The 70691-nt window shown below is 44.9% G+C and overlaps 4 protein-coding genes, 1 long non-coding RNA gene and 7 other non-coding genes across 12 annotated transcripts in view; 8 read left to right on the plus strand and 4 right to left on the minus strand.

Moving 5' to 3' along the window:
• The first annotated feature begins 279 nt into the window (after positions 1-279).
• mfsd4aa (major facilitator superfamily domain containing 4Aa) lies at positions 280-16526 on the plus strand. Its single transcript, XM_070902558.1, has 10 exons — positions 280-512; positions 2385-2583; positions 3791-4045; positions 5176-5305; positions 5389-5504; positions 5794-5967; positions 13441-13588; positions 14794-14864; positions 15623-15743; positions 16193-16526. Exons 1-10 carry the CDS (start codon positions 280-282, stop codon positions 16243-16245), a joined length of 1500 nt encoding a protein of 499 aa, XP_070758659.1. The 3' UTR covers positions 16246-16526.
• On the plus strand, positions 7386-7458 carry trnaf-gaa (transfer RNA phenylalanine (anticodon GAA)). The gene has a single exon. It is a non-coding gene; the product is annotated as a tRNA-Phe (tRNA).
• On the plus strand, positions 8393-8465 carry trnaf-gaa (transfer RNA phenylalanine (anticodon GAA)). Its single transcript has one exon. It is a non-coding gene; the product is annotated as a tRNA-Phe (tRNA).
• trnaf-gaa (transfer RNA phenylalanine (anticodon GAA)) lies at positions 9361-9433 on the plus strand. The gene has a single exon. It is a non-coding gene; the product is annotated as a tRNA-Phe (tRNA).
• Positions 10329-10401, plus strand: trnaf-gaa (transfer RNA phenylalanine (anticodon GAA)). The gene has a single exon. It is a non-coding gene; the product is annotated as a tRNA-Phe (tRNA).
• Positions 11336-11408, plus strand: trnaf-gaa (transfer RNA phenylalanine (anticodon GAA)). Its single transcript has one exon. It is a non-coding gene; the product is annotated as a tRNA-Phe (tRNA).
• On the plus strand, positions 12309-12381 carry trnaf-gaa (transfer RNA phenylalanine (anticodon GAA)). The gene has a single exon. It is a non-coding gene; the product is annotated as a tRNA-Phe (tRNA).
• Positions 16527-20311: 3785 nt separating the features above from the next.
• On the minus strand, positions 20312-34728 carry elk4 (ETS transcription factor ELK4). The gene is made up of 6 exons (XM_070902803.1): positions 34592-34728; positions 27681-27895; positions 24706-25458; positions 22722-22964; positions 20543-20662; positions 20312-20421 (listed from the first exon to the last, which is right to left on the minus strand). Exons 2-6 carry the CDS (start codon positions 27885-27887, stop codon positions 20323-20325), a joined length of 1422 nt encoding a protein of 473 aa, XP_070758904.1. The 5' UTR covers positions 27888-27895; positions 34592-34728; the 3' UTR covers positions 20312-20322.
• trnaf-gaa (transfer RNA phenylalanine (anticodon GAA)) lies at positions 21276-21348 on the minus strand. Its single transcript has one exon. It is a non-coding gene; the product is annotated as a tRNA-Phe (tRNA).
• A 2415-nt stretch (positions 34729-37143) lies between the features above and the next one.
• On the plus strand, positions 37144-38596 carry LOC139283444 (uncharacterized). Its single transcript, XR_011597315.1, has 2 exons — positions 37144-37366; positions 38014-38596. It is a non-coding gene; the product is annotated as an uncharacterized lncRNA (long non-coding RNA).
• Positions 38597-42088: 3492 nt separating this feature from the next.
• On the minus strand, positions 42089-46731 carry LOC139283171 (Krueppel-like factor 15). The gene is made up of 3 exons (XM_070903134.1): positions 46666-46731; positions 43389-44577; positions 42089-42608 (listed from the first exon to the last, which is right to left on the minus strand). Exons 2-3 carry the CDS (start codon positions 44510-44512, stop codon positions 42440-42442), a joined length of 1293 nt encoding a protein of 430 aa, XP_070759235.1. The 5' UTR covers positions 44513-44577; positions 46666-46731; the 3' UTR covers positions 42089-42439.
• Positions 46732-65178: 18447 nt separating this feature from the next.
• The window catches only part of nucks1a (nuclear casein kinase and cyclin-dependent kinase substrate 1a), a 10506-nt gene continuing 4993 nt past the window's right edge, over positions 65179-70691 (minus strand). Inside the window, exons 4-8 of the mRNA XM_070903511.1 lie at positions 69633-69679; positions 69378-69530; positions 67384-67533; positions 66545-66697; positions 65179-65429 (exon numbers count right to left, since the gene is read on the minus strand). Coding sequence (XP_070759612.1) covers positions 65179-65429; positions 66545-66697; positions 67384-67533; positions 69378-69530; positions 69633-69679 — 754 coding nt within the window. The remainder of the gene's footprint in view (positions 65430-66544; positions 66698-67383; positions 67534-69377; positions 69531-69632; positions 69680-70691) is intronic.

The raw sequence follows: 70691 nt of genomic DNA on the forward strand, positions 1-70691 counted from the left end.
TATGTTCCTATAAATAAAACATGCTCAGGGTACTCACCTGTGGATAGACAGACTCCTGAGTACTTGGCTTAAATAGTACACAAAAGTACTCAGAGGAGTGGTCAGAAAGTGGGCGGGACATTGGGACATCAGCCAATCAGCGCTACGTCCGTCAATAGCATAACCGGCACTATCCGGGAAAGTTGGCCCAGGCTGTGTTGACTTTCCGCGGTGGCACTTTGCGCGGCTCAGTCTGCCAGAGCTCCGCGCCGTCCGGGTGACCTCCTCCGAGGGACCGGCATGCAGCTGCTGGACGAGCGGGTCTGGTCGCTGTTTCAGCGCCGCTGGCAGCAAACTCTCACCTACTGGAGCGTGTTCTTCAGCTTCGGTCTGTGCATCGCCTTCCTGGGGCCCACCATCCTGGACCTGAGGTGTCAGACCCAGTCCACCCTGCAGCAGATCACCTGGGTCTTCTTCTCCCAGCAGTTCTTCCTGCTGGTGGGCAGCAGCCTGGGAGGACTCTTCAAGAAGACGTGAGTGTGGTTAGTGAGCACTGAGCGGGAGGCATGGCTTAAATATTCAATATGGTACTACAATGTGGTGGTACTTAACAGGAACTTTGCAGACACCATAGTGTACTCTATGTATTTACTATAACAATGTCCCAATATTATCTATATAACAACACCTAAAAAATATTGGAAGATTAAATGGTTATATATTTTGTTTAGGATCCTTGAGACCACAGGCCCCCTTTAACAGCTCATAAATACATGTAGTTTCATCACTCGATGCTTCATCACTTTTACTCATTTTATGAGAGTTGGTTATAAACATGATTTTGTACTGGTATGTTTAAATACAGTGGGTTTTCATGTGATCTACATCTGTGATTATATCTCTGATTGGAGCTTTACGAGTGTTTATTTATGTGAGTTCTAACAAGGAGTTTGATTGGGTTCCAAATTTGCCTGGTAAATCTGGAAAACTTCAACTTCAGAATCAAATTCCAGGCCCGCGCCTTACCTCGTATATTCAGCAGCCAGTGGAGCGAATGTGGGCGCGAGCGTGTGAAGTGGATTGGGGACATGTGTGGGGACAGGCGATATACATGATACACAGTTTTTTATATATTATCTTGCAAGCTTGGGACTGGGACTTCGTCGCAGGTCAGCGTTCTTGTTAAATGAATGTCGTTCCATCTCACGGACACGTTCAGCCTGCCATCGACAAGCTCTGTCTGACAGAGTAAGTGCGCTCTCTAGAGAGGCTCGGAGTCTCATTATCCTGGCCCTGGTCTAAGAGCCAACGGCCATGCTGGCAGCACTGTGAGGCTGTGCTGTTGTTAAGCAGGTATAACATTTACTAACATGAGCTGATTAGCACTAAACACAAAGTATGACTGAGGCCGATGGGAAAATGTCATTAGTTCTGCAGGTGTCTGCAAGTATTGGACACGTCTGAACGTTGACCTGATCATGGCGCTAGAGGAAAAGTCAGGATGTCACCACAGTCATTACAATTCATCCTGAGGGGGACTTGAAAATGTAATTTTCTTATGGCGGTGCGAGGTGAAAATTCAGAGGATCACCAAAGTCAGTAGGATTCATCATCTGGGGACCATGAATATCTGTACCAAATTTTGTGTGGCAAGTAAATGTTGAGATATTTCACTGGATTAGTGAGAACTGCTGGTGGCACTAGAGGAAAGGTCAGCAGGATTCATCCTCTGGGCACAATGAATGTTCGTACAAAATTTCCTGGCAGGCCATGTGATTGTTGTTGAGACATTTCGGTCTGGACCAAAGTGGCGGACCACCATCCCCAGAGTCCTGCTGCCAGCATGGAAAAGAAATCACATGGCTGACTGATTAGAGTGTGACTACGTTGTGCTTTGGGAAGCTTTAATACTGCTGGACTGTGTCCTGTGGACTGTATTTATCACATTTATCTAGCACTGCTTCACAGGGAGGTTGACATACTCCTTGGTGATATAAACTCCCAGCTCATGTCACAGACTGGGTGAAATGTGCCCTCAGCGAATTAAAAGTTACCTAGGACAAGGGTAAAAGGAGAGTGGAAAGTTGGCGAGACAGCAGGAGAATACAAGGTGACGATAATGTGGAGGTGTGCTTGCTGCTGGAGGCCTGTGATAAACCTACTGGGTAAATAAAAGCTGGCAGAGCAGGAGACCATCAAGGTGACTTTATTGCAACAACAACAAGCTGGAGATCCTGTTTTACAGTACCGGTCAGCGTAGTTACTGACAGAATATGTTGAAAACGCAGTCGTTCAAACTAAGACTCTGCCTTAAATGGAAACTTCTTGGTGAGGGACTGAATGTATGTTACACTCTGAACTCACTGCACAATGCTGTGGGGGTCTCTTTTCGGTGTCTTCTGCAGACTCCTGTTCTGCCTGTCGGGCCTCCTCTCCTGCACTCTCGTCATCTCGCTAGTGTTCGCCATCATACCGCTATGTCACCACGTGGCGCTGCTGTCCATCGCCATGGCGCTGGCCGGCCAAGCGATGGGGGTGATTGACACCATCGCCAACCTGCAGCTGGTGAAGCTGTACCAGAAGGACTCCGCCATCTTCCTGCAGGTCGGAAGAATAAAACAGAGGCCGCGAATGTGTGTTTGTGTGCTCTGTACTGTATGTTCAAGAGGCAGCAGCTAAGGATGTCACTGTGAATGTGTATGTGGACCAATACAAAAATATGTACTATATAAGAACATATTATTATCATATAAGTATAGAGGTTAAAGCTGCACTAATTTTGCACTATATTTTATATGGACAATGGGTCAAATGACTTTGTGTAATGGCCTTTGTTTTAGCTTGGTTTTTTTGGGGGGTTTTTTTCACAATATGTTTATTGTCATTTTTCATTAGAACAACAACCAAGAACACGTACAACATGTACATCATACACACACACACACACACACACACGTACACACACATACCTACACCCTCAACTTACACCAATATTGGATAATGTACAAGTAAAACTGATAAAAAATATGAGAATTTTTACAGTTTCCTTTTAGAGAAAGTCCACATTACCATCCCTCATGATAGTCATGTATGGCTCCCAGAGCTGAACAAAGTCTTTCCGTTTGCCCACAGCAATATATGTTAGTCTCTCCAGTCCAACACTGCCCGAAAGGTCTTTTATCCAAATTTTCAATGATGGATCGTCCATACTTTTCCAACATAGTGCAATAGCCCTCCTAGCCTGAAGAAGTCCAAAGTCCAGGAGCTTGGTCTGTTTTGAAGTCTGCATGAAGTCCTTCGGATATATTCCAAGCACACATAGTTTGACATTCAAAGGGACTTTGATGTTAAACACCTCCGACAAGACACTTAATAACATCTTTCCAAAAGATTTTTAGCTCGTTGTTTTGGTTTCCTAGTCTGTTTGGTTTTGTCTCAGTGGAGATCATCAGGAGACAGAAAACCAATTCCCTGTTGAAATGCTGTTTCCAAACATAAAAGTGCCGAAATGGACAATGGTGGAAAAACAAACAAATGAGTAGTTTCTTTTTTACAAAATGAACTGCCGCTACGCAGCTAATCTCTTTCATCTCGCAGTTTCCACTTGTGCCTTATCCAAGATTTTCCTATGGTGTTTTGCCTTCATGTGACGGTTTGCAACGTTATTATAGACAGGAAATATGGGGAAAGGAAGAGGGGTATGACATGTGGCAAAGGTTCCTGGACGGTATCCAACCAGGGACGCTGCGGTTATATGACATGTGTCTTAACCACTAATCTTAAGGGGACCTGTGTTCACGTCTCGCCCTAGGCCTTGCATTTCTTCATAGGCCTGGGAGCACTGGTCAGTCCCCTGGTGGCTGATCCTTTCCTGGCAGACGACAGCTGTGTCCTGGGTGCCAACTGGACCGCCAACTCATCCTCTTCCTCGGACCTACAGCACCTCCGCAGCAGCCTGGCGGGGCACGGAGCGGCTCTGCACAACATCTCCCAGTATCCTTTGCATACCGAGGGAGTAGTCATCACCAAAGTGTCATACGCTTTCTGGATCATGGCTCTTATCAATGTGAGTTCAAGTCAACTGATGACACGGGAAGGTGATCTATTTTAAAACACTGGCTTAAATGTTTATTACCTGTGAATGGGCATGGCAGTGACTCTTGAAGCTGCCGGTTGGTGCTGTAGATGTGAACGCAGGTGTAGCTGTGTGATTTGACTAAAAGTAAAGATAACTCGTGACAGTCAGGAGTCTCTTCTACTGAACAATACCGATAGTAATCTCTGTCCAGTTTGCATGCTTCACGTTCATGACTGTACATGTACATGTATTAATGGATGGTTACAGTTTTGTTGCAACTGGGCTCTTGCTTTTATAGTTTTGGCCATCATTTCTGTAGGTATTAATAAGTTTCTACCCTAACCCTAAACCCTAAACCCTAACCCTGAGTCCAGCAGGGCACGAAACACGAGCAGTCAGACATTCAGACAGCCAGTTTAACCAGACAATCTAAACAATTTTACTTGGAAGAGCACCCTCGAAATATTGATGATAATTCCTCATTTCACAGGAAAACTATGCACGCTTACTTTATAATAATTAATAATAATAATGGTGTCATTTTATTGTTTGCCGGAATGAAGGCCACAACTACTCTGAACCATTTCAGACTGAAGTAGACGGCCAGTGGCGGACTCATCCCAACTCGATGAGCATTTAACTAGTGATTTTCCACCATCAGTCTTTCGTGTGTTGTGGTAATAATTATAAATAGCTCAATAGCTCTCTCAGCAACACTGATGCACCAGGCTTTTTCTTTTTTGCTCATGATCACACAATTTAGGTATCTCATGACCACGCAGTGTTGCACAATTTCACATGAAAATGACTTAAATGGAATTAAACGATATAATGAAATTTCCAAACAGCATTGCAGAATTGTTTTTTTTTTTCCAGTTTTGTTCTTTTCAGAATGATTTGCGTTTCTTCAGATGGCTATAAGCCTTGACATACAGTGTTTTTCTGTTTGAACTGGATCGGTCTCAAGCACAGGACAAGATAAGATGCGTGGATTCTACTTTTATGAGGGAGGGGGGGGGTCACAATTTGAATCAGGAAGTGTTGACTGTGAACTTGGTTAACAATAGCCTCTTTGTGTGTGTGTGCGTGTGTGTGTCTGTCTGTCTGTGTCCGGGCAGCTCCCTGTGCCAGCAGCAGTGCTTGCATTGATGTACCACGAGAGACTGCTACCTTGCTCCAGCAAAAGTCCACGTCTGCTCGACAGAGACTCTCTGCCCAGCACAAGTCCCACTGGGGACAGTGGTGAAGGTAATGCGTGTATGTGCGTGTTTGAGTTTGTGACCCCTCTATGTAAATGAAGCGACTGACCTCTCTGCATCCCTGTCTCTCAGGTCATGGGAGTTTGTTTGGTTGCTGTAACCCTGCCAAACTCCGGGGTCGCCCTGCTACTTTCTTCATCCTCCACACTCTGGGCGGGGCCATCCTCTTCATCACTGATGGGATTATAGTGAGACTTCCTGCTAACACTACAAACATACGCACACGAACATTAGATACTATAGTCTGTGCCAGCAATGCAAAATCATAGAAAAAACACGGCCCTCATAATTTCAGAACTTGCCTGAGAATCGTCACGTTTTTAAGTTTTCTCCCGTATCAAAGAAATCCAGTGATACTTGTCTGTACATCTATGGGTACACTGCCCACAGCATAACAAATCCATAGGGGGACCCACAATGTCAGACGTGAAGACCTCTACTCTGTGCTAACCTCCTGCTGTGTTTCTTGTCCTGCAGGGCTCCTACGCTGGCTTCGTCTACACCTACGCAGTGTCCCCTCCTCTACTGATGGGTCATAAGACTGCAGGCTGCCTGGACAGTGTATTCTGGGCCTCCATCACAGTGGGAAGAATGGCTTTCATATACCTGTCCTACAAATACACACCGCCCAGGCTGCTCGGCTTCAGTCTGGTATGAAAACCTATTTAAAGGAATTTGCAGTGAATACAGTAACAGACATCAGCTCAACAGGCGAACATCATTTTGTGTTTTTTTCCCCCCACATTTGTGTGTCACACTGAGCAGTCATTTCTAGTAAAAGCAATACGGCTGATACTCATAACCAAATATTTGAACAGGGTGGGAATGCACATGGCAGGATTAGGTGACACCATTCAGAGGAGGATTATGTTGGTATAAAGACAACAGGATCTTTAAGTCAAACTGAACTGCTTTGTCATACTCAGCACTTGATTTGGGCTATGTAAGAACAGCTGTCATCCACTGGATATCTGTTTGTCAACCTCTGTTTCCCTTTCTGCCTCCTTCTCTCACTCCAAATCACTTTAGTCTCAATTTATTTCAGTCACAGAATTGTTGGCTTGACCTCCAGTGTGATTACACACTGTACTAGTAATTTTGCCCAAAGTATCATTGTGGCAGCCACGACAACAGGATTTTGAACTGTAATAAGTAATTTACTTGCAACAAAAACAGACAAAAGCAAACAGTTGGGAGGAATCTGTAAAGGCAGCACTGTGCGGAGTGCATGAGTGAAAATGTGCTGCATGGATGCTGTAACAATTGCGACAATGCATAAGATAAGATAAGGGGTGAGGAGATCCGCCCGAGCACTGGCTGCTGCTCAGGCTTATATGCAGGGGGAACACCGGGCCCAGGTGTGTCCCGTGCCTCTGATTAACCTGCCAATTATGTCTGCACCCCCGGAAACAGAGAGCAAAGTAACAACGGTACACCAAGCAGACGGGCCGTCACAGAACTGAAACCCAACATACTCAGTGCTCATCATCGCCCAAAGACTTTGTGCCTGCAGGTTGAAGGTTGCTTGTTTTGTGTATTGGTTTAAATACTACAACTAATTGTCTCCGTTCATTTCGTATTTCTTCCACTTTCATGATATAAACAATTTAATTTTATTTATTTATATAGCGTCAAATCACAATAACAGTCATCTCATGACACTTTACGAATACAGCAGGTCTGGACCGACTCTTTATAATGTTATTACAGAGACCCAACAATTCCCACTATGAACAAGCACTGTGGTAACAGTGGAAAGGAAAAACTTCCTTTAAGTGGTAGAAACCTCGAGCAGAACCAGACTCTAGTTGGGGGGGTCATCTGCTTTGACCGGTTAGAGCTATCTTAGAGCTGTCCTCTTGTGAGTGATTGCTTTGTAGTTTTTCATGTTTTTCTCTTGTTAGGTTCTGATAGATTTAGAGTTGTGCTAAAGCTCTAATGAGTAAGTGTCAGAGCAACAGCCCACTAATTGTTTGTGGAACATTGTTGTTATCTGAAATGACTGTTTTCGAGTTTTTTGCTATGTCGCTGTACCTGTCAGCCGAGAGCCACCAGAAATTGTGTTTTGTGCCGAAATAGCTCAGTTGGGAGAGCGTTAGACTGAAGATCTAAAGGTCTCTGGTTTGATCCCGGGTTTCGGCAGCAGACCAGCTGTCTTTTAGGGACACACTGCATTGATGGTTAGAGCTGCTACCTGGGGCCTTTCTCCACCTCTTCCAACATGTGTTCATACAGGTTTCTCTCAAACACATGAATGGCCCTGCTGTCTACACCTGGCATTGACTTGGGTCTTGGTTGATGCCATCACAAATGGACAGCTCATCCAGAGGGGGTATGGCCACATTCATTTAGCAGTGTGAATGCACCCAAGATGCGCTGAGATCCCATCGCTTAGACCACATTCTGAGGTGGTCTGGTTTGCATATGGCCCCTTCTTCTAGAAGTGTCTATGCAAATGTGTCTTGGGCCACATTGAAGGACCGCCTACTCAACTGACCTCCTCGGCATGAGCAGAAGTACAACCTCATTCGCGTAAGATATAGCACGAGTGTGTCAAACATCTTGGGCAATTTGGTTTGCCTGGAACACGCCAAGGAATAGACCCAGTCTGTATTGTTTTGATCCCCCACGTGCCAGGGCCTTTGCAAACTTCTTCTTTTATTTTCCGACAGACTAAGGACGGGAAGTGCATTACTGCCTCTTGCCAGTTAAGAACAACAAGGCATTGAGATTTGATCACAAGCGGTCATTTGAAACGCATTGTAATGCCAGTTGTGAACTGACGTACTCAGAGCTGTCCTCTTGTCAGTGATTGCCTTGGGATTTCTCATGTTTTTCTTTTGTTGGGGGTTTGATAGATTGAGAGTTGTGCTAAAACTCTAATGAGTACTGCATCCCTAAAATGCAAACCGCAGCATTTGAGAAAACAAATTAACACAACAACTGCCGCTAAGTGTCAGAGCAACAGCCCACTAATTGTTTGTGGAACATTGTTGTTATCTGAAATGACTGTTTTCGAGTTTTTTGCGATGTCGCCATGCCTGTCACCCGAGAGGCACCGGAGATTGTGTTTTGTGCCGAAATAGCTCAGTTGGGAGAGCGTTAGACTGAAGATCTAAAGGTCCCTGGTTCGATCCCGGGTTTCGGCAGCAGACCAGCTGTCTTTTAGGGACACACTGCATTGATGGTTAGAGCTGCTACCTGGGGCCTTTCTCCACCTCTTCCAACATGTGTTCATACAGGTTTCTCTCAAACACATGAATGGCTCTGCTGTCTACACCTGGCATTGACTTGGGTCTTGGTTGATGCTGTCATAGATGGATAGCTCATCCAGAGGGGGTATGGCCACATTAATTTAGCAGTGTGAATGCACCCAAGATGCGCTGAGATCCCATCGCTTAGACCACATTCTGAGGTGGTCTGGTTTGCATATGGCCCCTTCTTCTAGAAGCGTGTACGCAAATGTGTCTTGGGCCACATTGAAGGACCGCCTACTCAACTGACCTTGGCATGAGCAGAAGTACAACTTCTTTCGCGTAAGATATAGTGCGAGTGTGTCAAACATCTTGGGCAATTTGGTTTGCCTGGAACACGCCAAGGAATAGACCCAGTCTGTATTCTTTTGATCTCCCACGTGCCAGGGTCTTTACTGCCTCTTGCCAGTTAAGAACAACAAGGCATTGAGATTTGATCACAAGCGGTCATTTGAAACACATTGTAATGCCAGGTGTGAACTGACGTACTCAGAGCTGTCCCCTTGTGAGTGATTGCCTTGGGATTTCTCATGTTTTTCTTTTGTTAGGGGTTTGATAGATTGAGAGTTGTGCTAAAACTCTAATGAGTACTACAGCCCTAAGATGCAAACCGCAGCATTTGAGAAAACAAATTAACACAACAAAAACTGCCGCTAAGTTGGTTAGATGCTAAGTGTCATAGCAACAGCCCACTAATTGTTTGTGGAACATTGTCTGAAATGACTGTTTTCGAGTTTTTTGTGATGTCGCTGTGCCTGTCACCCGAGAGCCACCGGAAAGTGTGTTTTGTGCCGAAATAGCTCAGTTGGGAGAGCGTTAGACTGAAGATCTAAAGGTCCCTGGTTCGATCCCGGGTTTCGGCAGCCGATCAGCTGTCTTTTAGGGATACACTGCATTGATGGTTAGAGCTGCTACCTGGGGCCTTTCTCCGCCTCTTCCAACATGTGTTCATACAGGTTTCTCTCAAACACATGAATGGCCCTGCTGTCTACACCTGGCATTGACTTGGGTCTTGGTTGATGCTATCACAGATGGATAGCTCATCCAGAGGTGGTATGGCCACATTCATTTAGCAGTGTGAATTCACCCAAGATGCATTGAGATCCCATCGCTTAGACCACATTCTGAGGTGCTCTGGTTTGCATATGGCCCCTTCTTCTAGAAGAGTGTACGCAAATGTGTCTTGGGCCACATTGAAGGACCGCCTACTCAACTGACCTCGGCATGAGCAGAAGTACAACCTCATTCGCGTAAGATATAGTGCGAGTGTGTCAAACATCTTGGACAATTTGGTTTGCCTGGAACACGCCAAGGAATAGACCCAGTCTGTATTCTTTTGATCTCCCACGTGCCAGGTTCTTTACTGCCTCTTGCCAGTTAAGAACAACAAGGCATTGAGATTTGATCACAAGCGGTCATTTGAAACACATTGTAATGCCAGGTGTGAACTGACGTACTCAGAGCTGTCCCCTTGTGAGTGATTGCCTTGGGATTTCTCATGTTTTTCTTTTGTTAGGGGTTTGATAGATTGAGAGTTGTGCTAAAACTCTAATGAGTACTACAGCCCTAAGATGCAAACCGCAGCATTTGAGAAAACAAATTAACACAACAAAAACTGCCGCTAAGTTGGTTAGATGCTAAGTGTCAGAGCAACAGCCCACTAATTGTTTGTGGAACATTGTCTGAAATGACTGTTTTCGAGTTTTTTGCGATGTCGCCGTGCCTGTCACCCGAGAGGCACCGGAGATTGTGTTTTGTGCCGAAATAGCTCAGTTGGGAGAGCGTTAGACTGAAGATCTAAAGGTCCCTGGTTCGATCCCGGGTTTCGGCAGCCGACCAGTTGTCTTTTAGGGACACACTGCATTGATGATTAGAGCTGCTGCCTGAGGCCTTTCTCCGCCTCTTCCAACAATGGTTCATACAGGTTTCTCTCAAACACATGAATGGCCCTGCTGTCTACACCTGGTGTTGACTTGGGTCTTGGTTGATCCCATCACAAATGGACAGCTCTCAGTTCGGATGTGAATGCACCCAAGACACATTGAGATCCCGTTGCACATCCAGAGTTGGTGTGGCCACATTCATTTAGCAGTGTGAATGCACCCAAGATGCATTGAGATCCCATCGCTTATACCACATTCTGAGGTGCTCTGGTTTGCATATGGCCCCTTCTTCTAGAAGCGTGTACGCAAATGTGTCTTGGGCCACATTGAAGGACCGCCTACTCAACTGACCTCGGCATGAGCAGAAGTACAACCTCATTCGTGTAAGTTATAGTGCGAGTGTGTCAAACATCTTGGGCAATTTGGTTTGCCTGGAACACGCCAAGGAATAGACCCAGTCTGTATTCTTTTGATCTCCCACGTGCCAGGGTCTTTACTGCCTCTTGCCAGTTAAGAACAACAAGGCATTGAGATTTGATCACAAGCGGTCATTTGAAACGCATTGTAATGCCAGGTGTGAACTGACGTACTCAGAGCTGTCCTCTTGTCAGTGATTGCCTTGGGATTTCTCATGTTTTTCTTTTGTTGGGGGTTTGATAGATTGAGAGTTGTGCTAAAACTCTAGTGAGTACTGCAGCCCTAAAATGCAAACCGCAGCATTTGAGAAAACAAATTAACACAACAAACAACTGCCGCTAAGTGTCAGAGCAACAGCCCACTAATTGTTTGTGGAACATTGTTGTTATCTGAAATGACTGTTTTCGAGTTTTTTGCGATGTCGCCATGCCTGTCACCCGAGAGCCACCGGAAATTGTGTTTTGTGCCGAAATAGCTCAGTTGGGAGAGCGTTAGACTGAAGATCTAAAGGTCCTTGGTTCGATCCCGGGTTTCGGCAGCTGACCAGCTGTCTTTTAGGGACACACTGCATTGATGGTTAGAGCTGCTACCTGAGGCCTTTCTCCGCCTCTTCCAACATGTGTTCATACAGGTTTCTCTCAAACACATGAATGGCCCTGCTGTCCACACCTGGAATTGACTTGGGTCTTGGTTGATGCCATCACAAATGGACAGCCCATCCAGAGGGGGTATGGCCACATTCATTTAGCAGTCTGAATGCACCCAAGATGCGCTGAGATCCCATCGCTGAGATCCCATCGCTGAGATCCCATTCTGAGGTGGTCTGGTTTGCATATGGCCCCTTCTTCTAGAAGAGTGTACGCAAATGTGTCTTGGGCCACATTGAAGGACCGCCCACTCAACTGACCTCGGCATGAGCCGAAGTCCAACCTCATTCGCGAAAGATATAGTGCGAGTGTGTCAAACATCTTGGGCAATTTGGTTTGCCTGGAACACGCCAAGGAATAGACCCAGTCTGTATTCTTTTGATCTCCCACGTGCCAGGGTCTTTACTGCCTCTTGCCAGTTAAGAACAACAAGGCATTGAGATTTGATCACAAGCGGTCATTTGAAACGCATTGTAATGCCAGGTGTGAACTGACGTACTCAGAGCTGTCCTCTTGTCAGTGATTGCCTTGGGATTTCTCATGTTTTTCTTTTGTTGGGGGTTTGATAGATTGAGAGTTGTGCTAAAACTCTAGTGAGTACTGCAGCCCTAAAATGCAAACCGCAGCATTTGAGAAAACAAATTAACACAACAAACAACTGCCGCTAAGTGTCAGAGCAACAGCCCACTAATTGTTTGTGGAACATTGTTGTTATCTGAAATGACTGTTTTCGAGTTTTTTGCGATGTCGCCATGCCTGTCACCCGAGAGCCACAGGAAATTGTGTTTTGTGCCGAAATAGCTCAGTTGGGAGAGCGTTAGACTGAAGATCTAAAGGTCCCTGGTTCGATCCCGGGTTTCGGCAGCTGACTAGCTGTCTTTTAGGGACACACTGCATTGATGGTTAGAGCTGCTACCTGAGGCCTTTCTCCGCCTCTTCCAACATGTGTTCATACAGGTTTCTCTCAAACACATGAATGGCCCTGCTGTCCACACCTGGAATTGACTTGGGTCTTGGTTGATGCCATCACAAATGGACAGCCAATCCAGAGGGGGTATGGCCACATTCATTTAGCAGTCTGAATGCACCCAAGATGCGCTGAGATCCCATCGCTGAGATCCCATTCTGAGGTGGTCTGGTTTGCATATGGCCCCTTCTTCTAGAAGCGTGTACGCAAATGTGTCTTGGGCCACATTGAAGGACCGCCTACTCAACTGACCTCCTCGGCATGAGCAGAAGTACAACCTCATTCGCATAAGATATAGTGCGAGTGTGTCAAACATCTTGGGCAATTTGGTTTGCCTGGAACACGCCAAGGAATAGACCCAGTCTGTATTGTTTTGATCTCTCCCACGTGCCAGGGCCTTTGCAAACTTCTTCTTTTAATTTCCGACAGACAAAGCACAGGAAGTGCATTGCTGCCTCCTGCCAGTTAAAAACAACAAGGCATTGAGATTCAGTCACAAGTGGTCACTTGAGACGCATTGTAATGCCAGGTGTGAAATGACGTAGTTCGAGCTGTCCTCTTGTGAGTGATTGCTTTGCGGTTTTTCCTGTTTTTCTTTTGTTGGGGTCAGATAGATTGAGAGTTGTTCTAAAGCTCTAATGAGTACAGCAGCCCTTAGATGCAAACCACAGCATTAACAAAAACAAAAAAAAACAAATTAACACACTCTCAGGTGGTCTGGTTTTCATATGGCCCCATTCTTCTAGAAGTGTGTACGCACATGTGTCTTGGGCCCCATTGAAGGACCGCCTCATCGAGAAAGTAGAAATTAGGCCATGTTGTCCTTGCTTTTGTGTGTATTAGTAAGGGTGGATAACATGAGATGGAAGATGTTTGTCAAACTCATTGGCCCCTTTTTTAGTTTCAATGGTAATACTGAATATGTTGGTCAAGTTCTCCTCTTACTGCCCTCTCAGGTGGGGGTCATACTGGTGCAGTGCCTGTTGTTGATCTTCTACACCAGCTGTGTGTTTCTCTTCATCGGTACTTGTGTGTTGGGGCTGTGCATCAGCAGTGTGTTCCCCTCCATGCTGGCCTTTACAGAGGACATACTAGACTACAAAGGTAAACTACTGTAACACACACAACTTCAACTCATCTTGGAAGTCACATAGTGCACTGGGAGGACCAAAAATTATACATTTGTACATTTATAAATAAGAAAACATAAATAAATGTTATAATATGAACAAATAATATAATTATGTATTAGGGCTATTGTAGGCTAAAAAAAATACAAAGGTGGGGAAGGGGTAATGTTTTGAGAAAGAACTTGACTGAGATTAAAGTGGTAAATTTACAAGAATAAACTCACACATTTCTGAGAAAATTAGAAATTCTGGCTGTTTTTTTCCCCAGAGCTACACATAATATTGAAATGTTGGCTGCCAACGAATGCGTTGAATCAATGTAAAGTCAATACAGCGTCAAGAGAAATGTCAGGGCACAGGGGGTGCGCTCGTGAGATCAGGATGTTTATCCTCTGTGAAGTCCGGCTTGTCGCGAGTCAGCGTCGAAAGCCAGCTGGGTGTCAGTTCTCTCTCGCGTTCATCTCAAACTATTCCCCAGAGCTACACATAATACAGCCTCTAATAAATCAATCTGTTAACTCATCGTCCTTCAGAATGAATGCTGAGCGTGGTTTCCATGGGAACGCAGCCGTCGAGGCTTTCGTCATACAGAAGTAGATCTTGACAAAGAAACCACCACAATTTTTTTTCTTGTGAAATTAATTAACCACTTAAATCTCAAACAATATCCAAGTATTTTTCCCGTAAATTTACGACTTAGAATATTACCCCACTCCCCTAGCCTACAGTGGCCCTAATATACTAATACAACCCTAATATACTGTTGTAAATAACAAACAAATGAATAAGATGAAAGATGAAATTAATTGATTTGCGTATAAAGCTGCGCTGACTGGTGCTCTTACGCCTGCTACTAATGTCAGTTAGCTGCGAGAAATACATTTCCACAAATCTACGTATATTTATTTCTCTATTTCTGTGTCCATATGTTTGCAAAAGCGAAATGTCTTGCGGCTAGCTGCCTTTTAGCTTGACTTTGTACACCACAAGCAAGGCAAACAGGAATAGAGCAGAATCAATACCGTGACCAGTCTTGCCCTGTGTTTCCATTACCGAGTTGACTCTCGAATCTATTAGGGGGCAGCCCTAATATATACTTAATGAATTTATTGATGAATTAGTCATGTTTAGTCCTCTGCACCTGGACATAATTACTGTCTTATCTCTTGTGTGTTGAAGGTTGTGCCACAACTGTCCTGGTGACCAGTGCAGCCACAGGAGAGATGATGCTGCAGCTGCTCGTTGGCTCGGTAAGAAAGTCCTTTCTTCTTGAATGTCATTTAGGGTTTTCAGGGTTATGTCTGCATCCTGCGTGTTTCTTTTGATACATTAATATTTGCTTCACAGTACTTTATTTATTCTGCTAAAAAGTGTTGTGCAGTACTGCAACTATCCTTAAAAATATAAGCACGTTCTTGGTAAAGTGTCATACTTGGTGGGTTGCATATAGATGTGTATGAGAATTGGCATTAAGCTAAATATATATACGATATCAAATATCAAGTACAGGTAAGAGTATATGGTTCATTTGGAATGTTAAATGATTATGTCCATGAGATCGCACATAATGTCCCATTTGTCCCAGCACACGACAGCAAAGAAAATAGCACTGGCTACCAGAGAGTGGTAGAACATCATCAGCATGGTACTGCAGACACTGAATGACCGGAGCCTCCACAGAAAGTATTCTAATCCTAGTCCAGCTTGTTGTCCCGGCGTACTCCCAGTTACTGTTAGTCCTGAACAGTGTCCACATCCAGCCCCCTGGATGGGAAATAGGTGTAGGGGGTTGTTTTCTGCCTGCCACCAACTCCTTCGTCTTACCGGTGTTGGTCGCTGTAGGTGGTTCAGCCCACTACGCCCCTGTTCGAGGTGTAGTGGGTGAACAGAAAGGATGACCTGGACTGTGCTCTGTGTGGTCCCCCATGTGGCCTTTATAAACCTGTTCTGTGGTTACATTGCTTTCTAGTGTTGATTGCAGAGAGGGTGTGTGTGTGTCTTCCTGCAGGTGATCCACAGCCAGGGCAGTTACGCTTTCCTGTTGTGCTCCACGATAGTGTCATTCATCGGCTTCTGCCTGTTCCTGCTGTTCCTCTATGTCCAGCACCTCCATAGAAGCTTCCACACAGGTATAACACACATCAGGAAAGACATAACAGCGAGAGTGGAAGACATTTCAATAACGTACTTTTGTCTGGGAAGAAAAATACAATGCAGCTTAAAGAAAAAGGCAGTGTATAATATTTGTAAGAAGCAACAGGAAATGGGAATATATACAATGTAACTTGATTTGAATTCCGCCTTTTGCAGGCTGGTATTGAGGCTGGAATGTGTACGGCAGCCCAGTGGTGTAAAACACCAAAGTAACAAAACAGAAAACACTGTGACGATGCAAAAATTAGACGAAGGCACAGAGTGTCTTTCTATTTATTATTTTTTTTAAATTCAAAAGAGACTGAAGTGTGGAACAAAAACATCCTCTGTGAAGTCCGGCTTGTCGCGAGTCAGCGTCGAAAGCCAGCCGGGTGTCAGTTCTCTCTCGCGTTCATCTCAAACTAATCAACACTGTTTACCTCAGATTTGTCGAAAAACACAGACACGGAGGAGAAGCCGAATACAGGAGGCTCGTGATCTGAGGGTCCCTGCGAGGCCGAGGGGGAGGACCAGAGGACGCAAAAGATGGAAAGGACGATGGAGAGGGTGCATGGGAAGAACAACCTCCTACACTCGTTGGGAGTAGGAACTGTGTCCTGGCCTCCTCCAGCTGCCAACATTTCTGACCCAAAGAAGAAGCCCGACGATCAACAAGCAGCTTAGCGGACGACCAGCACACGACTTCCTTTCACTTTTGGCACAATCATCAACATCATAACTCAGCTGTAGTCTGATTAAAAAGACACTTTAATGATTAAGTACTGGCCTTGCGACATATTTCATCGCTACTGTTAAAATATGACTTATCAGCCTTTGTGTTCTACTGGTGCGATTCCTGGTGGCTGAACGGAGCCGGCAGGCATCAATAACACATGTATGCAATGAGAGAATACAGAGCCGTGGTTAGTTCAAGATCTTTTATTATTGGTCTCACCCATCTCTTCCATTATAAACACCTCCTCTACGCCTCTCACACATCAATACGCCACTTAAGACAAGTAGCCTGTAAACATTTGAAAAAGCATCAAACGAATAGAAAACTGGACAAGAACAAAGCAAGGGCTGACTGTCGTCATTTCTGTTTTAAAAACCATTTGACATTTCAAGGTAAGTTGAAGGAAAAACATCATCAGAAGATAGAAATGAAGAAATGCGCAAACGGCGAGTCCTAGAGGAGTTGATGGAGGAAAGTTTCAAATGGGCTTTGGGGTTATTATCCAGCTACTTTATAGTTTTTCATCAAAGTTACTGCAAAAATGCAATAAAGCTACCAATTCTATTGGGCTCTAGTATAAATTCAAATAAATAAATATTGTGTGGTAGTGCCTAATCACAAATCATTGTACTGCATATCATTTGATATATGTTGTAAAAGATTAGATTTACCGTATAAAATACGAAGTGCATAATTTCATCCTCCCTTTGGGAAAATAGACATTTCTGAGTAAGCAAACGTCAGCGACATTTCATCGGAGACGAAATCTTGAGTCATAGAAAAGCGACAGAAATCCAATACTACAGGAACCCCAGACTTTAAGTGCAAACGTTCCATCACAACATCTGCATGTACAATATTGACACCATATCAAAAAACACTTTACATATAAAACATAGATTTTAGGTTTCTCCCCATAAGGCTTTTGATTCCCAAAAGTTGCCACCATGGGGCAGCCGCCTGCCAGATACACAGGAGGAAAACAACGTAAAGAAGCACATGCACGAAGAGAACGTGAAGTCAGAGAACCCGAAATAGCAGACATCCAAACTATCTGGCCGTTACAAAAATAGAAATTAATCTTAAAGTTCTATTGGTGTTACAGGAAAAAGTAAAGGAGATTACACAAAACAGAATAAACAGATTTTTCTATATATATATTTATATACTTTCTGAGTAAACTTGTTATCACAAACATTTATAAGCAGGTTGGAAAGTGACATGGCCTGATTAGATTTACAAGCTCTGCATATTAACCCATGTTGCTGTCTGCGTGTACGGATAAGAACACACCTGCGATACACAACCTGGGGCAGTGTACTCGCACGCAAAACGTCCCTGTCAAGTTTTACTGCAAACTTCTGGGGGTGCGATTTGGTCTGCGCAAAGATATGGCATAAAAACAAACGGGAACGCTGTCGCTTGCCGCCGGTTCTACGCTAACGTTCAACTGATAGAACGCCGTCCGCTTTTGGGAGATAAACTTGGGCTTGGCTGTGGTAAGGCACCGTATATATATATCAATGTGACGGACTGCAAATGTCTGTTAGCTGAGGAAAGGTGAGCATGATCCCCAACCCCACCCCCCACCCCACCCCTGACAAGATTCGCTGGTCATCCATCCCTGGGTTAGAAAGGGACACTTAGGTAAAGAACACTTAAGTGTGTTCCATCCAAGTATCATGTAAACAAGTGTGATGTACAATTTCCACATTTCACAGCATAGAAATGTGGGATCTACCTCTTGAGTCTGTCTCAGACTTATGGCTTCAAAGTCATTTACAAAAAACAGGTTCAAACCTTTCATGGCTGATAATCTAGAGGAGTTTGGGGGGGGGGGGGGGGGGGTTAGGGCAAAGAAGGTGCTTCAATGTTTCTACAGTCCTCAGGATTAAAGGTTGATGCCCTTCAGATGGCTAAGGCTGGAGCTAAAGCTTAAGGCTAGACTGTAAGGGGTCCAGCCACTAAGATTTGGAGGTTCAGTCGGAGAGATAAAAATAACTGCACTGCTGCTGCGAGCAACATTAATCAGAGCGCGTTCATTCACCACAGAGAAAACAGAGCCGGCCTGTGGACCATCGACACGGTTTCAAGATGGGGTCTTAAGTTCAAATTGTACCAACTGGACACTGAACAATACAACACTCTTGGACACACTTGTTGTGCTTTCTTTGCGACAAGTTCAATGAGAAGAATGACACCACTCTCGCGTCTGTATGGTAAATGTGTAGCTGGAGCCAGTAGCCGGTTAGCTTAGCAGGTGGAAACAGCTAGTCTGGCTCTGTCCAAACAAAACCCACCTAAACTCACGTGAAGTGTGAAAAAAACAGGTGTGCTGGAACTATTGGCTCTTGGCCAGGATCAGTTGCCAGGCAACCAGCTGAGACTCCATAGCGGAAGTCACTGCTCCCAGCCAAGAGGTAGTCTGGCACATACAACCCCCCCCACCCCACCCCACCCCACAAAACAATAAATGTCTTTACACTTTGGCTTCTGTGCTGATTAAACACACGAGATATAACGTGTTAATTAGTGAACTTCAGAGGTGCTGGTAGGTTGCCTGGGTCCAAATCTGACTCACCGGATGTAGGCTGCTGGGATAAGTCTGCTATTGGGCAGAAAGGAAGGCGATGTCAGATGGAATTATGAAACGAGTGGACAATTCTGTCTGATATCAGATAGGCAGATTTTGTAACCTTTGGTCTGAGCCAGGCTAGTTGTTTCCAGTCTTTATGCTAAGCTAAGCAGCTGCTGGCTACATGTTTACTGTACAGTAAAGGTCGCTCGAACATGAATGGCTGCCTTTAACAATGTAACAACATTTGTTGTTGTTGCTTGCAGAGTTGATGCACAGAACGACTTATGGCTTCACTTTCTTTCATTCCCACCTGAAAGCTTACCGGCCGGAGGCAGGCCAGGCCACTCTGGCTTTCGGGCCTAGCCTACTGTATATATGCATTAGAAAGGTAACACAGAGGCATGAGTCAAGGTTTAGCTTGGATTATGGCCACATGTCAAGGTCAAACTTGGATATGACTTTAGTTAGCCAACATTTCAGAGCAGCAAACAGTACGCACTCGGGCAGGTGAGGTGAGCTTGAGAGCTGGGGGGGGGGGGTAAACGAGAGTTGCAGGTAAACATGCACATCATCAGGTTAAAGCACTTTCCCTTCAACGAGAGTAGAAGTTAAGGACAGAGCACAAAAAGGAACAGAATCAGTCAGCAGAGGAGAAAAACAGGTTAGAAACTAACTGATACCATAAAATGTGTCTTTTTTTGGCAGTAACACTGTTGCACAAGATATGAAGGAAATGCTATAAAAGGAAAGATTCAGATATTTGCAATCCCACTGGTCTGTGTGTCCCAAGTATGAAGCTGACTGTCGCCGCTGAGGGTCCAATCCACACGCAACCAACTGGTGCCACGAAAACTCCTCCCTCCCCTCGAATTTGTTGCGACTGGGGATCCCAAAAAGCCAGACAAAATGAATCCATAAGTGCACAAGGAACAATGGCATCAGTGTGTATGAGTACAGGGCATCATCCACAGGGTGTGCGAGCTCTGAAACAAACTGAATGTGTTACTCTCATCCATCAAACCTGGACTGCCAGCATCTCTCCTGATCCTCCCTCCACATGTCCGATTGTAGTGTCATTTCTGTGGCAGAGAACTTTAAAGCACCGGAGTGACGAGGCATGGCAATGACAGAGCTCCAATATAATTGTCCCGGAGTGGGGAAGGTGTCTGGCTGTCTGGATCCAAATGCGGTGATGCTGTGTGTGTGTGTGTGTGTGTGTGTGTGTGTGTGTGTGTGTGTGTGTGGGGGGGGGGGGGTAATCCTATGTCTTCTGAGGGTCTGGGGAAATTGGGCCGGGCGTGTTGGTCCCATCCATACTGTGTACAGGGATCTGGAACTGAGGGGTGAGGACAGATGGAAACTGGAACAGAGAAGCATGGAGTGTTAGGACGCTTTGGACAAATACAGACACAAAAGACAAATACAGAGGAATGAAATGATACCAGATGAGTGCAGAAAGAAGGTATACATGCTGTACTGACTTGGAAAAGGTGGGCTCCCTGGCGTCGTGTGGCTGGGCTGAGGGGAGCGACCGGACTGAGCGTGCTCCAGAAGTGAATGTTGGACAGCAGGGGACTGGGAGTCAGCAACAGAGTGGGAGTCTGAGGAGAAAGACACGCAACACAGAGTCAGTGTTATTGCATTAGAGCCCCACTGATACAACAGCATGGTTGAATTTACAGTCTCACATATATAATGATATAATGTACCAGCACACGGTGGCGTGTGGTCCATTAAGGGCGTTGGGGCACTGCCCCTCCTGCAATTCAAACTGTGAAATACATATTTCACACATATATTGAAATACAAGACCAACCAGCCAGGTGTTACACATTACTGCTGCACTGCTGCCACCTGCTGGTCAAGATCAGTATCTGCTGGAGCTTCTCTGTGCAGTGTCAGCTCTGCCCAATTAATGATGAATGAATAACAATGGCAAATGATCTCACTTATATAGCACCTTTCAACCTTCACGGTTCCCAAAGCGCTTTACAGCTAACTCTCATTCACCCATTCACACACCGATGGCCACCGAGCTGCCATGCAAGGTGCTGGTCTGCATCGGGAGCAACTTAGGATTCAGTGTTTTGCTCAAGGACACTTCAACATGACGGGGGCAGACTCTACCTCCACTGCTCAAAACAAACAGGAGCAACTGTAAGAGGCTGCATGCGGGATGAACGCTTGCGCACATAACGAAGAAGCCCCATTTGCTGCCGAAACCCGGGATCGAACCAGGGACCTTTAGATCTTCAGTCTAACGCTCTCCCAACTGAGCTATTTCGGCGTTACAACATGGCTGGTCTTCTTCTAACGCATACTCTGGATTTACAGAAAAGACTGGAGACACAACACGCATGGCCAAATGAAGATGCAAATAATTGTAGGACAACCTATTTTCACATTCTTTGATATGCCTATAAATGTAATAGAGATTATCTAAACTGCAGCATCACTTCAGCAGGCAGCACTGACTTTTGCACAACTTCTATGATGAAAAACTAGAGACAACAATTGAACTACTTTTAATGTTTGAATTATAATGAAACAACCTGCCTACTTGGAAAATGTCTTGACGGACGGCTAATACAGAGAGCAGAATACACGTCATTATAATAATTCTGTACATATTTGATTTTTTATTCATCTAGTCCTGCAGCAGTTTGTGGGGAATGACTTGATCTAAAGCACACTGAGTGTCAGGCGGATCAGTTTCAAAGGACCCCGCCTTAGTTTATCTTGTGAGAGCCTCGAAGAAATGAATAAAAAAACAGAGACTGTGACAATTAGATAGATACACTACGTTATCTAAGCTCAGTGGCAGCCCGTACACAGTGTGTGTGTGTGTGTGTGTGTGTGTGTGTGTGAGATGAGTAGAGTGCTTGCATATCTCCATTGCATCTGTCCTTCCAATCGGAGGGAATGAAGGAGGGGCTAAAACGGGAAGAGGGGATGTAAGTGATGCGGGCGAGGAAGCACGTAAACCAATTCGGAAATAATCCTCAACAATGTCACCCTACATCTGGGGCCGGTATTGCCAAGCTCTGCTGAGCCTGTGTAACTGGTGTCACCAAGCTGGGTTAAAAGTCAACTCTTGGTTTGCCAATCCAGCTATGTTCATATGAAAGAGGTTCTTTATTGCAAGAAATATTACATATTAAAAAAGTCTATAAAAAAAAAAGATTATAAGAGGAAATAATGGCAAAAAGTCATAATCAGATAGGTAAAGATATAGAACATAATCACACAACCAGACCAGAACAAGGATCAACAGAAGTGGTAGAAATAGTATACTATAACACACATACTATAAAAAGGGCTGAAAATAAGTGTGGGAATAATTCTATATGCCTTATTAAATACATGTTGAACTTGTTAAGTAGTCTACACTGACTCTCTCTGCTTAACAAACTATTACTGACCACAATGTCAGGTTTATAATTTACTGGGCGCGTGTGTTGATATTCTTTTCTATTAAAAAGGCTATAGTGGGCATATTTTATCAATCATCATATTTCTTTCTAGACATCTCTTGGGCTAATATTTACTTTATGTTCATCTTATTACTTGTTTAAATGTTATGCTTAAATGTGTGTTTTTACCTCAGTAAGATGTACTTCACTACCAAATGAATGAATCCAGATGAATCCACGCTCTCACCTGTAGCATTGCTGGTGTGAGGGAGGCAGTAGGCAGAGAGGGGCTGCAGAGGTTCATGGGGGAGAAGTCAGAGGTGGTGACCAGCAGAGTTGGCGGGCTGATCTGCAGGATTTTCGGCGGCTTGCGGGTCTTTCCTGAGCTCTGCGTGCAGACCGCGGTGCTGCTGCTGCTCACTGAGGAGGAACTGGTTTCAGCATCCACCAAACTGGTCTCATCTCCAGACAAACCGATGCCACTGTCCACCTGCTGGACAAGAGAACGGTGACCATTTCTACACATGTTTCCTTTAATGTCAGTTTGTTCTACTCGAGGATACCTGGCTCAATACAAGAGGTATGTGTGCGCTTTAGGCAGAGTACACAGCTCATTTCATCAGAAAAAAAGTGAGATGAATTTGACTTCCTTTTATTTCCTGCTGTGCTGGTACTTCTTAGCGTGTGATGCTGCACTACTGAGCAATTATTTATATAACAATGGATATTTATGCTAAAAATGAATCCTGTGGCTACTTGTGTGTTGTGTCTTAGTGATGAATTCACAGAGCATTATCATCCGAGTTCTCCTCAGTCCTAAGGAGCGCTTTAGCATCTTTTAGCTGACTTTAGCCACAACTTTACCGTTTGGTTCACTCTCACTGCTCTCATAGGAGGGCTGCAGGATAATGGCCAAAATGATAATCACAATTTTTTTTTTGATCAATATTGAGATCAAGATTATTTATCACGATTATTCATTGATTTTATTGCACTCTCACATTTGAATAAACAGAGCACTGCTTTCACTTCCATGTTGTGCTGCATTCCTGCTGATGTACAAATCTTTGCATCAAAACAAGACGGGTCCTTATTCACAGTTCATCTTCTGGAAGCTAAAAATAATTTTTTTTTTTTTAAGGCGGCGTGCTGTACAGCGCGTTGGACAAGGACAGGGATTCATTGAGGTAGCATTAGCGATGTTATTCTTCTTGGCCTTCGTGCTTTCATCGTACTGCAGTTTGTGGTGTTTTTTTCAGGTGCTTGAACAAGTTAGTTGTGTTGCTGTGCGACGCAAGTCTCAAGCGCTCTTTGTGTACGATTTGTTCATGCTTAACATCACTTGCCCTAAATCCGAAATACTTCCAAACAACGGACAATGATCCGTTTCGAGGGACTAGCCCTTCGCCTCCTGCTCCAGAGATTTGACTTTCGTTTCGCAACATCCAGGACATTTTTTTCACTGGCTGCCGCTGCAGGGCGCTCGTCAGCATGACGGCTCCCGAAAAGTACAGCGCTAAAACAAAGTGTGGAGATTAGTGGGTTAGAAAGTATCTAACAGCTATGCGAGACTACCTCAAAAGTAAAACCAAAACATTTTGATCGCTCCCTGGTGGCTGGCCATTAATTTACAGAGTGCTTGATCTGACATGCGGCGGAGTTTTCTATGAGCGGAGCACGCAGTTTAACCGTCTCTATCGCCGTCCATCACATTCATTTAATTGTGGGAAGCCAAAATCGTGATGGAGATTAATATTTGATTAATTGTGCAGCCCTATCTCATAGTGTGTACAATGTACCTAAAAAAGCCACTGCAAACAGCAGACAGACACAGTTAGTAGACTGGCTGGTGGACACAGTGGAGCATTTAGCTGCTGAAGAGCCAGATATTTCCCTCAGGAGTTGGTGGAGACCATAGGAGAATATTGGACTTACATTTATCTGGTGCCCAGAAACACGACTCCAAATGAATGATAATGTTGCTCCGTGTCTGCTAACAACTAACTGATACCTGATTATATGTTTGTATGTATCAGGTTGTGTGTAACGTTTTGTTTATAGCTTGTCTCCGCTGCTCCCCAGTGGCCAAAATATCTGTTATTTCAGGTTTTAAAGTTTTGAAAACATCAACATCCACACTTAATAACTTAGTGATTATTCTTTAGCAGTTTAATACTCCATAATACTGTGCTGTTATTTCTTCAGTTATTTAAATAGCATTGTGTACTAGCCTTGTCCTGAGTCTGAGCATCTGTGGGCTGAGAGGATCCAGACTCGATGTCGCTGTCAATCACCAGCTCCTGGGAGGAGTCAGGCACTAGGCTTGGGGACGGGCTCGCCGAGGTCAGGTCCGGTAGGCTGAACGCTGGTTCCGATGGGCGAATGTGTTCAAATGAGTAGACGGACTGGGACGGCAAGGAGGAGTGTGAGTTGATGTCGTCGGGCCGCAGGGGTGCAGCTTGCAGAGGATCCAAGTGGTTGGACATCAGGCTCGGCTCTATGGCAACCTGAGGAGGCGGAGCTGGTGCTGGCTTTGGAGGGGTGTTTCCAAACTTGATGACGGATGGCAAAGCAGTTGGCTGTTGTGGCTGAGGCAGCTGCTCCTGGCTTTGGGCTGTGGCAGCAAGACCTCTCTTGTCAGCCATCTTCTCTGCTGGGTTCTCGATTTTGATGGACTTGAAGAGCTGGCGTCCATTTTGCAGCGAGTTGAGGGTAAAGGAGGTGTACAGGCCCGAGTGGATGTAGTCGTTTCGGTTTGACTGCTTGGTGCTGGAGCCCAGAGCTGCTGTACTACCTCCTACCTTGCTGCGGTCTCCAGGCTCACCCTCCAGCAGGGCGCTGTCTCCCCTCTTCAATAGGGGAGGGATGCCCCCGGCACCCACATCCCCGCCCTCTGTTCGGGTAGCAACATCTCCTTTCAGGATGTCAGGATAGGACACAAAGCGATAGACAAACTTCTGGCCGTTTACCTTCTTTATGATGTTCTGTAAGACACAGAAGAGCAATTGCAGAACAAGATATGTTAGTTTACACACATCATACATCATTATCATCCAGGCAGAAAGCACACAGAGAGAGCAGAAACAAAGACTTTCCCCTCACGTAGTTTGCCTCTACCATGTACTTGGAGTAAAATAAATTGAAGCCCGAGACCACAGAAAAGCCTTGTGCGTGGGACAGCTCTGTCCTTCCTGTCTGTACCAAACTAGCAGCCACTAATGCTGCAGCCAAACATACCAGAGCAGCCCTGCCCAGAACGCCCACAGGGTCAGGCTGTGCTTCTGCCAAACCACTAGCAAGAGTGGGAGACAGACAGCACTCTCCCCCTCTTCTGCATGTCACTCACAGTGGACTTTAACCATTCTGAGACGTAATTAACTGTGTTTTGCTATTTGCTGGTGCACTCTTGGGTGCAGCTGTCTGGAGGAAACCGTCCCCCCTCTGAGTCTCCAGCTGCTGCTTCAAAAACATTTTGCGGTTATGCAACGTAGGCATCATGCAATTGGTTTCATTATGACTGCCAATGAAACATCTGATCTCATACATATCAGGATCCCACACAATCTGATCAAATTCGTATTTCATTTTTACTTTTTTTGGAGCCCGGGAGTGGGGCGAAAATATTAGGGTGCTCAAGCCGCTAAGCACCATTAGAGCAGTGCATCTGTGCCTAGTTTATTCATTCAGTGTCAACAGTAATACTTGATCATCAGTTCAAAGAGAGCAGGAATGTTCTGTAAATGTTATTGTGGCAAATGTTAATTTCACTGCGCATGTTTGAAAAAAAAATTTTCCACTTTTTCTGCTGCTTTTCTTGGTCATTTATGAGAGTAAATGAAGAGTCTTCGGGTTTTGGACTGTTGGTTGGACAAAAAAAGCAATCTGAAGACATCACTTTGGGCTCTGGGAAACCCCCCCACACACACACTTTTTATTGACTAAAAAATGAATCGATTAATGGTGAGAATAATCAGCAGATTAATCCATAATGAAAATAATTGTGAGTTGCAGCCCTATTTTAGACACATTCACTTTGTTTCATTTTCGATTACTCTAAACAAAGAGAAATTTTGGGAAATCATAAAATCATATGGATCAAATATAGTGCACCCCCTTGTTGCGCCAGGGTTTAACCGTGCCACTATTTGAATCAGTATTTAGCTTGACTTCGACTTCAAAGAACCTTAAAAATTCCCCTGTATGAATGAAACCAGTACAATTTACTGTGGCTCCCACTTAGTGACAGTGACCACATTGCATTGATACTTAAAATGACGTTTTAATGTTTAAAGGGGGCACTGTCATAACAGAGCACTCTGACTCGAACCCTGTAACATACTACGGTTTAAATTGGGGTACACCATCTTAAATGATTATGCTTTGCCTATTTTAGTGAGCTGTACCAATCACCACTTAGGTCTGCATTATGTACTGCTGCTATGGTGTCACATTAATTGCCATTAGTAACATACTGTAGGGCTGAGAGTGTGTAGGCAATACGCTAGTGTGATTGCCATTGCCGGTCCATGCAGTTACTCTTGCAAGTGCACCCCCACTACTTTGGGGGGAAAAAAACCCTTCAATTTTACTCTGGAACCAGGCCTGATGACAGTCCTGCAGTCACCAGTGTAGTGGGCTACCTGCATAACGCCATACCTGTCACATCCTATATCAGAATTTCAGTTTGACTGGATAAAAATGTTTTAGTGCTGTCAAAATATTAAAAAATACTCTACGACCTGCCCAAAAATGTTATGGTATTGGATGCCTCAAATTATTTTAATTTTTTCCTGCCAGCCTAAGGAGGCCAGCTATAGCTATGACTGCCAAATGGAATTAACAGAAGAATAATATGAAGCAGAAACAGAAGACTTAAATTAAAGCTCCAGTCTAACAACCACATTGTGGCCACATTTTGAGCTGCAGTATTCTGACAATATTCTGCCCACACAGGCCAACATTACAAGGCTGTAATTGGTCAGATGTTTGACAAAGCTGAAGGACAGAACATGCTTATGGTGGTTAGGGAGTACTGGGGAGTTAGCTAGGGAGTGTGTCCGAGCAGGTTTCCTGTGGGTACGACACACACTCACACGCGTGGGGCGCAGGCAACAGCTGGCTGATGGTAGGCCCCATATTGGTCATATTTGTTATAGTATAGTGTTTGTGTTTAGTAAAAACCTAAACACCAAAAGGCCGAGCTTACTTTGTCATAGTAGTATCTGAGAGCCCTGCTGAGTTTGTCGTAGTTCATGTTGGGCTTGTTCTTGCGGGCTCCCCACAGCCGGGCCACTTCCTCTGCCTGCAGCAGTTTGAACTCCCCTTCCTCATTGGTCCAGCAGATCAGCTGCTCATTACTGGAATCCAATAGGAGCTGGAGAAGGAACTGCCACAAGGTGACAGAGCTGTCCATGTCTCTCACTGAAAAAAACAAAAAACAAAACAGAAGTTAGAGAGGAGAAAAATCATGAGGCTCACAAACCGTAGAACAGCTGCTCACAACGTCACATTATGGGGTTCCATAAACATGAGGAAAATGTTAAGCCAACTACTTAGTAATAACAAAATGACACCTAAGCCTAAATATCCAGTTTTTCTTTTAAAGGACAATAGGGCTGCACCCTAATAGTCGACCAAACGGTTAGTAGATGACATTGGTTGGTTGGTCGCAGAAAAAACAACAACCTCAAACTCCATTCTGGAGCTGTGCCTTGGCTGTAAGACCTATCCGCAGGCTGAGTATCAGTGAAGGTTTCATTTAGCATGGTATCTTTGGTGCTAGACAGGGTAAAGTTGACGGAGACAGGGGAGGGACGATGTCATACTATGTTTCAATAAATGAGCAGCCATTGAAATTAACAACATGGATGTAGACCCAGTTGCAAAGCCACACATGAAAATGAACAGAAAGAGACAATTCAATCGTTAATCGCACTTATTTGTATGACGATTGATCGCCAACTGAAAGCTCTACTCACAGTGAAAGGTAAAGAATGGTATTCATGAAGACGTTTACTCAAACAACAGAGGAAGGCCATTCACAAACACCCTACAGGGATAATAACCCTTATATAAAAGGGCAGCACATCATATTAACATGGCGGCCATTTTCCTCTGACGTCACGCTCAGGGTGGGAAGCTCAAATGCTGTTATCACGTCGTACTGCTGTGTGTATAAACGTGAGGAATCTGACAAATCGTTGTCATCTCGCCGCTTCTCCATTGATCAGCAACTGAAAAGACACTCGATCGTGAAAATCTGGAGGGACATCGCGCCATATTTCAAGGTAAAACAACATATTTGATAACCCATTAGCTACTGTCTGACAACAGCTAGCGTTAGCATTCAACCACTTCCTAGCTATCATTACCGTAAATATGTTGCTTTGCCTTATGGCCCAATGTCCCTCCGGTTTTCACTATCTTTTGTCTTTATTTTATCTCATTTTATATTCTATTATATTTCCTCCTATATTTTAGCTGCTACAGTATTTTGTCTTAGATTCTGATTAGATTTTACTTACATGCCTTCCTTTCTATACATATTTGCATGAGCATTGTTGGGGGGAGCCTCTAAAAACGACCGCTTTACTGTAACTGCCATGCATATGACAATAAAGAACTTGACATTGCCCTTAGCTAAGGACACTTTCTTAGGTATTTCTGAGTGGCTTTGCTGCAGCCTGTGCATATTTTCAGACATCCTATGCCGAGGTTAAACTTAATAAATGTCAGTGGAGCACCCACTCAGGCGTTTTCACTTTGGCTGATCAGACCTCCTCTCAGGAGTGTGTGGGCACGTACGGAGTGGGCTTGATTGACATGTCTCTTATTTGTGTTGCTCCTGTCAGAGTGGGACACCATTATATTCTTTTAGGTATGTGACCTCAACTGCTAGTATTGTTGCACACAGTTTCAATCTGAAGAGCCCTAGTCAGACAAAATAAAGACAACACCAGATTTACATATTAGCTGATACAACACTTCACTCTAACCCATTACCTTAACTGACCAGTGCAGACTTGAGACTATTAGTATCGAGTATCCTTAAACACTGAGAGAAATGTATCTTTCCCCATAAGAAATCTGATAGAAAAGTGGTTCATCCTACCACTTAGAATGTCTCAAGTCAAACTAAACCTCTGCATTAATTACAATCCTTCCTGTCCGACAACCTCAACTGGGTTCACCTCTGAAGGGTTACATAATACCATGCTGTCCAGAGAAAAGTGTCGGGTTCCCCTTTTCAGCAGGGAAAGACTTCCTGCAGATAAAAACAGACGATAGATGGGAGGGTTCATGCTGTGACTGACACAGAGTGTGAGAGAGAGGGATGGTAAAAGTGTAGAGTGTGGGTGGACATTATAGACGCTTCAAACACTACGTAACCATTAACCCATTTAATCCCACATTTTTCCCAGACATGGAAATATCCAAAGCATGTGTCATTAGTAACCCTTTTTTTTTTCATGGAAAAGTAGGTGAAAAAGTGTGTTTTATGGTCGGTCACAATATGTTGTATACTGAATTAAAATATTTCTCCTATACAGTCATCAAAATTCTTACATATCCCAGCCCAGTTATTAACATATTTAAAATTCTGTCACTAGTAGCCCCCAACATTGCCACAGTCTAGTGTGACAATTTTACATATCAAAAACACTGATATGAATACTGAGAGCGAAGACAAAAAAAAAAAAAAAAAAACATCAACGTATTTCAACATTGTTATTTTATTGTAACATGTATTGAAACATAAATACTGTCACTTTATTGTAACATTGTCATTTTGTATATTTTTGTGCAACGTTCACAAACAACCGTGTAGCAGTCGTGTGATTCTGAGCTGAGGTGGCCTGTAGAGTATGCATTCAAGTAGAGGCCTACATTGAACACAATAAAATTATATTGTTTATATATAATCACAGAGGTAGTCTTCAGAACCAAGTGCGCTGTGAGTTTGTGCATCGTTATTTTTAAATACGATCAGTCAGACTGCTGTCATAAAGTAGAACCAATTGACCTTTTTTCCCCGAAAACATTTCAGTCATTTTGATAGTCTTCTTTCCTTTTTCGTCGACCTTTCTTTTCTTTCCAGAGTCCGTTGTACTGCTTCTCCTCACCCATTATTAACTTTTCCATTTTTCTTTTATTGGCTTTTTGGGGCCTTTTTCATTCACTCTCGTCTCCTTTTCTGCTCTTCATCGTATATCTTGAAACACTCAATGTGCAGTGGAGCTTTGCATTTCTCACATGCATAGGTGGTGCGTTTTTGTCACAATGACAACATCTCTGTAACCAGTGCATTCAGTAGCCAGTAGAGATCTCATTTCGAGGCTCAGGGGTTTTGTGCCAAACTTTTGCATAAGAGACTGTGGCACTATCTGTGAGAAGGTGAGCAGGTCGATGGTCCCTCCCATAACATCTCTGTAAAAGAAATGGCTGTTTATGGGTGCACTGTTGAGAGACCATGCAACCACCACCTCTTATCTCTTATCAAGATATGGTATCTTGAAACCTGTAGGTCATGAAGGTCAACACCACCCATGTGCTCACTGTATTGGTTGATGAATTTTGGTTGTGGGACTTTCTCAAAGGCTTGTCGCTCCTTGTTCCATCTCTTGACAAAGGTCTCACTGTATTTCTCCTGCATGTTTGTTGCCACTTTTGTTGACAATGTTTCTGTCTTTCCAAGGGACCAGCAACTTGTCTCCTTGGGTCAGAACCTCAGAGGTTCCCCGGGGGTAACTTCATGAAGGCTTGAATGGGACATCAAACAAACGATTTCGCCTCATCATTCCAGAGCACCCATTTGCCTTTTTTTGTCATTTCATAGAGGAGTGCAAGTGAAAAGCTTGTCGTGAAAGGACGTGCAACCTTGAGGCACCAGAACTTGCTCTGCAAGACCGAGAATGACACTGGGACCCTGACCCAACCCAGTCTCAGGGAGGCGAGTGTGGGATCCATCATGGTTCCATGTGATACATGCAAACACTGGATCAGTCAAGGCATCATATCTTGTAACCAAAACGGATTGGTTTACCTCTTATGAAATGCTTACAACCATGTCGGCCATAGTATCGGATCATGCTCTCATCCACTGACAGACATTCCTGAAATGGCATGACTTTGTATGACTGATTGAGCTTGGAGAAGATGGGCCTAACCTTAAAAATGGGTCATAAGTGATCTTTGTGTTGTCAACCAAAGGAACTGAGGCCATTATTTCATGAAAGTGATTTCTCCGCATTGCCTCTGAAATGCTATTTCTGTCTTCTTGGAACAGAGCTCTACCCAGATGTGATGCGGATCCCATAGAATGTAAAGACCTCATCCATACTTAGATACAGTTGCTTGTCCTTGGTCTGGGTGGAGGTTGGACATTTCAATGGTAATTTCTCTTGGGTGGGTGGATACATTGGTAGGAAAACATCCATGGGTTGGAGCAGCTTTGTTTTATACATTGTGTAGCATTTGGGCTGCATAATAGGAGTTTTGGAATCATAGTGGTGGCAGGCCTCTTTGATCGCTTGAACACTTTATTTTTGACCACCTGCAGCTTTGCTCTTGGCTCTTCTGGCTGGCCCCTACAGCTCGTAGAGGCCCTTGGCTCTTCTGACTAGTGTTTGCGCCACCTGATGAATGGATGTCCAATATTCACTCACTTTTAGCACTGTTTTTGGTCCTGAGGGAAATATCTGCCTCTACTATGTTCACCAGCTAGTTGCTAACTGTGTCTGTTGACACTGGTGCTGGGCAGATAGTGTACAACTTTTCACAGAAAAAAAAAAGTGCTACTGCTGAAGACAACACTATGAGAGCAGCGAGAGTGAACCAAAACAGTAATGCTGCGGGCTGACAGATAAACAATGAGCTGAAACTCACTATTAAGCTCTGTAAAGCCGAAGGGAGTGGCGGATTCAGCTGATAATTCTCTGTAGATTCATCACTACGAGCGACCACCCACACAATATCAGTGTTTTCACATTGTCATTTGATAAGTTAAAAAAACATTGCTTATAGTTGCATTAATAACAGACGGCATATATATCAAATGCATTAATTGGGCGGCATGGTGGCGCAGTGGTTAGCACTGTCGCACGGGAGGTAAAGCTGGTTAGAGCGGGTTGGGGGTTTGATCCCCGTCATGTCGAGGTGTCCTTGAGGAAGACACTGAACCCTAAGCTGCTCCCGATGGAGACCAGCACCTTGCACGGCAGCTCGCCGTCGCCATGTGTGAGTGAATGGGTGAATGAGACTTAGCTGTAAAGCGCTTTGGGAACCGTGAAGGTTGAAAAGCGATATATAAGTGAGATCATTTACCATTCATTGTTTAATTTTGTCCAAACCAAAGCAGCTTTACAAGAACTTTGCCTAAATAAAATACTGTCCAGAATTAGTGGGATTATATTATATTATATTATGGTCAACACCAAAAAGGCACTTAAATTTGATACGCAGCCCTCTAGATACCTAGCTCTGTTATTGTTTTGTGCTCCTTACACCAGGGTGCTGTTCCAGAAAGGAGCAAAACAACCACACTGAGTTGCACACCACAGCAACTCAGAATCAAGATCACTAAATATTCACAATCAAGACAAATACCCAAGATGCTGAGCACAGATCAGTTCTGCAATTAACAACAAAGACAGAGACATAGCGCAGACATTTTATTGCAGGGTTTCCACCAGGAAAGTGGTATGCAGAGGTGGTAAGCTGGGATCAGATCTTATGTTTGCACCAATCGCTGATACATCAGACCAGGTCACCTTAATCTTTGGGCCATTTAGGAGAGGTACCCTCTGTGGCCGTCAGCTGTCCTGACTCCATAGAGGAAAGTGGTACTTGTACCTCAGAATTACACTGAAACGTTAACTGTCATACTGCAGCTTGAATATTACTTGTTACGGCCCGAGCCATTTAAGTCACAATGCTCATCTATGAAGGGCTGCGTCCCACGTGGCAGACGCATCTTGTGTTCCGCTCCAGTTATTGACACATTAGAGATTGAAATGCACAGCAACTCCACTTGTGTTGGTAATGAAAGCACCGTCCCTTCTGTCATCCACAATCATGCTGCCATTCAAGGTCCATTAGACCACGCTTTAGAGCCCACTCTCGATAATCCATTCACATGCAATGCAATGTGTGGCAATGGAGTTGCACACACACACACGAGTTTCTGCAGGGAGGGCCCACCTCTTCTGCAAGGGAAGGGTTTCTATTTTCCTGGTGCTTGGTCTTCACTGTTAATATATCTCCCCTTGAAGATTTTGAGTACAATATTCCTGCAATTCACACCCCAACTTCTGAGGTTTTCTACTATCGCTTTGAAGAGCCACATATGAAGTTATTGTTAGTAAGTTGACACATGCTACCAAGTGACATTAATAAGGACTGCTATGTGTTGATGGATTTTCATGTAGTCTTTTTGCTATGTTGTCCAAAGGCTGAATGTGAATTGTGCTCTCCCTGTCAGTATCTGTCAACAAGTATGCGCGTGTGTGCGTGTGTGAGTGTAAGCTTCTTATGGAGACGAGTAAATCTGCTCTGACTCATCCAGACCTGCTGGGTTGAAGACACACACCCCCCCCCCCCCCCCACACACACACACACACACACACACACACACACACACACAATCTGTCCCAAACTCTCATGTTAATACCGGTGATATCGGGCAAAAATGGGACAGTGTCAAAACTGCTGCCAGGGGAAAAGATTAAAGATGAACGTTATGTAACGCCTGACACGGGCAGCAAACGTTATCTACGGAGCACTGAGATAACGTCAGCTAGGTTAGGTCAAACCAGCTATATAACATGGGTTATTCACGCGCTATAAACGCTCGGACTGGAGTGACTGGTCGGCAGCCAGGCACCCACACAGAGCAAAATAAAAGACCACTTGTTGATGAATACGTTAGTTTCGTTACCGTCAACACACGCTACCGGCCATTTCCCGACAGTTTAAAGTCGCAGCTTGGATCTCAATAGCCACCGCTGAGCTCAGCGTGTGTGTGTAAACAACCGAGGAGACAAATAAATCAAGGTATTAACGTTAGTTTGCTAACTTAGCCGTTAGCTAGCTTCACGTTAGCTTGTGTGCTAACATTACCTCGCTCGTAGAGCCCGCTGGATTTCCGAGACGTCGAGCCGCGTCGAAATATCCCCCAAACATCGCTGGAAAGCTTTCTATTGTGCCATGCCTCAGGAAACAAGTTTCAAACAGTGCGTCAGGGAGATACCTGAACAGAAAACACATTAAACCGCCGTTGGCTCGCACTGACGTTGTACTGCTCCTCCGAACAGGAAAAAATGTTGCATTTGCTGATCCTCGGACACCTCGCCACCGAGGACTGTCGCGCCTCTAACTGCGTTTGCTCGGAGGCAAAATAGGGGCTTTGTGTGTTGGTAGCTGTTGGTTTTAATGTAGACATCATGCGGCAAATATTTTCTTCGAGTTGCCATAGTGTTCAACATTTTAGTGTCGTTAGTATGAATATTATCACACATTATCTATTCTTTGTGAAAGGCTATGCAGTATACGCAACCTTCACGTTTCACGCGTTGGTGCGGCTCGCATGTTCTTTCTGTTTTAAACGTTACGTCTCCGCGTATCCTGTAAGAGGAAATGGCCACCTGTTTGCTTGTTTTGTGTGTGCGTGTTTGTCCAAACTCCGACGCTTCCGAAACACTAAAATGTGTCAGTGGACTCGCTGAGATCACTTCCTCTTTCTCTTTATTATTGTGTTGTTACTTTACCACACTGTTACAAATGTCCCACAAATGGAAACAGCAGCCGGCGATAGTGTGGGCTCGTGGTTTGCTACGTGTTGCTACACTCCGTGCGTCCAATTATAAATTGACAAGAAATCTAAACAGCGATTTTAGCGCGCCTCGTCAATTATATAAACTTTTAGGCTGAAAGTGATTTAGAGAACAACATTTCCTCAGAAAATGAAAGTGGATTAGTAAATATGAATTTTGTCTAGAAGCTTGTGGGAAGATCTTATTGGCACCTGTTGATGATTAAATTATGAAAAGATAGGAGAGCAAAGAGTAGTGTGGGGGAAGCAGCCGAATGCCTGAGCAGTATGTTCTCACACTGCTTCTCTTGTCTTCTTCACCTTCTTTATGATTTTCTGCCTATCCCAGCATGCCTTGGGCCAGAAGAAGGGTCACCAGTCCATCACATGGCTGCCACACACCTGTCGCACACGTAAATGAAATCCCTTTCTCTGTATTTGATGCATTGCAGCACAATAACTCACAAACTCACCTTTTCACATTTAAGCAGGCTGCAGATTGTCCACAAGGAGGAGCTGTTCGAATGTCTACAGTTTTGACACTCGAGGTCGCCTCCAGTAGCAGTGCATGTTAAAACTACAGCTTTTTTTTTTCTTTTTTCTTTTATAGAGTGGCTATTTTCCTTGTTTCAAAAATTAGATGAATTCTGAGAAACAGGACGGCTGTAATGCTTTCCTTGCCAGTTTGCCCAGACGAACAACAGAAAGGCTCCGGCTCATTAAAACGTAGCAGCAGAGGACCCACTAACAGACACATCGGCAAATATATTCCTCCAGTGTTGAAATCGTTTCATCGGCATCCCAAAAACACACAATCAACTTTAAAATTCTATCGTTCCATTTCTGACCTGCTCAGTCATCGGCCAGTTGAGTTTTATGCTTTTTGTAACTGCATTTAGAATAAGAGCCACATGCTAACATGCTGGGATACAGTGATCCGCGACTTAAAACGAATGTGGGCCAGGGGTGTAAAGTGGGGTGGCCGTTTGCCCCCTTCCCTACTTCCTACCCTTCCACTTCCGGCGCCCTTGCTTGGACCACAATCAACTTGGAACTCTTCGCCTTCATTTTGATCTCAACTTCACGCCTGTCGAGTTTCATCCCGCAGGTCACAGGATGCTATCACGTCGACAGACTCCGTCCACATATAGACATGTAACCACCACACACAGACTGACAAGGTGAAAATAACATGACAAACCTGCCAGACACCTACATTAGCAGCAGTAGAAACTGGAAGTATGTTTTCAGATTAACCACCAAGTGGCAGTGGATCACAGCAGTGTCACACTACCATCAACCAGCCCTCAGCAAATTGTTGTCTAATTTATTGCACGCACTATTTGTGTCGTTTTCTGGTGTGAACACAGAGTAGACAAAATAGCTAAACTCAGCTTAAACGTGTTTTGATGACAGAGATTTAACAAAAAAGACAGAATCCACACAATTAGAATGTTAATTCTGCAAGTAGACCGTGTTTCTTGATAAAACATAATAATAATAATAATAATAATAATAAACCAAGATCAACAAGACATAGATACGAGCGCACCTTCATATAACACATTTAGCAGGTGTCATGGGCACAGCTGAGACTGAGAAGCATTTAAGGGAGCCTGAACTGGAAAAGCTGCACAGTATGTCTCGACACGTTCAAATACATTATCACTCAATAAAGAAACACCACCACCTCGCTATAAGCAAAAAGATATCCATGTTTCTGCGAACACCTTTGACTGCACTTAATGGCAGCCAATCAGAGCGCAGTATCAGTCCTCCATCAAACATCCAGCCAAAAAAGCATTGGGACTATTCAGCCCTTAATGTGCTGCAGTCAAAAACCAGTGGGTGATTATTTATAGACTGGTGGCGCTGGATTGACTGTCTGAGTGACTCATCACAGCAGAGGGGGAGACATCTTCAGTATTTGGATTCCCTCTCTTAGCATCTTCTGCAGGTTTGCAGTGCGCTCACATTGTACAGAGACGTACAAGTGTGTCTGTTGGAACTTTACAGATGCAGTGAGTTCTTGTTAATCAATGGGAATTCAAGTGTTGGAAAGGATTGAATCCATCGTAACCTATGTGAGTATAACTTTCAGTCCGTGTCGTGTTATTTAAGGCTGTAAGATTTTTGTGTCCAACTTAATCCTTCATACACTTTTAGACAATTTTTCAACTTTACATAAAAGAAGCTGATGTAAAAAAAAAAAAAACTCCCGAGGGAAATATCTGGCTCTTTAGCTGCGAAATGCTAACTGTGTCAGGTAGTGCACAGCGGGTTCATTTAAAACAAGCTGAGGGGAACCACAACAGTTGGGTTCTTACTCTCTGTGCGTTCCATCACTACAAGCAGTTTCTTTTAAAATTACGCACAGTCATTTGAGCCACTATTAACATGAGGCGTTTATTAGTGCTTGTCTTGGCCTGCTTTTCTGATTCCTATATGAATTCAGTTTAGTTTCCAACAAGGCCAGAGAGAAGGTTTTTTTTTTTATTAATTGCAAAGGACCAGCCTTAAAACACCCATTAAAATAGAACAATGTTCCTCACTCTTCTTTAGCTTTAAGGAGATGTTCTTGTCACACTTGCTGAACAGAGGCAATCTATAGCTTTTGAAAGACAGTGCAGTACTCTTGTGGTACAGTAACCTCTGTTCGCAGCTGTTGTCAGCTTCTGTTATTACATTACAGTCTGTGGCCACATCCTGTTCTGGCCCACTTTCTCTTCAGATGCCTTTCTCAGCAACAGGGATCAGACCGCATCGTCCCAGATCAGCGACTGGAGTGAAGGGAGCGTGGCAGAAAAAGGAGGCGACACCGATTTTGCTTTGAAGACGGTTCCCAGTTTCCTCGGGGGGGCGCTCCCTCCCAGCCAAGCACTACTGGACAGCAGCAACAGCCAGAAATTCCGACCTGATATTCGGATGGAGCTGCAGCTTCCGCTCTGCTTCCTAGAGCGTTGAGCTGAGCTGAACTGAACTGAACTGAAGAGATGTTGCACCATACTGCAGCACTCAGATCAGTATTGAAACGTGATTACAGGACTGAAACCTGCCTGCAGCAGTGAGACTCACTGGAGTGGCCCTGCTGTGGCTGTCCTGCCACCCACTCCGTGCTGCAATCCCAGCGCTGCGGGGAATTCAGACCGGTGTCATTTCATGGAGACAGTCACTGGGCGAATTAGTGGAAAGGAGGTGACACGATGAGAGGAGAGCGGGCCGATAAGAGTGCGGTCCAGACCTGCTCTATTTGTAAAGTGTCACGCGATGACTGTTGTTGTGATTTGACGCTGTATAAACAAAACTGAATTGAATTGAATTTCTCGTTTACGTCTTGTCATATATAGGCATTAATATGACAGGGTTCCATATAATTAACACATTATCAATGATTATTTCTAATACATCCACATTTAACCAGCATTTTGATGTTGTGGCTGGCTGAGGTAGAGTTACAGTGTTGGATAGATAAAAGCACTGCACACCAGTGTGTTTTGTTACTACTCATCGTAGGTTTTTTAAATCTCAAACCTGAACTGTTCAATATGTTTATATGAACAATGTGTCAAATGGCCCATTGTACACTACCTACCCAGTACGAAAACTGCAGACAAAGTCAGCAACTAGCTGGTGAACATAGTGGAGCATTTAGCAGCTAAAGAGAAGGTGTATTTCTCAGGAGCTGAATACTGGACTTGAGTGTGTCATCAGAAACACGTGTCCAAAAATGTTGTTCCAAGTCTGCGGGATTTGAAAGGAGGCAACTCACAACTTTGCTAACATGTTAGCCATATTAACTTTATAAGGCCATATGTCAAACATGTTGTAATGTAACCATTAATGCTACAGGAGGCAATATTATTGAATTCTAATTTTGGTTGAAATAATGAATTTTGACCATTGTACGTCACTTAACAATATCTAATTGAAGGGCTCCTTCAAAATAATGTGTCTGTGAGCACCTGCCCCCCTTTGTATTTAGTCTTTTAAAAAACTGGACCAGGTCTGAATCAAACAACCAATCAGGGTTAGCTAGAATGTAACTGGCCAGTCACATCGACCCTGCACATACAAGGATTCTCATGGATTGGAGTGTGAATCAGAACGGTTGGAAGGGAGGAATCAAAACACAGAACCCCCTGATTACCCTGACTGGTTGATTGATTCGACCTGGTCCCGTTTTTAAAAAAAATCAAAATTAGTTGTTTCATCCACAATTAACATTCAATAGTGTTGCCTACTGTGGCTTTAAAGCAACTTAAATCTACAAAGAAACGTGTTTGCCAAGTAAAGGTAGCGGAGTAAAAAGTACAATAGTTCTCTGAAATGTATTGAAGTAAAGAGTAGTGGAAAATGTAAATACTAGTAAAGTACAACTAGCTAAGACTTGTACTTAAAGTGGCATTCATAGATTTTTGGCCACTTCAGGGCAGCAGAAACCTATATTTACACATCTAGCAGACAGAGCAAAATTAAAATTCTGGTCAGTTAGTGAATATGAGCCTACACAATTCACTCTCCTTTCGGGGGGGGGGGGGGGGGGGGGGGGGGGGGCAGTGAGCTGTAAAAACCAAAAAAAAGCTAAAGGAGGCTGAGGGACACTGCATAATTTGGGTGATAGTTAGTCTTTGTCTCTACGAGCAGCCCCCCCTTCACATTCCTAGCCATTTGATCCATTGTTCATGTAAAAATAATGACGTGCACAGCTTTAAGTACAGTTCTTGAGTAAATGTATTTAATTACTTTAGTCTGATTAGTGTTGGTCAATCATTTACTGGTAGATGTCTAAATTATTATATCATTATGTCAAACACTTTGTTCACACTCCGTCTCTTATTGGGTTCTTTTCAACAGTTCTTTTCAATACGCATCCCTCAAATAACAACAAAGCAAATGATTCGGCATGTTTATTTTTTTGCTTTTTATTTTTGCAAATAGGAAAATAGCATTTCTGGTATTCAAAAAAAAGAATAACAATAATACAGCCTGTCTTCAACCACATATACAGGCAGGACTAAGAAAGAGAAACAGATGATGATGAGGATGATGATGATGATGATGATGATGATGATGATGATGATTAGGGAATACAGGTCTAGATGTAGGTCAGTAGAAGCAGCCTGGAGAGGCTCAGACACATTGGTTCAGACAGATAAACACATCCGCCCGTCTGTCTGCTCTGAATGGATTTCTACATCACTAAGCATAGTTGTTTTTAAGGAGTGAAACCTAATATATCCGTAATGCTAAGAGATATGAGGGTGACTGCTGTGTAAATGTCGGTGCACTGCTACATGCAGAGGTGCTCTACTTTTTTTTTTTTTCCTTTTTCCCAAAAAGCACCAATGTTGCTGGAGCCCGAAGTTCAGATTGCCAGTAGCCTACGGTTTGCAGTGAGGAAGCGTCTGCTGGTCCAACAGAGACAATCCAGTTACGTGGAGCGGTCTGCTGTCAGCTATACAGCCTCTTCATGTGAAGCACTGTTAGGTTAACAAGCACCAAAGTGTCGAGATGAAAGAACAAGTGATAATAGCTGACTGCACTGTGCAGCTCAGTTTAACCTTCCTTAGAAAGTATTCCCCCCGATTCTGTTTCTCACTCTCCACTAACACAAGTGCACTTGAGACCAGCAGACTCAGCTTAAAATGGTTTGTGAATGGGTAGAGTGGGACTCCAAATCCCAGACCATAAATCAGTCAGACATTCCACAGATTGATCACGCTAGAATCAAACTCACATAACGGACCAAAAAAACCTCTCCAGAAACACGACTGAATAGCTTAATGCACTGATTGAAAATTCTCTTTGATAAAACAACACAAAAAAAAACAACAGCTATATAAAGGCTACAAGCTGTACACATTATCTTTGTCCTTTATGTTCAGTACACGTTATATTGAGTATGCTAATACAAGATTGAATATGTGTTAGCTGCCTTTCCAGCTGTTTAACCCATTAGCTTTTCTTGCTGCTATGACCAACAGAAAACTGTCATACAGTAACTGCTACTGTAAATAAAGAAAGAGCAGTGTTTCACATCACTTTTGCACCGTTGAGCCAAAATATAACATATAGAGCGAGTAGTTCTCTAGGCCACATGGGTCGGCTGCACAATGATTTCAAGAGACTTTCGGAGAACAAAAGAGCTTATAAACTGTCACGCACCGAGGGTGTCGTTTTCATGCTCTCACAGGGCCAGAACAGGGATTTCTGGTTTGGCAACCCCCAGTTCAGAATCACAGTTAAATAAGAGCAGTCATATGATAACAGTAGGATCAAGTGAGGTTTCGTGATCGGGACAAAGGCATCGATGGAGATTAGGGCATACTGGGGCTGAGAAAAAGGCATACGGGTCAAAACAGGGTGGATTATGATTGGACGAATGCAATAAAAGGCCAGGGTTGGATGCATACGACATCGGAAGTCTTCTCAGCTTGGCCAAATTGTGTGCAAAGCACACAAGTTCGAACAAAAAAATAAGCATTTACTCTGAATATCACGAGTCATGCCGTTCATTCACAATGAACCGTAACTCTCAAAATCCAAGTACTTTTTAATCATAATTTCACCCTGCGCGCCGCGGCGAGCCACATGATTCGAACGCATTGGTATAAATGTGGCGCTAAACAGAGTAAATCAGCACTTTAGCGACATACAAAAACGTTGGGAAGCTTTCTAGGCGTGAACCCTGAAGTTTGGCTTTGAGGAAGAAGGGCGATCACAAAAGTAGAAAGGAGATTATAGAAGTACAGATGAACTCCTGTTACTGGTTACCACCCTTCTTCCAACAGCACCTGGGGGCTTGGGGGAACAGGAACAGTAGTGCAAGCAGTGGCTGCAAGAGGGGCCTCTGCAAGACTGTCTCCTGTTGGTGTGTGTGTGTGTGTGTGTGTGTGTATGTGTGTGAAGGCCAGGAAATCCACTGAGTTTTTCCTGAGGTGGCTGTACGAGCTGCTCAGAAGGAACGGTGGAAGATAAAACACCAGGGGGGAGTTAAAGGAAAGGGAACTATCAGGGGACAACGGCAGCCAGCTCTCAAGATACTTCTGAAAGTTTTGCTTGTGAAGCACCAAAAGTCCTGAGGGAAACCTGGACCCCTCCCCGGTCAAAGCCCGGCCCGGCTGGGTGGGTGCAGGGTTTAGGCCAGCTGAAAGGTGTCACACAGTGGCTCTGATAATCCTGCTGGGCCTGGAGCTGCGGTGGACCTTTGTGTGTTTGGATAAGTGGTCGCTGCGGGCGAACTTCTTCTCGCACAGCGAGCACTCGTACGGCTTGACGCCGGAGTGAGAGCGGCGGTGGCGGGACAGTTCGTCGGACCGGGAGAACCTGGTGACACAAGAGCAGGCGGGTGGAGTAAGAAACACAGTAACAACGACAGCTATTCACATCAGACCACCAGGCTAATATATCTACTAAGTGACGAGAACGGAGTCCCCTACGTGAGCTAGCTCTGGCGTTCAAAGGCATAGCAAGGAGGTCTAGGCCCACAGAAAGTACCCTACCAGTGAAGGTCCTACTGGTGGAACGTTCACCAAGACTGTGACTGTCTGAAATCACGCCCCCATTTGCTACATTGATAACTATATTTACTTTCTGCCATTTTATTCTTTACGCACTACATAGCGCCCTCAAAAGTTCACATAATAGACCATATGCACGTCGTACTGCTGTGTTCAGGTTACAAGTCGTGTATAAACGTGAGGAATCTGACAAATCGCTATCATCTCACCGCGTCCCGCTTGATCAGCAGCTGAAAAGACAGTAGATGGTGAAAATCCGAAAGGGACGTCGGGCCACATTTCAAGGTAAAACTACATATTTGGTAATCCATTAGCAACAGCTAACGTTAGCCTTCAACCACTCCCCGGCTATCATTACCGTTTGATAGTGTTACACGATACGGTAGGGAAGGCGTAAATTCATTCTGAAATGTCTACGCACATCTTGGACACATTTAGTTGAGCCCGGAAGTGAAACTGCTAATCAAGCTTAGCTACCTGAGTGGAAATGCCAAAAATTCGTAACAAACAATTTTTTTTGCCCTTGGCCGGTAAAAGTTGGTTTACTTTAATCTGGATCATGAACCTGGTACATCAGGCCACATACCTCCAACCGCACTCAGGCCAGCTGCATGTGTAGGGTTTCTCTCCCGTATGCCGGCGGAAGTGAGCTTTCAGATGGCTGCTTTTGGTGTACATCTTCCCACAGCCCGGGTGGGAGCACTTATGGACCCTCTCTGTAGGCGGCACTCTGGTCAACCGGGGGGCCACAGCCTTCAACAGACCATTGCCCTGGCCCCCAACCCCAGTCACACCCGTGATCTCTAGAGTTCTCATGGTTATGGGCAGAGGGGCAATCTTCACGTACTTCTGGTCAGCTGATTTGGCGTCTCCACTGTTTAGTGATAACACGGTGGTGGTGGTGGTGGTGGCGGAGGGCACCTGCGGGGCCAGCAGGGTGAGATTTCGTCCTGTTGCACCCTGGAGCCCCATGACCAGATGAGTGAGCCAAATGCCACTTTGGGTCCCAGGAGGAGAGCCTGCTGGGGTCTGAGGCTGGGCCAGAGGTAGGGGCTGGAGCTGGAGAACCAGCGGGCCGCCCAGGAGCATTGGCGTGGTTAAGGTGGATGGTGTGGAGTTAACTCGGGCCAAAGGGGAAGGGTCAGCTGGACTGGGGCTGTTTTGCTCTTTCTGAGGGGTGTTTGGGCTTGAAGTGCGAAGGGAGGCACCAGTCCCTGGGTCGCTGCAAGTCTCTGAGAAAGCAGCCGGGGGCGTAGTGGAGGATGGAGAGTCACTGCACGGAAGAGGGGAGGCCTCCTCTTTCGGGGCCAGTAGCCCCTCTTTGACTAGTTCCATCTTTTCCCTCAAGAACTCCTCGATGTCCTCCAGGGTCGGGGAGAACGGGGAAGAGGGATGGAAAGGGAATTCTGGCAGCTTAGGCTCCTGACTCGCAGGTTCCTCTTCTCCCACTGCTCCGAGAAAAATATGCAGGCGCGCCCCCTCGTCTTCATCTTCCTCCTCCTCCTCCTCCTCATCTTCCTCCTCTCCAGGGCTGGAGCTGTGCATGGCCCCCAGCTCCCCAGCCTCGGGGCTGTCGCAGGAGGCTGAACTGCCCCCCTCGCTGCGGGCTCCGTCTCCCAGGCCGAGGGAGAACAGGCTGCTGCTGCTGCTGCTGCTGTCCCCGAACAGGTCATTCTCCAGACTCAGCGTTCTGCTGCTGAGAGACACCATTGATCCGGGCCACGCGCAGGAGAGGCTGCCGCGGAAACTCTATCCAGAAGAGGGATCACACCAATCTGCAACGGCAACAATGAGACTGGATTTAATTACCCAGCAGAAAGTCAAAGTGCACGAAGAGCTGTTCATTCACCTCAGCCGCCGGATTTTAAACGTTAAAAAAGGTAGGTGCTACAGGGTACATGTTTAACGAGTCATTTACTCCACGGGAACTTGTGTTTGCTGAATTCTAAAGACCCAATTTTAACCTTGTTTTTTCTCCACTTAACTCTTCGTGCATCGTGTTTTATTACTTGCACGATGAACCACAGAGAATTTTCCACTTCGGTACAGTTCTGTTTCTACTAGCGGTGGGACTCACCAGAGGCCCCAGGATACGACATTGTCACGACACTTGAGTCACGAGGCGACGATGCTGCGATTTTAAACGATATGCGTAGCACTGCAATTTCCTGCCTATTTTAAATGGCAAATTATGTCCCCCCCAAAAGCAACAATACGACAAGTAATCTAATAAGAAGTCATAAAAACCTGTCATAAATGTGGCGTGCGCTCCACAAACTGAACTGTTACAGACATATTACATTACAGTCCACATGGTCCAACTTAACTGAATACAAACGTGTGAGGACTCCAGGTATTTTGAACAACGCAACTTGTCCAAAAAAACAGTAATGCAGCCCCTTCAGCAAATTCGCAATATTAATAATATTAAAGATTGACACTTGCCGCACACAAGACATGAACCTAAATAACCTGATTTTCTTAGTTTATAACTCTAAAATTGGCTTCGAATCATTCGTTTGGACAACAGACCTTTGTAAAATGGTAAATGCAGCATGTCCACCCCATCATCTTACAGCCCCCCCCCCACACACACACACACACACACACACACAGACCCATGTTACAATATCTAGCGTTACATGATGCAGATGCACACACATCAGCAGAGAGTCTGGGTTCAGCGTCTCGCTCGAGGGACACTTCGACACGTGGACAGGACAAGAAGGGCCACATACGATCGGCCAACCCAACAAATCATTTGCTTTTGGGTCCCTAATGAGCCATGTGTGCGAAGCCTTGTAGCTCCCAAGTTCCCATTAAATCAGACTACTGATACCCTGAATACTTCATTTGTGGCAGTTTGATTAAATACTACCCCATCTGGAATTGTGCAGCATGTGAGTACAATATAAACTCAAACATTTTCAGGTATTTTGACACAGGTCCCCTCGGCGAGACAACCTTTAGTTGCTGTTGTAATTTTTTTTTTTGTTTAAACAAATGTGCCATTAATCGGAGTACGAAAACCATTTGACCTATAGCGAACTGGGGCTTTTTGTGTCCTGTCGGTAATCCAGAGTTACAGCCAAGACATCCCAGCATTCCCATCGCAGGGTTTTTGCTGTCAAATACAGATGCTTGAAGGAACACCCCCCCCCCCCCCCCCCCGCCCCACCCCCTGAGTCTTCTGTATTATTATGTTTCTTTTTCAAAAGGGCCACTTTCATCACAATCTTTAAAGTCTCCTGCAAGTGAGCAGTTGTTATTTAACTATATACACAAACGCCAGGCAGTGGGTTTTTAAAGTTAACTGTAATGGTCGAAATTCTTGGGTAATGCAGATTTCAAGTATATTAAGTTAGACTCGAATTAGCTAGGGGGGGGGAGGTTGGGGGGGGGGGGGGGGCAGCGCTTGCAGGGCTCACGTCCCATCTGCTTATGTAAAGATGTGCTGCTGCTGCTGCTGCTGCTGTCAGACCGTCGGGCACATGTTGCAGGCAGGGCCTCATACTTCACTCCGTGCACGAACACGGCGCTGGTAAACACGGCCCGCAGTGACGCGCCCATAACCCGTGTGGCGAGGAGGGGGGGAAAAAAAAAACACAAAAAAAAAACAACTAACCCCGAGCCGACAATCGACCTGCGAAGGCGGCAACAAACGGCGTCCTTGACCGTCTCTGTGAAGAGGGGCATGCCACGGCGCTTTGACCCGCCCGAACACAACCGCGCCTGCAGAGGAATCCACGAGTCTCAAGTTCGGCTGGGTCAAAAAAAAAACAAAAAAAACACGTTCTATTTATACCCGCCTCCTCTCTCCGGAGGATCCGAGCAGGGAGTCCCGGACATTTGGCTCGACCTACCGTGTGCGGTTCGGACGCGGCTCGGTGGAGCAGAGCGGCGCCGTCGATGGTTTCCGGATCGTCGTGTTTTCTCTTGTTTCCTCCGTCGTGTTATTGCCGGAGCACACTCACATCCCGTCCTTGCCACGGGTCCATGTTGGCATTCCTGTTCCCAGCGTCACGTGACCGCATCGCTGCACAACTCGGGAGGCACGGGTCCTGCTCCGCGTCTCTGATTGGCCGAGCGCGGCGGAGGCTCGCCCTAAAAGGCGCGCTCTGATTGGCTGCCGCTCGATAAATTCTGACTGCCATGTGTTGACGGAGGGATCGCCACACCACGGATACACAGTGCACAGGGGGGGGGGGGCAAAATAATGGAAACACCTATAAGTAAGATTAAGCCTCTCCTCCAGGACAGCTGCGGGGATCTTAGTCCTGCATCCTGAGAACCTGCAGCTGCTCCTGAGAAGAGGGAGGTGGTTGGGGGGTGGAGGGGGGGACTTAGTCTGTGGAAGCATTTCCATCCAGACGTGATCAGACTGATTGATTCCCATGTTGGGGCTGAAAGCTTTGGCTCCTCCAAACGTAAATGTCTGCGTGTCCACACCAGGCCATGTCTCCTTGTGTGCTTGTGTCACCTCTAGGACGCCCTGTTGACCCTCCTCTTGACTTGGTCATCGCTGTCCAAAGATGCAGCCAGTGATGAAGAGAAATGTTTACTATTTATTCTCTATGTTCACAAAATAACTAAACACATTTGACTCTCAACAGGCCGTGAAACACAATCCTGAGAGCCTGAACAGAAGTTACACTTGGACTTGTTCCCAGGAATTCCGACACAGATAACAGTAACGTGCCCTCAGGTTCTTGTCGCGTCTTACTCTCCTCTGAAACTACAGACGAACCGACTCATCCAGTAAAATATGGTACAGTCGGATCATGCATCTACATGCAGCCGAAGTCGCTGCAACTCCCTTTGTACCTGGAAATGGGACGTTGTTATCTCAGAGATCGTTGTCTGGATCTTTGCCATGATCATCAAATGGTGGATGGTGGGCTGGATTATAGAACTGGTGCTATTTCATGAACACTCAGTCAGAGAAACGTTATTTGAAGTGCAATGGGAGCCACTAGTCCCTGCAGGAGGAGGATGGCGGAGGGGAGCCCTCGTCTTAGTAAGTGTTTCTTATTGTACAGTTTCTGTTGATAATTGTTACTTCTCCTACCAAGACATATTTTATATTGTTACACCTGTTGTCATCCATTATCGGTTTCCATGACAGCCTTGTCGACGGGAGGAGTTATAGTTTATGTGTATATGTGTGCTCATGCTAATGTTAATAAAGGATCCTTTACCATAGACTTCTATGTATTCAAATTTGCTTTTCTTTTTAAATCCAACCAGACTTAAATGACTAGATTTCGACACGGGGCCCCTCTACAAAACCCCGGGGTTAGGTAAGAGCCTTTCAGACCATTTCAGCTTCTATTAATCAGATTACCACAGACCAAATGCCACACAGTGAACCTTGGGCCTTTTTTTGGGGGACTCTGAGGGTCTGGGGCCCTTCTAACCCAGCCTTGATGTGGATCGTTTACATGGTCTGGTGAGACCTAAGAGACGCGTTGGTTCAGCTAGTTCACTGTGAACAAGTGGCCTGCTTTATTCACTGAAGCGGTGTTTAGCTCAGCGATGGTGCTGCAGCTGTTTTGTGCTTCTTCGGTTGAACTGACGACACTGGGCTTCCCAAAAAAAGCTTCTATATGGACAGTAACAATCCTTTTTCTATATTTATCTTTATTTTACTGGCCTGTGTTGTTACAAGCCACAGCTTGTCGTGCCACTGAACACTCAACGCTCAGTTTGCTCAGTGACGACAGGAGAAACAGTAACATGGTAATCCTCCTCTACTCTTCTCCCTGTACACCAACAGCTGCACCTCCAGTCACCAGTCCGTCAAGCTCCTGAAGTTCGCGGACGACACCACCCTCATCGGACTCATCTCTGGTGAGGATGAGTCTGCCTACAGGTGGGAGATTGACCATCTGGTGACCTGGTGCAACAACAACAACCTGGAGCTTAACGCTTCTAAGACAGTGGGGATGGTTGTAGACTTCAGGAAGAGCGCAGTCCCACATGCCCCCATCACCCTGTGTGACTCTCCAGTGGACACTGTGGAGTCCTTCCGTTTCCTGGGCTCCATCATCAGCCAGGACCTCCGGTGGGAGCTGAACATCAGCTCCCTCATCAAGAAGGCCCAACAGAGGATGTACTTCCTGAGGCAGCTGAGGAAGTTTAACCTGCCACAAAAAATGCTGGTTCACTTCTACACTGCCATCATAGAGTCCATCCTCACCTCCTCCATCACCGTCTGGTACGCTGCTGCCTCCACCAAGGACAGACGCAGACTGCAGCGTATCATCCGCTCTGCAGAGAGGGTGATCGGCTGCAACCTCCCATCTCTTCAGGACCTGTACTCCTCCAGGACCCTGAGGAGAGCAGGGAAGATCGCTGCCGACCCCGGACACCATCTGTTCGACCCCCTCCCCTCCCCTGGCAGGAGGCTGCGGTCCATCAGGACCAAAACCTCCCGCCACAAAAACAGTTTCTTCCCCTCTGCAGTCAACCTGACGAACTTACATTGACCCCCCCCCCGAACACAAACACTACTTATACATTATATTAACGTACATCACCCCTGTCCCCCCTGTGTTACATTAACGCACCCACCCCCTACTGGACACTTTACCTGGACACTTTACTTTATTCTGGTCACTGCACTGTTGTTATTTATCTTATCTTATTTTTATTTTTATTCTTATTTTAGCTTTTATATTCTACTTATTTGTTATCAAAACAATAGCACCTTCAGACCACAGCAAATTCCTTGTAATGTATGTTACTTGGCAATAAACAGTTTCTGATTCTGATTCTGATGTCAGGGTCATAGCTCCGCCTGGAACACCAAGTTGCAAACAATGCGGTCTTCAATCTTCTTCCAGTGAGCTCTCTTCCAGAAACAGGGATTATTATTAAGGAGAGATGGACTGGTCTCTCCTACTGGAACAACACAGGGTGGCTGCAAATTAACAAGTGCAGGACCTTAAAGCACCGTCAGTGTTGAATCTGTACAGTTTGAAAGGTACAGTCAGCGCTTAATGACAGTTTGAACCCCATGTGTCACACGTGGGAAAAAAAAGATTTAAACGTGTCTTAAAAGTATCAATAGGTACCAATAAAATGAATTATATCCAACAATCTTCCCAAAATACAGCATATGGACACTATTGATGTTGATGTGCTGCTGGTCTGCTGTTCAAATGGCGCCCTCTGGTGGTTCAGAAGAGCCGGAAAGAGCCAGACTCTTGATGCCAGTTGGAAAAATGATTGAAATTATTCAAAAACTCACACACACACACACACGCATGCATGTCACAGTTATTCTAAACTACATTCTCTTTTATCATGAGAGTTTGACTTTTCCTGTCATAATTGTTTTTACTTTTAAACTCACCCACAGTGTTCTGTAGCACAACGTGGAGAGCTCAGATGAGTTCTGTATTGATTTATATTTTCTCCAAATACACACCTTGACGCCTTGGTAAATGTTGACAAAAGTGATTATGAAAATGTATTATGAAAAGCTGTGTTACATGTGTTGTTATGAAGTTTTATTGACGCAGGTAAACCCCTTGAAAATTGTGGATAAATATGTTGGTCAAGACTTCGATATATTGGAAATACACAAATTCTCTTTCCTGCTTAGAGTCAGATGATACAATCAATAGGGATTCAATAAACAAGATGCAACTTGTCAATTACTGAGCTTTAGGGGGTGTTGGTATAGTTATTCTCAAATTTTGGAGAGAGCTAGGCTAACCGTTTCCCCCTGTTACCAGTCTTTATGCTAAGCTAGGGCAATCGCCCGCTGGCTCTGGCTCCATACTTAATGCACAAACGCGAGATTAATATCGATCATTCCATCGAGTTCTCCGCAAGAAAGCCAAGAAGCGTGTTTCCCAAAATGTCAAACTGAAGGTTGTGTTGTGTAAATGGCAGCGTTTGCGATCACAAAAATACGAGCTGCCTCATTGGATTAGCAATTAGCTTATTCTTAGCAGTGTGTGTCCGTCCACACAGACATAGAGCTGATCTTTAGTTATGTTTATTTTATACCAACACCATAGATGGAATTATTGTAGATAATAGTGAGTAAAGGCTGCTTGCTGACTTTGTAAAATGCTCCTTCTTACCGTAAAACCAGCTTGTCCCTCACTGAGGCGCAGAGGACACCATGAATGAACGGAGCGTCTTCTGCATCGTACTTGAGGATTGGGCTACGTGGTGTCTGAATTGATTTGAACAAATTACGTGTATTGATTTATTTTTTTGGACCTTATGGTTTAGCAGCCGCTGGGAAGACCAGCAACAGCTTGCTCGTACAGAATATCGCAAAGAAAATGTCACGGGAACATCGTCCAAGTAACTTTAATGAGAAAGACGGATGTCAGTGCAGTATTTGAGCGTCCTTGGTCACATTGTTGGTGCCTGCAGACTCATTCTAGGTTAGAAAATCTGACAAAAATACGCTGTAAACTTTGGAAAATCAATATTGTCCCTGAGGTGTTGACACGCTGTGGACCAATGGTAGGTCAGGGTGTGGAGGGATCATTTCAAAATATCTCAGTCACTTACCTAGATCATGAACAACAGTATAACCAGTATAGCGTCCAACATCTGGGAGGCCTGGCTGGAAAGGTTGCTTTATTTTAAAGGTTAACTGTTTCCTATTGGGTAATAAGATTCATTTAGTTATTACATGCTGGCTGTAACTGATCCTCCACAGAAGCCAAACGGGGCATATGGATGAGAAGACTGCAGCATAATGCACCACACAAGGAGTGTCAAGACTCCAGTGTGGTTTCTTAGCAACAGTACACAGCAGGATATCGCTCGCTATCATTGCTTATACAAGAATATAAAAAAACCCCTAAAAAAAACAAATACATGAACATAGTTTCTGTGCACTGTTTGATTTCACCCAATAAATCGCTCCGACTGTGATGAAAGCAGCGCATTCATCCACATCTCATTACTGTGCTGTCTTAAACCGATGCTGCGTGTCGTGAACTTGCGACACAATTCTTGAAAGGATTGCTTTATGTGTGTCACAATGCCCCGAACAGCCTCTTTGAAACCCGCGGGGAGGCAGTAACTGTGACCGCTTCAGCGTCAGGGGTCGTGTGCTGCTGTACATATCCTCCGCCGATGTTCCTGATGGAGCGACGGTCAGCGCCGGAGGTCAGCGTGGCTGCACACAACCCTGGTAGAGCAGAGAAGAGCCAGCGGGTTAAAGCAGCAGGCGGAGGCCACGTAAGCCCTCACGCTGTTCGCCAGCTGCACCATGGAGCTGAGGCACATGGCCGGCAGCACCTGCGGGAGATACAGAATTACATTTTAAAATGGGTGATCAGGGTCATTTCTTTTCACTTAAAGACCCAATTGCTCATTTCTTTTAGAATATTACGTTGGAGAGCTTCAACCAATCATACAATTTTGCTAACCTGAGACTTAAAGGCCATTTTGTGTTATTCACTCAGTCCGATATTGAATGGGTGATTGAGTGGGTATTGTGTTTTGCCCTAATCAATCAGCAGAAGGTGATGTATCTGTCCTGCTGACGTCCTTTTCAGTGGATGTGGAAGCTGCGCTCGCTAGTTGTCAGGGGCAGTGAACGCTGCAGATTTAAGAGTTGTTCTCTCTATAACCTGGGTTATAACACAGCTCCTTCACATTTGCCACGTGAATCTTTGTGGCCATCCTTCTGTCACTATTTTTAATGGATGTAGCTAGCTACGACATGCACACTTTTAATCCTGCCTCTTAATCCTGTTTCTCTAATGGACCAAAAACAGAGTTGTGGACAGTTAACAGGGGTCTAGAACCAGGTTACGTGTTTTAAACGCGTTTAAACAACACTAAGAGGGTACAGTCACGCCAACAGCTCTGTGAGAAGGCGCTTTGAGCTAAAATAGCCATCAATAAGCACAAAAAACAGCGTGTTAGCATGTTAACATTTAGCCAATTAGTCAGCTGAGGCTGATGGGAACGTCATTAGTGTTGCAGATATTTAGTCATTAACCGCATTTTTGGCCTGATGATGCCACTGGAAGAAACATCAGGGGTTTCAAAGTTATTGCAATTCATCATCTGGGGACCATGAATGTGTGTACCAGATCTCATGACAATCCATCCAATCATTGTTAAGATATTTCATTCTGGACCAAAGTGGTGGACCAACAGACATTACCAACATTGCCATCTCTAGAGTGCACAGTTTTAATCCTGCCTAATGCTCAAACGGTTTCTCTAATTTGCAAAAATAGCCGCCAATAAGCACAAAAACAGCATGTTAGCATGCTAACATTTAGCCAATTAGCACTAAACACAAAGTACAGCTGAGGCTGATGGGAATGTCATTAGTGTTGCAGATATTTAGTCATAAACCACATTTTTGGCCTGGAGATGGCGCTGGAAGAAAAATCAGGGGGTCAAAGTTATAGAGTGCTGCAGGGGTGACGTATTTTTGTAGGCAAACCCAGAAGTTAGCATCGCCCTGGTTCCCCTCGACTAAAAGCCAATGGGATTGTTCCATGGTATTTTGGATTATTGCAGAAAATAAGCTCTGTGGCAAAACAAAAGTTTATGATGCTCAGCAAGACAATCTTCACTAATGAACACCACTTTTATGAGTTTTGAAGCGTAAATGGAATCGATAGAAGTAAAAAGCTAACGTCATAAAGGAACTACAGCACGGTCGCATGACTTCAACATCACCACCGATAAGCTTCACTTTGAAGAGAATATAGATAGATATAGATATAAAGACATATAAAAAGTGTAAACACAACAAGGCTGTAAAGGCGGACTAGTGAGTAGATGGCTTTCCGAGTTCGGCATGAAGACGTTAATAACAACCTCTGTAGTCTCATTTAGCCGCTTGTTAGCAACCGCCTTTTTTAAGACACGTAAAAGCTTCAACATTCACGAGCGGGGGTGTCTGCTGACGTATTTTATGTCGTAGAACAAAATGAAAAAGACACATACCTTATTACAGGCATCTAAACAAAAATCCATTCAAAAAAACCCACTGACTTCCTGACGAGGGGACTGGAAGTGTAAAAATGCTGACTCATTTCCGGGCATTTCGTTCCTGCAGCACTCTAATACAATCCATCCTCTGGGGACCGTGAATGTGTGCACCAGATCTCATGACAATCCATCCAGCGTCATACTAATAGCAAACATTAATGACCAGCTAGTGGTCTAGAGTTGGTCTGTGTCTTTAAAGATCTGCCGATCACTTTAGGACACTTTTTAAACTAAAATGTTTGAACCACAGATTCATGTTGATGATTCATGTGCATATAAGAATACGTTTTTATTTCTTTTTCTTATTTGTGACGTGGCATATAGTGATGGAGAAGAAAGCTGATAACATGCTGGGCATGTAGCAGATTCCATGTTGCTGCCAGTTGGAGGGATCTATAGGTCATAGCCACGAAGACGGCACCGACGTTAGCGGGTTTTATTCCAAACCGATTTACATCCTCGCAGCTGCGTGTCAGTACTCACTCGTCACCCACGCTGTGTTTTTTGGGCAGAGGTGACTGACACACTCTCATATACTGAACAGAAGCCCTCAGGCATAGAACAGGCATCTTGTAGTATGTCTGCTGTTGGGCAAAGGCGGCACAGTTACGGAGCAAGAGTTCACAGATGATCGTTGCTTGAGCTGTTTTGGCAGCCAAGAGAGAGAGAGTTTGATGACTTGGAAGATGTGCAAAGTTGTTTGAGTAAAAGTTTAGACTTTGCTAAACACCGAAAGAGCCGCTGGGTTATTCAGGAGTCATGTCAGGTGTCTCCTGAACTGTCAAGCCTATGGATGCATATATTCAGCAGGAAATGGATCAATAAATCCGGCGTTTGTACATTTTTAATGACCTTGTGCCTGATGTTCTTGCTACAGCTGACCGATTACATTTGTATGGACTGTATTTGGATTGATTACATATTACAAGCATTGCATATTGTACAGTTATTGTTAATAAATAATTAGCGGTAATATGAATAACTTTCTTCATTTTCCGATCACCCACGCGTGCAGTATTGCCATGAAGTCTGGGGCAATCCAACAGAGGGGCTCCTCCCCAGGTAAAGTTGCCCCCCCGCGTGGCCGTTAGCATAAGGAGAGGCTGGACAACATGAGAGGAGGGGCTTGGTCAACGCTATGTCATCACTTTGTGGGTCTGGGCTTGGATGAGGTGAAAAAAACGCCTTGAAGAGAGAAGGAGCTTAGCTTAGCACCTTTTGTTTAATCTGTACACAAACAGAAATGTAAAAACAAGACTTTGTGCAGTGACCTCCTGCTGTCACAATGAGGCCGCCAAGAAATGGTTACAGCACTTAACTCCAGCAGTTAACTCCATTAATCACTGAGCTTTAGAGGCAATCGTGTTTCACTTGGGCAGGGCCAATCTAGCTGTCTCCAGTCGTTATGCTAAGCTAGGCTAGCCACATCCTGGCTCCAGCTCCAGCGTGCAGACATAAGGGTGGTATTGATTTTCTCATCAACACTTTCATTCTCAAAAAACTGTGTCTGTTAGTAGTTCTTAAAGACACTTTGTGTAGAATTTGAAACTTTCTGACGTTGGCGCCCCCCCCCCCCCCCCCCCCCCCCAGTGCAAAGAAGTAATGCATGCCGCTACAGGACACTTGCATGAAAGGACTGAAAGCAACGTATAGACTGCACCAATTTAACTAAAGTCAAAATTTTCTCATTAGAATAACTTGAAAGACCCTATAATCATATAAAAATTCTACACACAGTGTTGCTTTAATATAATCTAGATTTTCTGACATAGCTGAAAATAAATTTTGGTGGTTGCATTATCCTCCTTTGCTACGTCCATCTTATGTAATGGTAAATTAGAGAGAGGGGGGGGGGGGGGGGGGGGAGAACCACCTGTTGAGTAATTTCAGTTCTGTTAAGGCCATAAAAGTCAATTAAATGTAAAGTTCTGATATTCGCTTAGGGATCTTTGGTGTGCTGTTGGTGGTCCTATAATTGGCATAAATTGTGCCAAAAGTTTTTTATGTGTGTGGTCGGGAGACTAACTCACCCATCTATCTGAGTGAGAGAGACACAGCAGGGTCTACGGCAGGACCTGAAGGAATGTGTGTATCCTGTCACGGCCGCCATGACAGTGACTGACGGTGGTGGCAAAGGCACATGAATCTCATTGGTTGAGTTAAACCTGAATCCGTCATAAGTGCTTCCTTTCCTGCGACCTGTGGCTCTGCACTGGGCACTCCCTGGTACAGTCCCTCCCCTACAAAGTCAGCGAAGGAGAGCGCGACGCTGGTCAGCGCCGTCCAGCTCCACACATGGTTCAATCCTGCTTTCATCAGCTCAGAAATAATTTCTAGGAAATCTGGAAACTGTCATCCACGCCTTTATAACTAGTGGATTAGACTACTGCGGTTCCTTGCTGTCTGGCATCAGTAAAAAATGTCTCTCCCGCCCCCAGCTCATCCAAAACTCTGCTGCCAGGATTTTGACTCGGACTTGGAAGCATGAGCACATTTCATCAAACCTGGCTTCCTCACACTGGCCACCAGTTGCTTTTAGAATTGGTTTTTAAGATATTACTGACTACTTGCAAAGCACTGAGAGGCCTCGCCTCATTATCATTTATCAGATCTTGTATTCCCTTATGTCCCTTCCCGTGCATCGCTCCTTGTTGATCCAAGGTCCTCAAAGCACTTGTTATCTCCGCCACACGCGCCGCAAACACACGAGGTAACGCTGACGTACACGCTGGTGCACGAGTGCCCAGCGCAGCAAGCGAGTCAGGGCAGCATCTGCTCCTCCAGCTCTTCTCCTCTGGTTCTGGTCTCCTCGGGCCTCCTGCCCTCCCGGGTATGCTGCTTGGCTCCAGTCCACAGCAGGGACCTGAATGCAGAGTTTTACGGTTAAGATAACCCTAACCCATGACATGGATCTCTGCACTTTATTGTTCATATGTAATGGCTGCTGTCCAAATTCTGTACCATTGGACCCATTCAAATGAGACAGGTTAATCTCTGGTTGTCCCTGTCCCCCAAGACTCAACCATACCACAGGTTTGCACGGAATTACGCTGCATAATTTACCAAAGAAAGTTCAGAGCTGAAATGAGGAGTCGATTTCTTGCATGACAGAAGATTAATTGGCAGAAATTTAGATTTTAAGTCTTCTTTAGCAATGCTAGCGGTGTGGCTCTCGGGATAGCGATATTGGCCAGACTGACAAATCTCAACGACAAGAGACTGATTGCCATGAGGCTTTCTACAGACCTTCATGGTCCCCAGAGGATGAATCGTAATAACTTTGGTGGTCCCCTGACTGACGTTTTAAGTTTGTTATGTCTCGACAACTGTTCCATGTATTGCTTGAATATTTGACACACACACACACACACACACACACACACATGTTCCCCTCGGGACGAATTGTAATGACTCAGATGTACTTTGTGTTTAGTGCCAATTGGCAAATGTTAGCTTGCTAACAATCGGGAACATGGTGAGCATCGTTCCTGTTCAGCATCAGCATGTTAGCGTGCACGCTATGCTGGCATTCATCTGAAAGCACTGCACAATTCACTGCTTACAGCACACACTGTAAGATGAATGGGGCCCGAAAGCAACACAGACTGCAACAATCTCAGTGAACATTGGTGCCTCAGGAATTTTACACATAGTGACTAAGAATAACTAAAAAGGATAATGATGGGCCACTCTGGAGCTTCAACTAAATGAGACAAATGTAAGTTGATCAGACAGATGATGAGGGAACAGAAAGACAGACAGCCAAGAAAAGGGCTTCACAGAAAAGACAAAAGGTAAGTGAAGTACGGTGAATGATGGGTTTTATAGATAAGTGAGAGACAGAACCAGTTAGGAGAGCATCATATTGCATTACGATATTGCATCATATTGTTCAATACAATAGACGGTGAATGTCTCTTCAGCAGTTCAACAGTCAAGTCTGTTGACAGTGCAGGGATGTGGTTGTTGCCCAGTGACGGCGCTGCGGGGACATCAGCGTGGCCAGGCCTTGTAAAACTCCCAGGCTGCCAGATAAATGGTCGCCGCCGACCAAAACGGCCAGGACACGAATCGTTAGCCGAGCCGTTCGTGGGTGCCAAAGACCCAGAACCCAGAACCCAGAACAGAACTCACCGCTGGCAGAAAGAGGGAGCCTGTTCATTTGATGACATGGGTTCTGAAAACACACATTCACTGGGCGGCGGGCAGAGACTGGGAAGAACATTTAGGCAGAATATCCCAGAACAGAGCTGGCCTTCTGCTGCCACAGCAGACCACTCCATAAAAGATGGCTGATGCCACCACAGAGTCAAAGAGGGTCTTCCGCACTCCAAAAGACCTGAGTCTCCTGAGCAGGTAGAGTCTACTCTGGCCCTTCGTGTACAGTGCAGTTGTGTTGTCAGTCCAGTCCAGCTTATTGTTCAGGTGAACACCCAGGTACTTGTAAGATTTCACCATTTCGATGTCCCGTATCCTCACGTGCTGTGGTCGGTTGGTGAGGCAGTCCAGAGCTTGTTGCTTGGTTACAGTGGTAAGCATAATTTCTTAGGCAAAGAGCTAGCGTATAATGAGCTGACTACGTTATTAGCTGTGTGGGTCACAGGTTATGTAAGAAAAAGCTCAGCTCACTATTGCACGAGTGACGAACCCTGAAACGCCACGCAACATATCAACCTGTGGTGAATCAGTGCTGTCTGTGACGTCCTTCATCACCTTACCAAAGCCCCAGTCGTGGTCATCCTCACCTTCAGCAGGTGGCCGGGATCAAATGAGCAGCATCATGATTAAGATACAGATCAGATAGAAAAATGTGATGATGTGTGCTGTGCAACTTTTTTTCAAAACAGTGAAGCTGATACTTCCTAAAGTTGATGCATTATCACTTCAACGCTTCTTTGTCCTACTGTGAACCGGGTAGTGCAGGTTAATATCCATATCCAACAATAAACACTAAATCTCCCCCAGAAGCCACTTTCTGCACTTTCGGGAATCTCAAGAGTCTAAACTCCACGCAGGAAGTCCTGGGTCAGGTTTGGGCCCAGGACCGCAAGGCCACGGTGCTAAACCGATGACCCACCTGCTTCTGTGTCTTGCAGTGGAAAGTCGTGCCCATTGACATCCAAGACTGAGAGGAAAAAAAAGGGCTTTCAGTTATGAAATTATCTCCAGCATGAGAAGTATTTGGGTAATGTCTCATCCGGATAAAAAACTCTTGGTTTGTTGACACTGAGACATAGGCCCCACGTTAATGCCACGTTAACGGGGTCATAAAGTCCCCTGTAGGCACCTGAGATGACTCGATTGATTGACTTGATCTCTGAGCGGCTGATTCTCAGGAAAGTTTCAGACAAAAGCACCTGAGGTTCAGGGCGTTCGGGGGTGTGAATAGTCTTCTATCTACTGTTAAGTCAGACACTGGCAATGTTCACCGTTGATAATCCTGAGAATGACGGGCTCCATTGGTACCTGCTGACCTGCTGGTGTGTATATACATCCAGTAGTGACACACCTCTAAAAGGAAAAGCACTTTGTTTCGCGTACTGAACATTACTTTATCACAACCCTCTCATCAGCTCCTACTTAGTTCAGTGTCATCACAACTTCCCTCTGAAGCTCAGCAGTGTGTGTGTGTGTGTGTGTGTGTGTGTTATAAGACAGCAGGACACACACCGCCGCCAACAGGTGAGAGACTCTCGGGCTCTTCGCAAAATCAGAGGCTGGAGAGTAAAAGGACCAGTTTTCTCATCACGCTCTCTGTGGAAACGGTGGGTGGACCCCCTGTGTCAGTGGGGGCCCCGTCAGTTGTCCTGCGACAGTCTGTTACGCGGTGTGCTCAGACCCCCGGTGGTTTCATTCATTTGGATTGCTCTCTGCAGGTTATGTCTGAACGTAGTTCTGTTTCTCCAAACATTTTCGCGGGCATTTTCCCAACAGGTCATATTCACTGTTGCAGGTCGGTAGAAAGGTTTAGTATGTTCTAATGCACTTAGGTTAGTGTCAGACTTTCTCTGGGCATGACCTCTTTATGAAAACATCAGACTGCTTTAAAAAGTGTTCATGTCATGGGAAAAAAGGATTTCAAAGGGAAGCGAAGGGCCGAGGGAGACCGCAGAATTAGGGCGATAATTCTCTGTGGGTTCGTCAGAATACTTGAATACTTTTTTCTGAAAAAAGGAACAAAACTATACTTTCAGTGCTTGAGACTATGAGGTTGCCCCACCAATTGTACACTGGAAGTACACAAAGATAAGACTTGCAACAAAAGGATTTATCTCAACAAGTTCTGAGATTTTGTTGGGTTTAATACATTGGACGCCATGAGATACTGCTTCACAGGGACACCTCTAATCTGAAGGCAAGTGCTACAGTTGGGAAGTCAGCTAGAAGACATTTACTGCTTGGAGAAGAAATCTTTACTCTTCTCAACGTCTGGGACATTCTGAGGATACTCTCACAGAGCTCCTGACTCAGCCTAAAAGTTTCTACCGAGGAGTCCGAGCGTAGGAGCGATCCAGGAAAACTCTCGGAGCAACTCTGAGCAAGGACGGGACAGAAAGACCTTTACCTTAGTGAGGAGGTGTGGTTGCACCCCGTTGCTAGGCATGACTCTCACTCTTTTAAAAGGCACGATTGGTTGATCAAACAAAAATGAGGAAATAAAGGCGCACTCTCAATGAAATCGACAGGCCCAATGTACGTATGGAACATGCAAACAGCGACAGAAGCGCTCATACAGTTGCCAGATATCTTAAGTGTTGTGATCGCTTTCATTTCTGGCGTTACTGCGCTGGGAGATGCGAGCGCATCTGTGACGAGATCGACCACAGACGTTATCCCTGTGTGAGCTAATCTGTAGCGTCATTCAGCGTTTGGAGAATCTCTCCTACCTCTCGGTCTTTCCGCCATTTTCTCCTCTGTGTAAGAAACTCTGAGCCCTCTTAAAAGCCCTCACTCCCTTACTCCCCAACAGTTTTTCAGCTTCGGAGCTCTCTTAAGGCCTAAGTGAATAGCTTTCAGTCTTAAAACGTGGGGGGAAATTCCCAGAAAACGTCGTAATTCTAAGATTTTTCACCAAGAGCAACCAGAAGCTTCATGAATACGGGCCCAGAAGTCCTACAACACAAAAGGCCCACTCCACCAATAATGCTGCTGATAAAACCATTGAAAACAAGTGAGCCAGGCTGAGAATTCTGCGCTTTCGTATCTGAACGAATGAATGGAAGGAGAGAAAGCAGAGCACCGAGGGTGCTGGGACTGAAAACAGCAGATCGCGCCGAATGGAACCAGATTTACTCGCGTCGTCGCTCCGAGTGTGACGACCGCGTTTGCTGACATTAGGTCTGTCCTACGGTGACCTGACGGGATTGCTCACCTTTGTCTGCGCAAAACTGAAGTGTTATAATAACACGTGCTGAGGAGTGAGCTCTCACCGCATTTCACGTAATTGGTTGTTTTTGTCGATTTCGACAGCCACGGCAAGAAGAAGAAAAAGGCGCCTGAGTTACCCATCTTCAGAGTCCTCGCACATCTGTTGACTTTGAGTATTTTGAATATCGACGAGATTTGAGATTTAACATGAAAACTGAGGCAATGTGTGAGAAAAAGCACCAGACCAAGACTGCATTTTCTGGCGAGGTTAATTTGCTTTCAATTCATTTGATGTTTTAATTAAATAGCCATTAATAATAACATGGCCGGAAAGCTAAATCCATCTTAGCGAACCATTAAAGTTTCACTAATTGCTTTGGTTTTCTTTCTTGGCCACCTGGGGGCAGTATCTATTAAAACACCAGATCCTGCTGCCGGAGAAACGTTGTGCAGTATTCACACTTTTAATGTGTTCTATTTGTCTTGTCTTGTCATGTTCGGCGAAAGACTCTTTCACGGATGATGGAGGAGAAATAAAGGGTTCGGATGTGTATGTATTAGTGTCTGGAAGGGTGCGAGTGGTGTCTGTTGGCATATGTATATGATTGTCAGGTGCTTGCACGGTGCGAAGTGGGCAGCCTTTGGTACTCCAATGAGATATGAACTGCAGTATTAACGGGTTCTGTGTAATATTGTGTACTGTGCGAGCTGTGTTTCGTTAGGAGGGGTATTTCAATGTGTTCATTAACTCCACACCGACGTTTTCAAAAGACGCGGACTCACTCGATGGCAATTATCAGACTACTTGTCTCTCTCTCTTTATCGTATCGTTGACTTTATTTTCACCTTTTACGCATTTCTTTTGTCGCTGCCGACATGCTCCGATGAAAGCTTATACACGTCAAACCCCACATTTGTCAGTCCATAAGTTGTAAAATAAAATTCACTCGAGACCTGATTGAGACATGAGGCGATTCTTCGACTTCGCTCCGCGTTTGTGGGAAGCACAAACCATTTGCACGCATTTCCACATGTATTGAGAGTCCAGAAGGAAAGAGAGGCGTCTCTGGGGACATCAGCCGCTCACCTCTCTCATTGGGGGCGGGGGGGGGGGGGTGGGGTGGGGTGGGGCATGCTGTACGTCAGCAGTCTTGACCAGAGACTGCACACAGCGCCAGTGGGTGACACCAGCGCTGCCCATCGTATCATCACACACCAAAACCACCAGGGCCATGTTACACAGAGCTCAACGTCACAAAACAAGTAGTTAAATCCTTATAAAAAGTAGGTTGCCTTTATTAGAAGCTGGGAAACCAAAACATTATCGACATTGTCGTTGTTAATACTTTTTTTTTTTCTCTTTTTTTTTTTAAATAAGACCACAATATTGCCATTACCGGCATCATCGTCATCGCTTCGCACTTTTTCCCCACAACATGCAAAAGATTCAAGAGTTCAGCGTTCCTTTTCCACACTACTGACAAAAGTTTCTCCACTTGGTCTCCTGTAGGAATCACAAGCTGGCTTACATTTACATCGCCAGAACGACTGAAGGTAGATAGAAAAAAAAACAACAAAAAAAAACAAAACAAACAAACATCAGAAACAAGTACAACAGAAGAAGTCGTAGAATGGATGACAGAGGAGAAATTCACAGCCTTATGCCGTGTGCCTCCTGTGGGATGATGAGAGGAGCCTGGTTCAAGCCCTCAATGCTGCGAGCTACAGGACGGTATCTGATCCTCCTGCGGAGCTCCGAGCTGTAGGTCGGTATATCAAACCCTTTTTTTTTTTTTTTTCTTTTTTCTTATTTCCTATCACATCGTCTTAAAAGTGACATTGAGGATTGGGCGCCAATTCAGGACCTGAAAGTACAAAAAAAAAAAAAAAAAACACACTAACCTGCTTATAAGGACCGTTGTAAAACTATTGAAATGTGCTTCTGAACCAAGGACTAGGTTTGAGAGCGTCCCGTTCACATGCAGGACTGAGTTCTATTGCAGCCTTGGGACCAATCGGAACAAAAAATACCTCATAATGAATTTACGTTTCCCAAGTTCACAATAGCAGGTTTTTTCTTATTTTTTAAATTTTTTTCCCCCTCTTTGACATCACTATTCTATTCTATTCATCGCAAAAACTAAAAAAAAAAAAAAAAGAAGAAGAAAACAGGACAATCTCACAAGTGCTGCACCGGATCTCCGAGTCACTAGTTTTGAGATCGTTTATGGCTTTGGATGGTCTGCGGATCATACAAATTGTTGACATGTTCTAAGCCTAAATTGCCGCTTGTAGCAAAGACCTTAAACATGAGGACAGATTACATTCTCAGGCCTCCAGCGACGTCATCAGAGCCACTACTGAAACCAAACTCGATGAAAATTAAGGCATTAACAGACAAATGAATGCCGGATATACGCGGAGCGGCTCACCTCATCGTTTCAATCTTTCCTGCGCCTCGGTATGCATCGTTCTGCGCTGAAATGAAATGTATCCGCTTGTGAAATACTAACAAAGAGCTCTAAGAAACAAATGGGCATGGATGCCAACAGTAAGCGTAAAGCTGATGGGAGGGAGGGAAGGGGGAGGGGGGGGATGAATGAGAGGTATGGCTGGTCCAACCACCAGGCAGAACAGATTGGATAGGGTCAACTTTTTTTCTTTAAAATCAAGATACATTTTATTTCTTTTCTTAAAAAACAAACATTACAAAAAAAATCTGAATAGAGAATTAGAACAATGAACCAACAGGAGAAAAAAAAAACAAAAGAAAAAAAAAACAAAACAACATTCATTTTTTTTGAACTCTCAAAAGAAAAAAAAAAGAAAAAAAAAAGAAACATCTCTTCTTGCATTTCTTAAAAATAAAAAAAAACAGATTTAGGGGGGGTGCCTGGCACAAGGGGTTGAATGCTGAGAAGATGCTGTGGCCATGCGGGGAGGTGGGGGTTGTGTTTTAGAAAGGGGTAGGGTAGGGTAGCTTCACGCAGCATGGTGCAATCATCACAAAGCCCAACATACAACAACAGAAAACCGTTTCACAGAGGCAACTGATGGGCTGCGAGACCAGACCCTCTCGCAGGAAGGACCCCCACAAGCATACAAAGCTAAACAAGTACATAAAAAAAAAAAAAAAAAAAACAACACACACATGCTGGCTTGAAAACGCGTGATAGTGGCAGTCCGGGCGCGTAGCAAACACTCAAGCGGTGACCCCACCACTGCGACTGCGACAGCTTAAACTGACCCACGGAGAGAGTTCGGGGCACTGACGCAGTCTGAGACGAGCAGGGCGGTGTTTAAAAATGAAATTAAAAAGAAGCTGCTTTAACTGAAAGAGCTTTTAAAGGTTTTAAAACGACTACCTAACTAGCGCTGCCCATTTAAAACATGCTCCTGGTTTAAAAACACAAAGTACCAGAGAGAGGGTGAAGGCGTCGGCCTTGCGCGTGGTGACTTAGCGTCGCTGTAGTCCCCCCCCCCCCCCTCCACCCACCCACCCAACCCCACACTGAGCGGCTCTGTACAATACTCCCTGTGATCTCAGCTATCAGTAAAGTAAACAGTGTGGCCAGTCGCGTCAGCTCACTGATGATCCCAGGGGAAGGGAAATAAAACACACAAAACACAAGTGAACCGGTTTGTTCACACTCAGGACGGATGCTCACTAGCACGGAGCTGGTGGAAAGACAGACACTAAGATGCAGAATATAAAGACGGCTGAATGCTGTGAAAATTAATAAAACAAACAAAAAAAAAAAACTCCTCACGCATGATCACATGAGCACAATGTCTTGGTTGGAGGGGGAAGCAAAACAAGAAAAAGCACACAAAGTACAAACCATTGAGCCAGGCCACCGTGAGAGAGAGAGAGAGACAACAAAAAAAGAAAAAGAAAACAAAAAAAAAAACAAAAACAAAAAGACAACTCTAAATGCAGAGCAACGAAAGAAAAGAAAAAACGTTGAAGAGACGGAGCGCCGTGGAGGATGGCCTTCAGCAGGCACCATCTTCTAGTCTTCTCCAGAGGGTGCCTCCTCTTCTGAGCCGTCCTCCTCCTCTTCGTCTTCCTCCTCCTCCTCTCCTCCGGCGGCCTCCTTCGTCGTCTTGGGGGCGGGGGAGGTCTCTTTCTTCTCTGCCTCCTCCTCTTCTTCCTCCAGGGGACTCTCCGGGTCCTCCTCTTCCTCCTCTTTGGGTGAGCTCTTCTCCAGTGCCTTGGCGCTGGGGCGCCCCTTCCCCTTTCCTTTCATTGGGCTGGGGGTCACTGGGGGGGGGGAGCAAAGACGCATCAGTGAGTGATCTTTACTTACACCCAAACTCAGTTACAGTGTGTATGAAGAGAGCAAAGGCTGGTTTTTAGCCTGTTTCCATCTTCTACCTCATGGTGGCTCAATGTGTTTTTACGTTTTAACTTAACAGAAAGGTGAGGTGACCAAATCTGCATCCACAATTCTTTTCAGTCTTGGTTAATGCTGATCACACATTAGAGTTGGCTCAACTCATCCTTCATCTAATAGCCCAGTCAAACACGTAAAGGGATAGTTAGACATTTTGGGGAAAGAGACCACCTATAAACGCTCACTAAAAAACACGTCACATTACAATAACAAACTGGAACTTCTTGGCAAACAGCAGGAGGGCGCAGTTACTTCCTGAGTCTAAAAACACTAGTCTAGTTTGAAACTAGACGTGGCGCTAACTAGTGACTCCTTTATGCTAAGCTACGCTGTATCCTGCCCGTAGCTTCATCTTTAAAAAAACAGACGGGTATGAGAGAACTCTCGACAACAACAAATTGTCAAACTGGTCCTTGAACGCACCACATCACACAAACACAGTGCTGTTATCAAGCTGAACTGATTATTCCAGCTACTATTCATTTTAAAAAAAAGACAGTAATGGACCTGAAAGAAGACTGGTATCCGGGCCGATCTGGGCGTGTTTTACTGGATCACTATTGGCTGAAATACAGCTGATCAAAGCCCGATCCTTTCTTTAGTGAAGTCTACTGTGTTCTGTGCTCTGGTCCACCTCTGCCTTACAGCGCAGCCTATCGCTGCGGATGCGAGTGAAAACAATTCAGCAGAGCGATACGTCTTCTCTTGAGCTGATCAATTCAAAATGACTCAAAGCGCTGAATTGAGATCTGCACGGCTCCAGCAGAAGATATGAATGTTGATTAAATATGTATCTGAACAGCTGTACCCTACTTACTGTGCGCCATTTATTTTTCACAAGCTACCTGATCTGTTGCTGGAGGTCACGATTCAGAACGAGAGCTTAAATGTCTTACGTGAATAAAAAAAACAAAGTGTAACTGGGAGATACTGCAGGGTTTCTCCTGAAGGGCTGAGGCTGCACAGTGACTGGACCTCTCACCTGTGGCCTTTAGTCGGGGTTTGGGGCTTTTCTTCTCCTTCTTGTCCGGCCGTCCCCGTCGAATCACCTTCTTGCCCCTCTTCTTGGAGCGACCATAGTCACTGTCATCATCATCCTCCACCATGAAGTCCTCATCGCTGCCGGACTCGTCGGCTGCACGCAGAAAGGGGACACATAAGAAGCTTTTCAACAGATGCCCTTGTTCAGGGTGTCTACAAGTCCCTGTTCTACACAGTCTCTACACAGGGTGCCTGGACCCTGCACCAGGAAGAAGAAAAAGGGCCATTTCGACTAAAAACACCAAGCTGTTTGGTGTCTGACTCGATTTCCAGTTGAGAGTAAAATAGTGACGTCACAGGACTGCAGCTTTAAGAGCTTTCTAACAGCTCTGCCAGATTTTAGTGCGCACCAGAACATTTGATCAAGACCTCAGATAATATCATTACTGCTGTAAAGCAGTTGGTTCCAAACCAATTTGACTTTAGAAATGAAGTAGCGTCTACTTGTGACCTCTCATGAGTGATGCTTTTTCTTTTTCTTTTCCTCACATTGTTTCATTTGAAGGATTCAAAAGTCCAAAAGAGGTCAAGTATGCAGTATTTTACAAAAAAAGAAAGTTGAACAAAATAAAATATGTTTCACTGGGGACCCTTTGGATTTATTTAAAAGGTCCTCTTTGGGGATCCTGACCTCCGTGCGCTAAGTATTTTAGCCTTCAATGAATCTTCTCCAGGAATATGCAAACATCAGCGACATGTAGCTCGCGGTGTCTCCCTGATCACACAGAAACAAAACACGAGACGAGATGTACAGCTGCTCTGCTGCGTCGGTCTACGTACGGTCCATGTAAGATCCCTCTTGGTCTTCGTGCTCCTCGTCCTCGCTGCCCCCATCGCCCAGCAGGATCTCCCTCTGTTTGGACACGGCCTTGGAGGCCGCCTGGCGCACGGTACGCTTTCGACTCACTTCCCTGTCGTCATCGCTGTCATCTGGGCAGAAGTCACAGAGTTACACAACATGGAGTCACCAGGTATACACACACACACACACACACACACACACACACACACACGAGCTTCATGCTGACACCACTCAATTTACTGTCCGCCTCCACTGATGTCAAAACACATTAACACACTTCTGTCCCAGCTATAAGGAGCTATAATGTTAATTGCCTTGGTGGCAGACATTTCTATGGATGTGATGACTGCTGTTCAGCGCTTCCCTGCTGTTCTTTAAAACATGAGAAAAAGGTCTTTGGGTGGCGCACACCCCGGAAACTATTTCTGTTCTGAGACCTTAACGTTGTATCTGGTTTTATCCAGCAAAACACTCCAAAACCCCCAGAGATATTCAATTTAAAATGATATAAACGGCAGCAAATCCTCACAATAAGGAAGCTGAAACCAGCAGATATAGTCGGCGTTTTTGGCTTGACAAGTGTCTTCAGAGAGTGAGCGATTATCAAAGTTATTGCTAACTAATGTTCTGTCTGCCCCACATCCCATATCTGACCTTCTTACTGCTCACACTGTCCAAAGAAGCATGTGACCAAAGAAAAAGCCAGATCGGGTGATTTTTTTTTTTTAAAGAAATCATACAGCTAAATCTAGATTTTTGGAGAAACACTGTAAATCGTATTCCTACAGCTTTCCTACTGGGAGCTGGGTAAACAAAGCAGCGCTGGATCACAGGGCCTTTAGAGGAACGCATACGCCATGATGTGCGATGAAGAGCCACAGCTGAAGCTCTGCAGGCGAGTGGTTTTTGCTGCGTGGGACAGCTGAAGCCCCGTACTGACAGACCCACTGCAACCACTGACAGCTCGCGCACACTGTGCCTGTAGAGCCGAAATATTCGTCTGAGCGCTGACGAGGCAGAAACACGTAGGCCGTTTATTTTGGCGATTAAAACCAGCCACAGAGCGATTGGCCGGAGACTCCGCCCCGCCACCTGACGGCTGCCAATGAAGAGCTCGGATACCTTCAGGGAAACCGGGCGGAGGATTTTGTTTAGGCCGTCATCCATGAGTCTGACGCATGCAGTCGCCATCTATCAGACTCACTGGGCGACGGTGATCGACTGATCAGGCTTTATCAGTCGTACAGAGCGTCAGTGTTGGAGGCGTCCCATGCAGCCGCCGCGTCACACGCAGCGTGATCATTTCTAAATTCAAATTGCGATTTGAAGGAGTGCAAATCTAAAATTGCAAGAGCTGCCGTTTTTTGAACCTGCGCTTATATTTCCAACATTGTTCATTGGGGAAATGCAAAACCTGTTTTGTTTCATTCTTTTACCGATTTCAAAATGTTTGTGTGTGTATGTGTCATTCCTTTGCCAAATTATTATTATTAACATAAAAGGTATGTTCTGTGTTGCATTACGAGACGAATTAACTGTAATCCGCACGCAATGAAAAGCATGCCTGCTCCCTTCACGCCTGCATGAACCTGGTGGGTTTTTTTTTGTCTCCCTGGGTCGGCTCCCTTCTTTCCAACTCCACACCAACCGACTGTTTTCGTTCTCAACCGACGCTGAAGGCACTAAAAGGCTTCATACCACTGCAATCAGGACTGAGCATCACTGAGCTATTTGAGTATAAAACTAAATGTTAAATTCAAGTCAATTGGTGGGAACTGTTGGGTCTCTGTAATAATATTAATTGTAACAATTGGATTGAATTGAGTCTTATTTATAAAAATGGAAATAATTTAAACTGCAATACTGGCCAGAAAAATCGCAAACAAAATATTTTTTACTCGGATGCTTCAGCCCCAGTATGAATGGTGTATTGGTCTCCGTGCACACATGACTTAAGAAGCTGGAGCGTTACCTGCAGCCCGTTTTCTCTTGGGCCCCCTCTTGCTGGGCTTCTCCACCTTGGCTTTCTTTGCCTTTTTCCCTCGTTTTTCTTCGTAGTCGCTTCCTCCGTCTTCATCCTCCTCCTCTCCAAAGTCGTTGTCTTCGTCATCGCTGCCAAAGTCATCTGCGGCAGCGATACGGAGGGAAGTCAGTGGTGTGTTTCAGCCTCCGCTAAGCAAGCTCCACATGTTCTCACAAAGTGCCTGAGCCAATAGACTTGACTTACCTGCTGAATCATTTTTGGATTTAGAGACCTTCTCATCAGACTCCTCACTGGAACAAAGATTAGGGAGGAAAAAAAGCAAAGTCTTAACAAGTGGAGTAAAGGTACCCAGGGAGACCACGGACAAGGAAACAGACTTCAATCTGTATTTCATTACCAAATAAATATTCCACCACAAGCAAAAAGGGGGTGGGCACAGAGAACCGCATTGATAAGCTCTTAAGCAAAAATGTTTTGTTTTTGGAGTAAACAAGATGGAGTAAACAACTTCTTCAAGGTTAACTCTCTCAGATCCGGGCACAAGCATCATCACCTGCTGTCAGGTGTAGCATAGCAACACGATGAGTAAACAGCATGATCGTCAACAGGCGCTTGTTATTATGGGAAGGATAAAAAAAAAAGGGGCAGGGGGCAGTTTCTACAAACGCTCAGCCACAGGTGCCATCAGTCATCTGCATCCGTGCACCTGAAGCCGTTTGATAACTGTGCTAGTTAACTATCATCTATAAACTCGCACAAAGACGCGAACGAATCACATTCAGAGGCTAATAGCACTGATGCCGCTGTCTCAGTACAGACAGGGACTGCGACACATGAAGTGACTAAATGTAAACAGGGTAAAAAAATAAAAATAATAATACTAAAAATTTTCTGGACCGGTGCATAAGGCAGTGTCCAGTCCATCCATGTGACGTTCTGGAATTTGGGAGTGTGGCACTCGTGACGTGGTTGGACGACGATTCTTATGAACTATATTTGTATTTTAGTTTAGTTCATTTTTGCGGAGCCATCCTGTAACGATGATGCGTTTGTGGGCTCTGCACGATTAAATTGCAGTTCTGCCAACATTACGTGGGCTGTAAAGTGGGCTAGCTTAACAAAACCAAATGGGGACACGAGTGAATGTGCATGACAATTGTGTTTAACAAAATCAATAAGGGCATCAAGTATTTGTACCAATAAGTAGCACCAGTGTAGATACTATCCTCTGGATGATACCCATCCCTGATTAAGAAGAAATACTCCAATATTGCTGTTTAGCTATGTGACAGTAGTTTCCGA

Source organism: Enoplosus armatus, chromosome 3 (assembly GCF_043641665.1).
Source record: "Enoplosus armatus isolate fEnoArm2 chromosome 3, fEnoArm2.hap1, whole genome shotgun sequence".
Lineage (NCBI taxonomy): Eukaryota > Metazoa > Chordata > Actinopteri > Centrarchiformes > Enoplosidae > Enoplosus > Enoplosus armatus.

Bases quoted from the DNA above. Each gene is read 5' to 3' on its own strand.
- elk4 (XM_070902803.1), bottom strand. From the start codon at position 27,887: ATGGACAGCTCTGTCACCTTGTGGCAGTTCCTTCTCCAGCTCCTATTG. The intron at 25,459-27,680 runs GTAAGCTCGGCC...TGTGTCTTACAG, and splicing joins TCAGATACTACTATGACAAA to AACATCATAAAGAAGGTAAA. The intron at 20,663-22,721 runs GTGAGAGCGTGG...CTTTCTCCTCAG, and splicing joins TCACACCAGCAATGCTACAG to ACTCCCACTCTGTTGCTGAC.
- LOC139283171 (XM_070903134.1), bottom strand. From the start codon at position 44,512: ATGGTGTCTCTCAGCAGCAGAACGCTGAGTCTGGAGAATGACCTGTTC. The intron at 42,609-43,388 runs GTATGTGGCCTG...TTGTGTCACCAG, and splicing joins TGGCCTGAGTGCGGTTGGAG to GTTCTCCCGGTCCGACGAAC.
- mfsd4aa (XM_070902558.1), top strand. From the start codon at position 280: ATGCAGCTGCTGGACGAGCGGGTCTGGTCGCTGTTTCAGCGCCGCTGG. The intron at 513-2,384 runs GTGAGTGTGGTT...TGTCTTCTGCAG, and splicing joins GGAGGACTCTTCAAGAAGAC to ACTCCTGTTCTGCCTGTCGG. The intron at 2,584-3,790 runs GTCGGAAGAATA...GTCTCGCCCTAG, and splicing joins ACTCCGCCATCTTCCTGCAG to GCCTTGCATTTCTTCATAGG.